General features: G+C 44.0%; 2 protein-coding genes across 5 annotated transcripts; both read right to left on the bottom strand.

Annotated features, from left to right (window-relative positions):
• Positions 1-8,468: 8,468 nt before the first annotated feature.
• CBX5 (chromobox 5) lies at positions 8,469-35,642 on the bottom strand. Of its 3 annotated transcripts, none has more exons than XM_007467789.1 (5): positions 35,508-35,642; positions 18,623-18,801; positions 13,529-13,715; positions 10,405-10,505; positions 8,469-8,747 (listed from the first exon to the last, which is right to left on the bottom strand). In XM_007467789.1, exons 2-5 carry the CDS (start codon positions 18,757-18,759, stop codon positions 8,597-8,599), a joined length of 576 nt encoding a protein of 191 aa, XP_007467851.1. In that variant the 5' UTR covers positions 18,760-18,801; positions 35,508-35,642; the 3' UTR covers positions 8,469-8,596. The 3 variants fall into 3 exon arrangements, with proteins under 3 accessions (XP_007467851.1, XP_007467852.1, XP_007467853.1); XM_007467790.1 differs by lacking the exon at positions 35,508-35,642 and adding an exon at positions 20,610-20,652; XM_007467791.1 differs by lacking the exon at positions 35,508-35,642 and adding an exon at positions 20,369-20,453 and having other exon boundaries at positions 8,523-8,747.
• Positions 35,643-44,762: 9,120 nt separating this feature from the next.
• NFE2 (nuclear factor, erythroid 2) lies at positions 44,763-52,456 on the bottom strand. 2 transcript variants are annotated; one of them, XM_007467787.1, is made up of 3 exons: positions 52,282-52,456; positions 47,215-47,383; positions 44,763-46,043 (listed from the first exon to the last, which is right to left on the bottom strand). In XM_007467787.1, the coding sequence occupies exons 2-3, from the start codon at positions 47,326-47,328 to the stop codon at positions 45,039-45,041; spliced, it is 1,119 nt and encodes a 372-aa protein (XP_007467849.1). In that variant the 5' UTR covers positions 47,329-47,383; positions 52,282-52,456; the 3' UTR covers positions 44,763-45,038. The 2 variants fall into 2 exon arrangements, with proteins under 2 accessions (XP_007467849.1, XP_007467850.1); XM_007467788.1 differs by lacking the exon at positions 52,282-52,456 and adding an exon at positions 47,591-47,819.
• Positions 52,457-68,730: the final 16,274 nt, after the last annotated feature.

Below are 68,730 nucleotides of genomic sequence, written 5' to 3'. Positions count from 1 at the left end.
AGTGTAAGACCCAGATTTTGGAAACCACCACTCAGGATCCGTATTTGAAAAGCAACCATTTATTAGAACCAATACAAGAGTATGAAAAGAGGGAAAAGAGAGTGGAAGAGGGGGAGAGAATGAGGTCTGCATCAGATGTCAGTTGTGGAAACACATAAATTGCCTACTTTTAAACATTTACATTTAAAAGGCGAACATATATATATATATATATATATATATATATATATATATATCACTTATCCTAAAAAAAAAAATCAAAAGCAGACATGTTTGGCTGAAATAAAACCCAGAAACACAACCAAAACTCCCCCACAAACCAAAAAGGTCCATAGAGAATTCAATTTCCCATTTTTCCATTCAGAAATCTGGCTACAAAGTGTGATTTGTTTTGCTACTCAGGATGGTACAGAGTGCTGAAAGAAACCCAGCCTCTGGAATCTCTCAGATGCCATCCTGTGGGAAGGGGTGAGAAGGCCTGTGGCCGTGGGAAAATCAACTCCTGGCTACTTGGCAGGATGGCAGACCGTGCTCTCTCCATCCTCCAGGACTCCACAGAACCGCCTGGTGCCGCCAGTGCAGGCAACAGAGGAGCAGCGTCCACTAAACAGAGAACCAGAATGTGACCGCAGCAAGGGGCCAGGACCTTGTGCTTTTTCAGGGGTTACACATCTAGGGCCAAGGAGAGGGAAAGGAGAAAGAGCCCTGTTGGGAAGAGGAGCCAGCCAAGCCCCTGAACTGAGACGGAGAGCAAGGCTCTTGGGCCCACACCTGGGCAAATACAAAGTGTCCAAAGCTTTCCCAAACCAGAGGGAAGAAAGGTCAAAGTCAGGTTCAGACAGTGGACACCGAGAAAGAGATGACAGATGCTGAATACAGTGAACTGGATGAAGCTTTCAGGAGCATCACTGCCGAATTCTGAGTGTTAAGCTTATCTCTAGAAAAAAAAAATTTCCAAGATGTGGCTCTTTTTTGGTGAGGGATGGAAGAAGTGGTTATGCTTATTGAACCAGCTGGTTCCTATGGGGAGGCAAAGGCTCGGGTACAGATACCACGAAGGGGTGAAGTGACCCAGCCGTCCTGGGATCGGTTCAGGGAGCAGCAAGCCAAGATATAAATCAAACCCACTGTGTGTGCTCTGCTCCCGAGACAACCCAAGTCTGTTCCAAGCCCATGGGGTATGGGACCTTAATTCCCAACCAGCAGAGAAAGCAGCAGCAGCATCCCTGATTCCCTAATCCAATGCTCTTGGGTCTCAGACAGCCTCTCTTTGTGGATGCAAGACATAAAATATACTAAGTGCTTCCCCCCCGTAACATCCTAAGTTAAGTCTGGACTATTAAGACTTCAACATTCATGGAAACACTGTCAACATCTGAACTAGCAGCTTTGATGAGGGGTGGGGGGCAGAGAATTTGCCAAGGTCACTAAGTAGTTCCAACCTTGGGACAGCTCAGTGAGGACAAAAGGCTATGGCAGGCCTAGACCTCGGCTCAGGGCATCCTCCGTCGAGGACCCTCAAGTATTCTATCAACTTTGATTTACAATGCCTCACAACACCCCTGTGAGGTAGGTCAGTATTATTATCCCCATTTGACAGATGGGGAACTGAGGCATTGAAAGGAGTGACTTGCCCAAGGTCAGCCATTATGAATCAGTTGAGGAGGTTGGCACCACAGTCAGCATCCACTCAATTCTTGTCCATCCCCGGAGCATTTTACATCTTAAGAGTGCACGTGGGAGCAAAAGGAAGCCGGTAGCACACCTCACCCTGCAAACCAGATGAACTCAATCAACCCACAGGTATTAACTGATGGCCCATTATTTATCTAGCACAACGCAAGGAACCTTGGAGAAGAAAGAAGTTGCTTCTGAAAGTCATGTGTTAATGGGTGTCTTGAAAATAAAATTAGTTTAAACATTAAGGGCATGTTTTTTTTTTTTTTTTTTTTTGCGGTACACGGGCCTCTCACTGCTGCGGCCCCTCCCGTCGCAGAGCACAGGCTCCGGACGCGCAGGCTCAGCGGCCATGGCCCACGGGTCCAGCCGCTCCGCGGCACGTGGGATCCTCCCGGACCGGGGCATGAACCAGCGTCCCCTGCCTCGGCAGGCGGACTCCCAACCACTGTGCCACCAGGGAAGCCCAGGGCATGAATTCTTTTGTAAAGAAACGCTCACTTTACCCTAAGAGGTGAAGGACTAAGTCACACCAATTTATCAAAGTTCTATACTGAGTAACCCAAATTCCTAAAATTCAGAGTGAAGCAAGACCACACTCAAGCAGAAAGCTAAGAACAACTTCCTCAGTGGTGGTCTGGGTAGTGCTCTGAGCTCCAAGGTTGGTGGGGAAACGCCAGCCACTGCGGTGGCAGCAGCAACATTCTCTACAGGCTAAGCTAGGAACCCTAGCACCACCAAACACCCCCTGCTGCTACTCATCCCTCCCCACAATACCCAGGCCAGCATCTTTCCAATCTTTCTGCCTCAGCTCAACCTCAGGAATTGCAGTATCTTCAAAAACACTTGATATAAGATGGTGACACTTACTTTTCCATTCAGGGAGAGGATATAAAGTGATCTCTATAACTAGTCAGAAGACACTTGTCATATTCTTACCTCCTGCCAGAGGCATGCCTTTAACAAAAGAAAAAACATGTTCCCCCCTCCTTTGGATTTACACTGGATTCTGGGAGAAATGACTATGACCCTTACCCTAAAATGAAGGGGAAAAAAACTAAAACCACAGCCAGTCCTGGTTTAGAATCAAATCCTAAAGCTCCTGGAAACTGCAAAACAGTGACTCGAGCCTTAAAAGGGCCGTGACATGATGAAACTCTATCTTCTAAGGTCTTCTGGAAGGATCTCCAGGCAGGAAGCCCCTCCTTTCCTCCATACCTACTTGCAGTAGCCAGAGCAACAGGACCCTACGTACCTCAGAAGCTCGAAGAATGATTTATAATGTTCACCAGGGATGCTCTAATTCCAGGAAGCACCAACCGTTCCAAGACCTAAATAATAAACCTTTTTTCATTGATGGCTGATCACATTGGGTGAGACCAGGTGATCAGAAAGTTCAAGACTGATTAAAGCAGCAGTGACAGTTCAGGTTCAGTCTGTGTTGGAATTTCTCAAAAAGCATGACAAACTGGCCACTGGGGCCTGGGTCAACTGTGAGGGTCACACCTGCCAATGCCAGGGGACATCGCCAAATTAGAAAAAAGAAAAAAGAAAAAAAGGAGAGGAGAGAGAATGGCAAGAAGTTCATTGCATTCAATTTGGCCTAATTTCTTGATCATAGTTTCCTATTAGATTTTCTGATTAATACTGATGGCTCTTACCTAGGCAGTGATAATTAGGTTTTGATCTATTGTGACATTAATGATCACAATCAGTTGACTTTGAAATTGTTTTAATTAATGGTTCTTCCCCTGTCGGCTGCCTCCAGTGCAGGTTCTGTCCCTTCCCCCACCACCTTGTTTCAACTCCTCTCACTGACCTCAGAGACAAATATAGCATTGGAGGGTCTCTTTCTTCCCATGAACCAAGATTTTAAACTATCTTAAAATATTTCTCTGACAGAGGAGCAACATGTGATGATGTTAGGTGAAACGAGGACCAGGATAAAAGGCAAGAAAACACGCTCTCAACGAATAGGAAACATTCCATCTTAGAAAACCACCACGGTCAAGCATGATGTTAAAGTGGCAACGACAAGCTGAAGTAACTCTAAAAAGACCAGATGAGGTAGTTTAAAATCCAAGAAACCCAGCGCAAGCTAAAAGAAACTAGAATTTTTAAGAAGCTAGCCAAGGAACCTTCACACCTGAGTCAGCTTTCAATTATCCAACTCTCAATTATGCAGGCAGAGAAAAGTAGCATTTTTCCTGTGGTCACATGGTTAGAACTAGGACATTTCTTAAGGTCAGACAGTTTCTTCACAAGGCTAGGCCTCACCCTGGACCTCCCTAGGCTGATTAAATCCGAAACTCTGGGTCATGTGTATTTCTGGGAGAGGTTTCCACATAATTGCCACAAGTCTCTGCTTAGAAATCCCCATCTTGAGGTGTTAAATAAAACTACACTGCCCAGAATAGATGCCCAGGTGTTACCAGATGTGCCCCAAGCCTTTTTTTTTTTTCTTCTCGGCAAATCTTCTGTCATTGAAAAGTATGTCCCTGTTTTAGGCTTCAAGCCAGCCTCACGTTAATTCCTTCAAAAGGGATGAGAAACTGAAAAAGGTGTGAGCAACACTGATAAAGTATCCATAAGGAATACATTTTACAGAACCCACAATAAAGCAACAACACGTAACTGGATCTGCAACACAGTTAATACCTTCCACAAGCAAGGATTAACTACCTTTAAATACTTTGGCAAAGAGCCTCGAATAGGGACTGAATCCAGGGGTTCTCAACCTCCACTCACCTTTCTCTTGTAGTAGCATTTCTAACCAAACCTGTTATCTTTATTTTCTGGAATAAAACAACCCCTTGTTGTGGTCCATCTATGGCCAGTTCAATTCACCCAAGATCATGTCTTTTCTACACACGAACCAGTTGTCACCCTCCTACTTTAGGGCCACAAACTATACCAACCAGTCAGTTGTCTCTGCCCTCAAATATAAAACGTGTGCCCATTTGTAGCATTTATTGCAATGAACTGGTAGTAGTTCATCCCACACCTGTATGAAAATTCTTTGAGGTCAGGGACTCCATCTTTTTGAACTTGGTATCCCCAGGGCCAAAAAGTGTCCATTGAATGAAATGCATGTTGATGTACACTAAGGTGGCTGGAATGTGGATGGCTCAATAGAAATCCACCATGATTAATTGGGGGGCGGGCAATTCCGAGCATGTGCTCTTGGGGGCAAGGCGGGTAACATCTCTATTTTTGAAAACATAACTTTTATGATTAGTGGTAAAGCCAAAATGAAACTGAAATACACTGGGTCCAGACCTTTCCTCTCTCTGATCTGACACAGGTATGCTTGCTTGGTGGTCTAATTACAAAGGTACAGATCTCAACACTCTAAAAACCTAAACCAAAAGGATGGAGTCATGGGTGCAAAATGAGCTTTTCCTTTGACCTAATTTGTGAGAAACCATTTCCACATTTCAAATCTAATGATATAACCCTTCCTGAAGTTCTCAGGTCACTGCAAACTTATTTTAGGCCCTCAAATTTGAACCCCTAAAGGCAAAAACAATCACTCCCCAGCCCAAACACGGATCCCTCACTGTACCTTAGGTAAGCTGGGCTACACACAGATCAGACAAAACCACAAGATGAAAATCACAGGCACCTTCCCTGAGGCCAAAGGATTTGGCCTAAAGATAAGGAAATTGGATTGCAGGGAGGCTACAGCACAAGCACGAAGAGTTAAGAAGAATCTAAAACTGCAGGAACTACAGGAAAGAGACCAACTTTTCTTCAACAAAAAAAAGTAGTACGGATATACGGCTGGGGGCCAGCCAAGGACCATAGACTTTCGAGCATTAAGGAACACCACAGGTCCAAATGCTCCCTTGAGCAGATGAAAACTGGACTGCAGGAGGAAAAATGATTCGGCTCCCTCCAGGTTAAAAATGGGTGCTTCCATCAGGGCTGATGTTCTCTAACAGCTGATCTTAATGTGAGGGGATTTGCCCAGCCCAGGGCTCAGAAAAGCAGCTATGCTGACCTTGGTGGACTCTGCTGGTCAAAGCTCTGCTACATTCTCTGGAAAGAGAAATCCTTGAATGCTGATTTCAAGAAAAAATTCAGCATTAGAAAGATGTTTTGAAAGAGGACTTAACATATGAAAAATATACTTTGAGCACCTGAGACCTAGATGGTTTAAGAGTGCTTAGCCCAGGGCCACTAACTCTTCTGAGAGGAGAAAGCCCCATAAAAGCAGGTTCCTCTTTGAGGCTGCAATCCTCCAAGGGCCTGGACAGCTACTCAGCACTAACAAATGCCAGAGGAACAGGCAGGCATCCGTCTCCTTTCTGCTGAGGGCTGAGATCAGTATTGGCCTCTGGCTCCCTCCGTTCCTACAGAAGTAGCAGTACGTAGGCAGGGAGAGAACAAGTTGTTTGGGCAGCACTCAGTACAAGACCATGATTCAGTAAACTGCAGACAGAAGATGATGAATGGAGCGAAGACTGAAGTATTAAAGGGGTGATGAGTAGTAGACGATACTGGGGGTTTTTTGTTAAAAGAAATCAGATTTTGATGAATGCCTTACGTATTACCTACAACCCTGGCAACCATGCGTCCCACGTTTCTCAAGACCAGTGTTAGTACCAAATAATTCGGTTGTGTTCTTTGTCCACAGGCTAGATTTGGGCTCTAAAAATATGGTCACTGTACTTTGCTTACATACCCACTGCTCCTGGGAGACACACTCTGGCTACATGGATAAGCTGTCATTTTCTCCACCTGCCAACTTAAGAGACCCGGATCACCTCCTCAGTGGCTCTGGCCTACTTCTGTCCTATTCTGGTATACTGTAATTGATATCCTTAGTTACTTGTATGAAAAATCTCTTTTCTGACTATCCTTTCTTTCAGATGCATATCAGATTAAGTACTAACAACTGTCAACTATCCAGCACTTGACCCAGGCCTTTACTTCCTTCAGAGAGTTAAGGAAGATGGAGATAAAACCCCTACCCACTTGAGGTATGGGTTATGCGTTCTCACCCAATCACATTACCATTCAGAAGGATTTTCCTGGATGGCTGAAACCAAAAGCTTCATTGTTCCAGTCTGTCATGTCACTGCAGCAACAGCTGTCTTCTCAACCGTGCAGTATAATTTTTGACATAATTTATACAACCACACAGAATTCAATCAGCAGCTGAGCAGGGAAGCAATGTTAACAAATGCTATGAATGGGTATATGATTTGCATATTATTCGGCTCATCTGTGGACTGGAGCAATCTCTCCATTCCCCTCGTTACTCTGAATAATCTAGAAATGGTTGAATGCTCCTGGCCAGACAGCTATATATGTTTTAAAAATCAAATGCAACCACAAAAACCTCAATGGCTGGTGAACTCTATAGAGTTAAGGCTATTTCAAGCATTTATTTTTATCTCCTCAGCTTTGGGCTGGGACAAGGATGCTCAAAACCCTGCTATTTCTTTACTTTTAGTCTTGATTCTCTAGCCCCCTTCAACTACAAGAAAAAAAGGGTAACGAAAAGTAGGAGTGTTTCTTGGGGAACAAAGACAGAGGATATAATCAGAAAAATAATCTCTCAGTATAATGGTAAAGCAGGAAGAAGCCAAAAGGGAAGTATTTTGCTGAGTAGGGAGAGGTCGTGTCAACATGCTACTGCCGGGGCCTGTCCCTCTCTGAGGCTGATAGTCTTCCATGGAAATGCATTAAAAAAAAAAAAAAAAAGATACAACTAAGAGTTTGGGGGGGGAGAAAGGGAAGGGCGTTAATACTTTGGGGACTCTTGGTGGCAAATCCAGGAGTCATCAAAGCAGGACATTTATGATTATAAACACTATGAATACTTAAAATTGATACTGTGGCCAATGGCTCCCCTCTAAGAATTCCCCACTGAAAATAATGGCATGGAGGGAAACTTGGGTCCACTGAGAAGTAAGAGTCAGGTTTGAAGCCTCTTTGGTAACAGGAATGCTTTGGGAGGCCACAAAAGTTGGCAGGGCTGGAGGGTGCCTAGCACCTTGGCACAAGCAAGCACCAGGCAGTCACTCACACCTACATAAATAGATAATCCAAATGGGAGGGATGGAAGGAAATAGTACATATATACCATATGTGATAATCAAGACAATTGTATCCTACCCCGTCATCCTCATGTACTAATAGCTACAAATCTCCACAGTCAATAATCTTGTCATTTTATGACAGACTACACCAACTTGCAGAAGCAGAATCAGGGATTGCTAAGAGACAAGGCCAAAAGTCCTGGGGCTAAAAGGAGTGCCTTGACAAATCTGAACGTAAAATTTCAAGCCCTCCAAAGGATGGAGCTATTCTGGGAGGATGGGTGAGGATGAACAACAGAGGGTGGCCCAGAAGACCACACGAGGAACCCTGTATTCTCCTGGGTACAGCTGAATGAGGCTGGGAAAGCCCCAACAGGTAGGTGGTTGCTATTGGCTTTTTAAAAAGATGGGCAACATCTTTTCCAACCCAACATCTCAAAACAAAGCCTAGCTGGTCATCAACATGTTCCAACAGCCAAAGAAAGAAACCAAAATTCATCATCATTATAGCAAAATCCCCCACTAAAAAGCGACCAACCCTGAAAAGATCAAGACCCTAAGGTGATTAAAAAGTTAAAACTCATCTTGAGGTCACAGGGGAGCAGAAGGAAGAGAGCAGGGCAAAGGAAAAACTGGTGAGAATTACACACAGTATGTAAATGCCTGGTCTTCACAGAGAGACACCTATCATGAATCAGACCGTCAGTTATGTTACAAGAGAACCAATACCGACATTTCTCCTGTGGAGCACAGTGATAAGCACATTTTTTATGGATGTGTTTAGGATAGAAGAGGGTGGGTAGAGGGAGAGGAGGCAGGGAGGTGAATGTATTATGTACAAAGAGAAACGGCAGAGACCACCCCCTCCTTTAGCTCTTTGCTGTTTCTTTCTCTTTGTTTTCCGCATCCTCAGGATATGCATGCCACGTCAGTCTCTCTTCATAAAATGCTATCACAATTTGTGGACATTTAACATTAGCTTCTTTTGCAAGAACCAGGTCTGCTTCATCTGTGTCTTTCCTGGAGAGAAAGAATATGAGACTTTAGAACGAGAGGAAGAGCGAGAGTCTGTCCAAACTTGGATTTATGTTATTAAATTATGATTTAGATGACTTGATTTCCTCTCCATCTTGATTTCAAAGGGAAAAGGATCCTAACAGTTCCACACTTTCAAGGAGAAATTTAAGTAAATGAATCAAATTGTCAGTAAATATCATTTAACCACTACATCAGAAAGAAACAGAAGTCTGCAGCTAGAATAGATCGAGAACAGCAGGCTTCAACAAAAGGCTGAAAACTAAACTACTATATAAATTCTGCTCCCATAATTTTTATTTGTGTGTATGAGCATGTGAGTGTACACACAATCAAGCCTACATTCAGCCCTATTGATTATGCATAAATTGCTCAATCCAGTTTCTGGATCATCTGGATCATGAAAAGGTCCTAACCCCCATCTTGTGGCCTTTTTAAACACTCATCCTTTTGGTCAGAACTGTGGATTGGAACAATAAGAAAACAGAAATTTAAGTCATCAAAGAATGTAAAATCTAGTCACTAAAATGAAATGTAGGAATTAGCTGCAAATTTCAAGTACCCAAGTTACACATGCTCTACTATCCGGTATAACAAAAAAATCTAGCAAGTTCCTTAACTAACCAGGATTCCAAAACAAGAAAAAAAAATATTTTAAATTAAAATTCCACTGAGATGTGAGCAAAGACAACTAACTCCTTCTCTAGAAAACGGAGATGTTGAATTCATAGAGGTGAGCATTATGGATGAGAAGAGATGGGGGAAAACACACAGCTCAGAGCAGCTACCCAAATGTGGACAGTGGTCGAAAAAGCTAGTTAATATGTGAATGTAAATCATAAGTCCCATATATGGCTGAGTGGGAAAAGCAGTCAACACAGCTCCTTACTTCAGACAGAGTATAGTGATTCTTCAAATATAGACTTCTGGGTAATTTACCAGCAAAATTTCGATCAGATAAAATATTAAACCTCTTGACTATACAACTTTTAATGTAATTAGCTTCCTTTGTGGCACTGTAGCACGAACCCTCTATTTACAGACCAAACTTAAATCACAAGCCCAGAACACTTGGAACAGAGAGGTAGTGAGGGCCACACCATAAATCACTTTGTCTTTAAGAAACCAAATTGAAGGGATGTAACCACACTTTCCTTTAAGAGCCATTCCCTCTACCGGATGAAATAACTTGTGCTTTGGCTAGTGTTATTCTTAATGCTTTTTTTTAAGATTATTTTTCTCTTTTAGACATTATTCAGTGGTCTTGGTCTTCAACGATGGCAGAAAGCCTCACTCAACTCCTATCCCATGGCCACAGGCTCATGGTGTGACGGTAAATGATTCAGAACTGTGTAAATAAACGGTTAGGTCACGTTTACATTGCTTCCTACCTCAATTCTACCATTCTCTGGTATGTGGGCTAATATAATTTGGCTTCATACCAAAGCTTTACAATGTCTTAAATCCATTCTGAACCATAATTCCCATTTAATACTGACAGTTGGTATCAGTTAACAATTTAGATCACTGCCGATCAAAATTCATAGTTGGGGAATACTCAGTCTTCCCTCCCTATCTTCCATACGAATTCAAGCCACTGGTAAAGAAACACAATCGCAGAGTGAGGCCCAATCTCTCTCACCATTTCATTAGGAACATTAAATCGCCACAGGAATCTGTCGCCCCAATGATCTTTTCTGGTTCCAATCCTCTCTCAAAGCCCCGAGCGATATCATTGCTCTGCTATAAACAGAAGATGAAGAAAGGTTACAGCTTGGAGATAAGAGTAAAAAACCTCCCCATTTCTCAGCTCAACAAAGCACAACCTAAGTTAATATCACCAGACACCATTTTTGTCACTCAATTCATAAAGTTCTTAGAACTTAAATACAATACTGGGTCAGCCAGTGACAATGATGCTAAGAGATATTTTTGCAGGAAGATGCAGTTGTCCTTCAAGTATTCCTTCAAAGGATTAGGAGTGGTCCCTAAAACTGCGTAATATCCCTTAAAATGTTCTGGAGTCATCATCTAGGAACTTCTCTAATCCCCTAATCTAATCTTGATATGATAAATGGACTACCCCTAAACTGTTGCTTCTGAGATGATAAACAAGCCCACGTGAACTAAATCCTTTTTCATTTTATAAACTTCAAATATACCACCTCTCAACCTTTATTTTCTAGACTTTTAGTTCACCTAACACTGACCAATATTTTTAATACTTCTTTTCACATAGTCATCTATATTTATGAAAGAACAGAGATAAGAATGATTCAAGGCATTACCATAAAATAGAAAATTTCTTTCAGAGCTCACATATTGTAATACCCACATACTTGGGGAAGAGGCCCTGATCTGTGCCTATCCCCTCCTGATGGAGATAGGTCATTAGCTTTAGAGAGCAGAACTGGACAGTGATTTAAAACAAACTGATAATTCCATAGGGTATTATCCAAACTTGGTCAAACTGCAATCTAGATAAGGAACATAGGGTCTGATTCAGGTGTGATGGCACTGGTAAGAGCAAAATGGTGAAATTTTATACAAACCAGGTAATTTAAAAAACCTCATTATGGAGGATAATGCCACTTATCTAGTGGCAACACAAAAAAAGATTTAGAAAGACTGCCCAAGTGAACTAAATCTCTGTCTGATTTTCATGATAAAATCTCTTTGATCTGACATTCACCTTGCTTTCTTCTGAGAGATACATTCAGCATCCAGGTGGTCCCCAAAGATACCAGAACCCACACTGAGAAGGAAATTCCATGCATGAATCAGGGGACATACAGACTCAAAAGCATAGCCTCTTTTGAGGGGTGCTGAAAGGGAGGAGGTTCCCAGATGTGCACACAGCTGCTCACAGCTGGAATGCTGGTGCACAAACTAAGTTGTAAATCATAGCTGGCGGCTGAAAACAGTTTGCCACATAGGGAGGGAAGGGAAGAAAATTGTTCAAGCTGCTGAAAAGGAGCCGAGGTGAGGAAAATGCTAAAATCATTACACAGGCAGTAATCTTAAATCAGGCATAATGCCGACTAACAAAGTTCTTCTGCAGTGGTCTGAAGAAAGAAACGAAATCCCCTCCTGCACCTTTAAGATACACAATCACCTATCTTCCCAGCTGCCTACCTGACAGCCGCCAGCACTGCTGAGAATGCTATGGGCCCCCAGATGAACATCACAATGTAAGGGACACGTGGGCTGGTTCTCAAGGTCAGCAGCAACAGAACCTGGCCTAGGAAAAAAACTCTCTGCACTGGCCAGCGTCTCAAAGCCAGGTCACTTCTTTTGAAAAGGACAGAAGCCTTAAGTTGAGCCAATACACACTATATGTCACAAATAGCTACAGAAGTCTTATGCTGCATTGTTTTTTGGTCTCTTTACTTAGCTAGAAAATGAATCAAATGACAAGAGCCAGAATACAAAGCGCTAAAAAAAAGAGAAAGAAACAAGTCTTAGCTCCTTAGAGAAGGGAAGGCATTCTCAAATTATTTACCAGTACACTGTATCACAATGATATACACACCTCACCAGAATAGGACAGTTTTGAAAATAAGACTGTAAAACATAAAATTAACTAGGGAAACAAATAAGGAGACAAACAAAAACCTAGAGTCCACTTCCAATGGCAGCCTCCAATCTTTCACTCTATTTCATTTCTTTTTGGAAAGCTGGTCTCCCATTTTCTTTCCTCGGGAGACCAGGAATCACTTGTGTTAAGTCTCTAGAAAATAGTGATGCCTAGGTCTGACCCACAGAAATCTGAATTTAACTGGTCTGAGGTGCATCTTGGGCACTGGAGGTTTTTGAAGCAACCCCCCAGTCCCCTGCTATGATCCTAATGTGCAGCCAGGGCTGAGAACTGATGCTCTAGAAAGACGGGTATCCAAGGAGAATGAAGATAAATAAGGATGCTTATGGCAGTGATGCTAGAAGATTCAGAAGCAGACTTACGCTTTTATTTTATTAAACTTTAAGGGTACAGTACATCCTTCACCACAAAAGGCTTCACAACCTTGAAATAAATGAAAGGAGTGGAAGCTGAGGGATGGGGTATGTGTATATGTGTGCCCAGATGGAAAAGATATAGAGGAAAAAAGGAGAGAGGCAATAACTGCTTATGGCTAGTCACTTGAGAGCTAAAATTCAGAAGAATTAAGGCAACTGAATCAAACCAAAATTTCATAAACACACTTTTCCAAACTGAACAGATTCAAAAGGAAGATGAAAATTAATTTATTTGGAGTATGTAAAAATATAATAGGATAAAAAGAGAATATACATGCCACTGAACTGTTCACTTTAAAATGGTTAATTGTTATTTTATGTGGATTTCACCTTAATTAAAAAAAGAAAGAATATAAAGGGTTGAAAATAAGTGCTACCTTTGGAACAAAAGAAAAGTGAAGCTTTTTAAAAGCTGCTTTATATCCTTAAAAAAATTCACCAAAGACTCTCCCTCTCTAAGATAATTAGCCACTTCTTCATGGATAAGGCACAGAGTAGCTGAACGTTTTATGGGATTTATTTTTGCCAACCTAACGCAATTCAGCGAACACATATTACGTTTCTCACTCATCCAGGAGGGGGCGCTGTGGTCGATCAACATGTCTCCCTGGAAGCTCTTTTGTTCAACAATTTACCTTACAGGCCATCCTTAGAACAGAAATAACCAAAATAATGCCCTTGTTTTGGAAGGAGGGGGATTGGGGGAGGCAGAATAATAGTTTGCGGGGGGGAAAAGGAGAAATAAAGCTTACCTCTCTCTTTTTTTTGGATTTGATATCATCAGCACTGTTTGAGAAATTGGATTTCCTCTTGTTACCTTCTGACTTCTCCCTGGGTTTGTTATTTTCACCCTCCTTCATCTTCTTATACTTTTTCATAAACTCAGAAATTAGCTCAGGGCAATCCAAGTTTTTCTCAGGCTCCCAAGTATTGTGCTCCCTGGGCAAAAAGAATGGAGAAAAAAGGAAAGAAATGAGGGGGGCGGGGAGGAGCGGGAATCCAATGCCTTTATTTTAAAGACGACAAGTAGGCAAAAAAGGAAATAACCTTGGCTTAAAGGAGATAACAAATTTGATCCTAGGAATCTAACCAAGAGAAAAAAAAATCCATAAAAAAAACTTGCACACAATTATTTATAGCAGCATTTTAACGGCCAAAGACAGAAAACAACTCAAATGTCTATAAAGTGGTGAATAGACAAACAAAATGTGGTATATCCAGACAATGGAATACTATTTAGCAACAAAAAGAAACACAATATTAATATATGCTACAACATGGAAGAACCTCAAGAACGTGCTAAGTGGGCTTCCCTGGTGGCGCAGTGGTTAGGAATACGCCTGCCAATGCAGGGGACACAGGCTCGAGCCCTGGTCTGGGAAGATCCCATATGCTGTGGAGCAACTAAGCCTGTGCGCCACAACTACTGAGCCCACACTCTACAGCCCGTGAGCCACAACTACTGAGCCTGCGTGCCACAACTACTGAAGCCTGCATGCCTAGAGCCTGTGCTCCGCAACAAGAGAAGCCACCGCAATGAGAGGCCTGCGCACCACAAGGAAGAGTAGCCCCCCCCTCCACGCAACTACAGAAAGCCTGCGCATAGCAACGAAGATCCAACGCAGCCAAAAATAAATAAATTTATATATATATGTATATATATAAAGAACATGCTAAGTGAAAGAAAACAGATGCAAAAGACTATACACTGTCTGATTCCATTTACATGAAACCTCTAGGGAAAAGAGAAATTTAAAAACAGAAAGCAGAACAGTGGTTCCCTGAGGCTAGGGCTTGGGATTACATACAAATATTTAGGTTCAAGGGAATTCCGGGAGGTTACAGAAATGTTCTAAAACTGGAGCATGCTGATGGTTGCATACTCTGTAAATTTACTAAAAATCACTGAATTTTATACTTTCAATAATAAATCCTATGGTATGTAACTTATACCTCAATAAAGCTGCTAAACACTCAAATATAAGTTCTGCTTTGTAAGTGGCAAAATAATGTGATTTCATACATATAATCATCTATGCAAATGCTGAGAAGACAACCCAATTCTAAATGCACTCCAGTTTATACTGTCTTAAATATGTTACTTATATTTTGAAGAAATGCCAACAAGTTATTGGAAGATTAAAATAATTAGAAAAGAGGTAGTAAGGGCTTAAGTCATTAGAATACAGAGGAACCATAAAAAGGAAAAGACTCAAAACTGGAATTTGGAGTGGATTAATTCAACGCTCTGGATTCAACCTATCGTTACTAGGTATACATTTTTCAAAATACATTTTTATATTAATAAGCAAAAACAATCCAAATTTTAAAAATTGTGTCTAATTAAACTTGGATCAAGGGAGTCCTACTATGAGGAAAACAAATAGTTGGTATTCACAAAGTTGTTCTCTGTATCCCCAGCATAGGTTTTAGAAAAGCAAACCACCAACTACCATCCGCAGTTTATGGAATCAAAGCAAGAAATGTCTCTACACGGGAAAAACTAGACCAGGCATCCTCTTCACTCCTAGCCAGTGGCAGAGGTTCTTTTGATTATATAATAAGAATTAGCTACATTAAGATATATCTGTAAATATATCATAGCAGTTTCTATAATCCCTTCATTGACTGAGGAAAATTTTTTTACATTTATGCACCATTCATTTTAGATCCTTCATTGTTTTTGTTTTTTGAATAAGGTACCTTTAAATTGGAACGGTTTGAACACATGCCATAATAACTAAGTAGCAGAATGATGGGAAAATCTGAGATATTTACTCTAGACTTCAACTTTCTGCAAAAACAGCTTAAGAATGAAACAAAATCTATTTCTAAATCATTTGAGCCAAAACCGGAAAAGCCTCTTCCTCATAGCTCTTCTTTCAGCAAAAAAAAAACAAAAAAACAAAACAAAACCCAAAACAATTTCCTCATACAATAACTTTCTCCTAAATCCACAGTATATGTAAGTTTACTATCCCAGGAGAAATTGAGGCACGAAAATCAAGAGACATGCCAACACTGTAGCATAATAAGCAAGCAGATGCAGAGGTAGGAGAGAATCTCTGTTGCTAGCAAGGAAAGCCAGTCTTCTAATGACATTATCCCTTTTCCTACCATATTGGTATTGTTGTTTCTACATCAATCAATTTTCACCCAAAAGATAGCACAGTATAATTTATAAAGAATCTGGGTTTTAGCGCCAAAGAAATCTGATGCTGGGTCCTTGTTTCAGCACGTACCAGTTCTGTTATCTTTGGCAAACAACTAATTTCCTCATACGTAAACTGAAAATACCTCTAAAGGCTGTTATGAGAATTAAAGAGAACACATGAGGTAGAATATGACCACTGCCTAGTAAACAGTAGGTACTTAGTTGTAGACAATGCTGAAGGGGCACAATCTGTTCCGGTCTTTAATGATAAACTCTGGATATTTCTGACAAAGTAATGACAAATGTTTAATCTGGGACTTCCTTTCCTTGGTGGTCCAGTGGTAAAGAATCCGCCTTCCAATGCAGGGATGCGTGTTTGACCTGTGGTGGTCGGGGAACTAAGATCCCACATGCTGCGGGGCAACTAAGCCCGTGCGCCACAACTACTGAGCTCACACGCCTCAAGAGAGCCCGCGTTCCACAAACTACAGAGCCCACATGCTCTGGAGCCCGCGTGCCACAGCTACAGAGAAGCCCACGCACCCCAATGAAAGACCCGCATGCCCCAACTAAGACCCGACGCAGCCAAAAAACATAAAGTAAATACTAAAAAAAAAAGGTTTAATCCATCTACCGTAAACCTTTTCTTTTCCTCTTTTATGTATGTAAGGTACCAGTAGCTCAATTATATAGTCTTGAAATTCTTCAAAATGCCCAACAATTTCCAGTGGTGATTCAATGGGCCAAATAAACACCCTCAAAGTCTTTAGGTGTATTTTAAATTCCTTTCTCATGGTGCTCTAGGTCTCTCAAATTTATAGTTCACATCTCTAGAAGATGTTGTGCTACCACTCCTCTTTAGAAATATGGAGGGAACATTCCGATTGCTGTGCTACCCACATTTAGTGTTGTGTGTGTGTGTGTGTGTGTGTGTGTGTGTGCTACAGATGCTAAGCATTGTGCAGTGCATAAACTGCCCTACCTAAAACACCAACAGTGCTCCAGATGAGAAACTTGATTCACATAGTAAAATAACCTTAAATATATTCTGAAGGCTCCTGATCATAACTTTGTCCAAAGGTACTGGCAAAACATTCCATCTTTTATCATATTTAAGTCTCACACTTCAAAGTTGTGATGTTCAGTATGGTAACTACTAGCCACATGTGGCTAATGAGCATTTGAAATGTGGCTACTATGAACTGAGACGTGCTACAGAATGTAAAATATACATCAGATTTTGAATTCTTAAGCATGAAAAAGAATGTAAAATTTTATCAATAACTTCTGTATTAATTAATTTTGAAATAGCATTTTGATGTAGTGTGCTTAATAAAATATATTATTAAAATTAATTCCACTTTTCCTTAATGTAGCCACCATAAAATTTGAAATTACGTATGTGGCTTGCATTACATTTTTATTGGACAGCACCACTCTGAGGAGCCTAAACCAGCTCCTAAAAGCTCACTGGGGTCACAGAAACCCATTCTGTTATCAGGCATCCTGAGAAGAGAATTAGTGAGAAATTGAGGCAAAATGCCTAATGATTACACAGCTTCACGCATTTCACTTTTTTCAAGCCCCCTCTCCTATGCTTGTGTGCCTAGTTCTACTTATTCCAAAGGAAAGAATAACCTACTTTAGCACGTCAACATAAAGTCAGTTACTGCCTAATTCTGAATAGTCAACACTTCAGTACCATTCTTAAAGCTCACTGACCTAAAAAGAAGGGGTTTTATAATAATAAAAGATAAACTGAGAGATAAAGGGATAGATTATATTAAAATGTTAACTGTAGAAACTAGGTGGTGTGTATCTGAGTGTTCACTCAATTTCTTTTGCCTCAGCTATATGTATATTTGAAATTTTTAAAAATAAATATTGGGGGAAAAATGAGGTCTCAGATTTAAGTCTCTCATTAAGATGAATGTTTCATCCCTAGGACAATCTTTTTTTTTTTTTTGCATTACGCCGGCCCCTCACTGTTGTGGCCTCTCCCGTTGTGGAGCACAGGCTCCGGACGCGCAGGCTCAGCGGCCATGGCTCACGGGCCCAGCCGCTCCGCGGCATGTGGGATCTTCCCGGACCGGGGCACGAACCCGTGTCCCCTGCATCAGCAGGCGGACTCTCAACCACTGCACCACCAGGGAAGCCCCATCCTAGGACAATCTTGAGGTCCAAGGATCATTATCGAAAGCTATGGGCTATGGGATCAACTACGACTTCTTCTGCTTAAATGTATGTGTTTTAGCTTAGTTACATCCAAAAGAATAGTAACAGCAGCAGTTTATACTTACATTGAGCTTATGTGTCAGGCTCTACACATCTCCCCAATGTCTATATGATAGATACTATTTCTAATCCCTATTTTATTAAGGAAGAAAAAAATTAAGGAACTTCACCAAGGTCACCCAGCTCATATCATAAGTGGTAGAGCAAGAATCTGGACCCAGGCAATCTGGTCCCCAATCTACGCTCCTAACCAGTTCATTATACTGCCTCTCAAAAGCATTCTCATTAGAATATCAGCTCCAACAAGGGGGAGATTTTGCTTAGTTTATTGCTGTGTCTTCTGACTCTTAGAAAGGAGTGCAGGTGGTGAAAGAAAAAGATGGTGATGGTTCACAGGGAAATGTCTGTGTCTGCATCCACCTGCGCAGAGTCCCAAAGCCTGAGAGAAGGCACTTACTCGGAAAAGCCTTTCCACTTCAGTAGATACTCCACTTGCCCCTTAACCACACGCCTGTCTAGCACCTTCTCCACGACGTACTCCTCCTCATCCTCTGAAGAAGAACTGTCAGCTGTCCGCTTGGTTTTCTTTCCCATGTCTCACGCTGTTCCACCTTAAGGACTAAGGCCACCGGGTTCCTGCAAATGGGAAGGACAAAAATGGTCAGAATCCATGTGAGCAGTTAAAACTCTGTCTCTTCTGGATGGGAAGCAGGGGGTATAACACAAAGTTGCCATGTACCTTTTTCTTGCATCTTAAAGCATCCTACAGATGAGTCCTAAGAGTTTAATCAAAAATGGGCAGATCCCCACTTTCCCAATTACAACTTTCTCTTCAGCTAACAAGATCAAAATTATTAGATGGCACAATTATCTAACTCCTCTAATTTCAGATTCCACAAGACAAGTAATGTGAGGGATTTTACTCCTAGCTAATTCTATAACTGTTTACAAGTCATAAACTCAAAGACAAGTATGGAAAACCTTCAGTTAAAAGAACTGTGATAGAATTAACACATTTCCCTCCAAAGTTAATAAGGTTTTTTATAAAAATGGAAAAAAAAAAAAGTAATAAGAAAAGCCACCAAAATCTAACTTTCCTCTGCTCTGAGCATCCTGAACAGTCTCTTAGCAGCACAAAAAAAGTCCTGCTCAAGCATCTTTCGCCACATTTTCAGTGACTCAGTACATTTCCCTTAAACAAACTGAGCTTGTCCCTTCTGAGCATCCATCAGCTCACAAAAGCAAGGCTGACATCTCAAACACATTAAGCCTCCCCTTTCATTTGGGGATGGGAGGGAGGCAGGAAGGAGAAAACGATTTTTTAGTCCTAAAAATCAAAATTAATCACTGAGTTGTTCAATAATTCTTAAGGCTCAACTAATCCAATTATTAAGGAGGTACCTCTCCTCTTAACTGGAGTTGACTTTGGGCCAAAGGAAGAGGAGGAGGAAAAAGAAGTCTGGTCCCAGACTCACATCAACATGAAGCCTCAAAACACAGAGGAACCATTCATAGGCCCAAGGAAAGCTGAAGCAAGGCAACACAAATGGAAATTGAGTTAAGCTCAGAAATATGCACAATCAGGGGTACTCAACAGAGAATCTAGTTTTTTAAATTCCCACAATCACTTTTAAGAATTCTTCCTTAGCCATGGTAAATGGTGCCTAGAGTCTGGATTACAGAGTAGCAGGAATTGTTTTCTTAGCTGAACTCTATTTTTATTTTGCTATAACCTTTAAAGCTTTTTTTCAGCACTAAAAATATTTCCATCCTGATCAGAAGGCCACCCCAGGAATAGGGAAGGTCGCTACTGATCTCGGAATTTTGTTCGAGTAGCATAAAAAGTTGCATTTATCAATTTACTTCAAATTAGCAAATTTTAGGGAATTATTCCCAGAATATATAGTTGGAAACCATACCTCCAGAACTTACTAGCAATAGGTCTGCCCACCCAAAAAACTGTACCCATTACTGCCTCGTAATAAATCTGTCTTTATTAACATATTTTATTTGGAAGAGGGGGTGGGAGGATGGGGTAATGTAGGTGAGGGGTTTCAAAATAATTTTTCCATGAATTCAGGGGAAAGTCCTAAGCTTCAAGAAAAAAAATCTGATTTATTTAAAATAAAAGCAGCCTCCAACCTCACCAGAGACAGGAAATGTCATATTCCAAGGAGAGTAACCCACCCCCGCCCCCACTCACCTTGGAATTTCCGGGAGCTGAGCAGCTTAGGTCAGAGCGCCAGGGTTAAAACCAGCCCCGGGTTAGATGCATGCAGTGAAGCATTGTGGCTATGGCCTCCCCTGCCTCACAAGGAAAAACAAGGATTTACATATGTGCTCTTCAGTTTGAGGGAGAAAAGAGGAAAATCTACCTTTACACCTTCCTGCAGAAGAGGAGGCCCAGAGGCAGCAGATGAATGGGGGTTCCCTCCTTTACCTACCGGATCGCCCCAGTTCTTTCTTTCCCTCTGGGCTAACAGAAGGGGCCTCCCCTCCCAGGTCTGGGGCTTGGCGGGCTGGCAGCTCCCCCGCCCCCACCCAGCTGCCTAGGCGCCACTGCGCAGCTGTCCCAGTCCGTTGCCATGGCAACTGGCAGCCTTACTAGACTAAGGGAGGGGCGGGGGGAGAGGCAAACGGAAAAGTTAAAAGGCTTAACTTTTCTTTTCAGTGAAGACTGGGTGGAGAAGTTGGAAGGTACCTCCCTTGGCCTCAAGGCTAAGGCATGCAGAGCTCTAGGGAATTGGCGCTTGGATTTTAAACCCAAAACTTGTGCTTATACCTCTAAGAGCACTGGGAATTAATCAATAGCATTTTAAGATCTAACAGGATTATAGCTCAACTGGGGGGGGGGGCGGGGGGCGGGGAAAGGCTAGCTCCTTCTACAAGATCAGTACAAACTACCCACACCCTAATCCAGCCCATCAGAAGCACTTTAGACAAGGCCTTTTCTACCATCTGTCACTGAACAGTTAATTAAGATTGCTGGGGTGGGGGTGGGGTGCAGGGACTAACCCGAGAGGGTGAAGGGAAGGATTTCAAAGATGCTATACAACTTTCCCTTTGGGGGGAATCACTGGATACAGAAACAGAATGTAGCGACTTGAAGCACTATCAAAGAACCTTTCAGCTGAAATTATAGATAGAAAAAAATTTAATAAGTAGTTTTAAAAAAGAGAAGGGAGGGAGCAGTCCAGTCACAACCGTTACTATTAAAACCACTTCTCATTAGTTGTTCTTGTAATGTTATAAAACAAATTTTCAAATAATTACCCACCTGGAACATTAATTATACAGTATAGTAATTTAAAACTTTGTATATTAAGAATCCCTAATAATTGAAAAAAGGAAGACTAAAATAAAGAGAATTAAGACTTGCAGTCCCATGAATTCCTTTCTCCTGGCCCTAAGAACATTTTAGAGAGCTCCAAAACTCTGCTCTCTGCTTTACAGATATGGGTCTTTTAGAGATAGAGGCTGCTGCCATAGGAGATTAAGAAAAAGGGACAATCAAAAGCAAAGAACCCGACTGAGGAAAAAAAAGAATGGTGATTCTTTTACAGTTTAAGGGCTAGAGCCTGGACCAGATAAAGCATCAAGACTGGTTATTATTTTGGTTATCAAACAGAAGAAACTGTAGGGTATGAGGGCAAAGTGGACAGTTTTCAACTATGAGGATTTCTTCAACCTTGAACAGACCCATCAGGAAATCTGAGTAAAAACTGCCTTTCTCGATTCTTCCTAACTTTTAAAAACTTTTTGTAGTTAAGGGATATGAAAACAATGCCAAAGGAATTAGATCAGGGTTGTGATTCTGTGATTAACTTGCCATGTGTGATCTTGAGTAAATAAATTTTAGCTCTAACCCCAGAATCACTAAAGTGGGCCAAATAAATCCCCACTGCCTACCACCTAGGGAAAGAGTGAGTTTATGTTGAAACCAAAGGGCTGTTAAGTCCCCCAACGAGAAGCTTTCAGGGCCTAATACAACAGCAGCAGGAAATATGTGACCTTCCAAATTCCTAAGCCATTAAACCATATCACATGCAGTAACTCCTGCAGTTCAACATGTTAGAGAGCAAGAAAGGAGGAACTGTGTCTTTGTTAACCAGGTGCTGGTAAACTAATAAACCTTCAGAGAAAAGGCAGGTAACCCTTTCTCTCAAGGGCAAAATTCTTACTCCTTAAAATTCAGGAAAGCATTGGAGATGGCAGAATGAAAAGACTTAACAGCAATTCTGTAAAGGGATAAAGGACAGGAAAGAAGGACAGCAATGCTAACATTTTAGTGAAACCTTTCAGGCGAAACAAGGGAATTCAAGGAGGGAAGGGACAAAAACATTCAGGTGTCCATCCTTCTCCTTAAAACATCAGGAAATAAAGAGCCAGATCAATTCCCTCCTTCCCACTCTTAAGAACTGCCTAAAAGGCACATGGCTAAGATCCCTTTCTCTTTGGGAAATGGGTTTTGTAACAGCTGACAAATCAAATTGGGCCTTATGCCAGGAGTCAGAGTCCAACCATAATATTCTGTAAAGAATGGCATGCAATTGTCTTGTAAATCTCCTGGACAGTCACAGACCAGAAGCTAGCAAGGATGACGACATAGTTCTAATGGAATGTCTCTTATCTTAACCTTGAAGTTACAGATCTGCTCAGGAGCAGCAGTAAATGAGAAATGCACTCAGACACTGGAGGGGACATAATTCTCTTTTAGACAGTGCGACCCAGTGTATTAGGGTCAAATGAAACACAGAGTCAGACGGACAATTTAAGGGCTAGAGCCTGGACCAGATAAAGCATCAAGACTGGTGGTTCACACTGAGCTTGGACGGAGGGAGCATTCCAGTGTGAGAAATGAGACATGGCTGGCAGGATGATGACTTGATTAAGGTAGAATCCCAATACCATGACAGAGAAAGAGAGGCTGAGCCTCTGAGCACAACCTTATTATCCTTATGGAAATCTCCATGGGAAAGGGTGGGCTTCTCAAGTTTCTAGAGTCTTTCAGACATAACAGCTCTCAGCCTTTTCTTGAACATACACAGGAACTCTCTGGTAAAGGCATCAACAACCACAGAATCCAGCAATTTAATGGCCCATCAGATCACGAGAAAGAGCAGGCCCACCAACTCTTCATATCAACGATACAAGGCAAATTCACCTTACAGACCTCTGAGTGCTGGGGGGAAAACACCTAAACCAGGGATCTGGTGAAAATTCAGCCTTGGACAAACATCAAAGAGCTTTGCGGTCAGGCACAGTCAGAACCCACATTCCAAATCGATGACAGGAAACTTCTTTAACACATGAATCTTCCAGAAAAAAAGGGGGGGGGGAGAGGTGAAGAGGTGAAGCAGAAAGAGAGGGACAAAAAAAGCCCCACACATTATACGGGTAAAAGAAAAAAAAAAAAAGGTAAAAACTGCCAGCGCCCAGAAATTACAGAGAAGGCATTACTGAAAGCTGGAGCAATCCAGAAGAACAAGAGCTTTAATGATTAGCTGTTTGTATCAACCAATCAACTCTGGAAACAGAGAACCACCCACATGAGATCTCTGGTATCTGTCTACTCTGTCTAGTTCAGGTTCTGTCCTAGTCCCTCCAGTCACTACTTTTCAATGTGAACTGTCCTGGTGGCTTTTCTTAGATCTCGGTGTAGCACACTGTATTTTCATCACGCTTACGAGCAAAAGCATATATATGTATTATATATATTCTAAGTTTTTCTCTAAGTTTTCTTTATATTGTTTAAAAAGTAATGAAACCGACGGCTAAGCTGCCTCACTGAACTACCTACTAAACTGACATTAGTCAAACCAAATGTCAAAATGCATAATCAATGAGCTCTTTATTTTAGAGTTTCAATATAAATTTTATAAGCCCACTAAAAAGGCAAAATCTTCTGTAAAGCAAGTCATTCTAAAGAGTAGGAAAGGGCGAGGGCATATGCAAAGGTCCCTATCACATGTATTAATATGCCACTGATGGGTGACTTCAGTTGGTCTAGGCTTGAGAAACTCCCATTTCTCCCCTAAGGCCCTTGGGGAAAGCTGGTGGCTTATGCGAAGATTAAACTGTCAGCTACAGCATTGTCTTCAAGGCATCCTCTTTATAGCTTTATTGCAGTAAATAAAACAGATGAAAAGCAACCAAATTTACAGAACCATTTTAATCTGGTTTGTGTTCTTTGCTCTTTATAGATCTAGAAGTACCAATGGTTTTAGGTTTGTAACACATACAGCATAAAATTAAAATACCCTCTATAAAGATGTTTTCTTCTACTAGATTTATGATTTCCAAAGTATAAGCCATGTGACATTTTAACAAAAACACAGCATAGGGATGGCACATTACAGCTGTCCCGGCTGTCTCAGGTTTTGTTAAATGGGCTGCTAACTATCACTCCACCTCCACCAAAAGCCTATGAGCACCCAACTCAAGAGGAGTTAAAAGCTTTCTAAATGTCTATTTAAGAGACTGGATTAGGAAAGAGTTGAGGAGGAAGATTAACTGTGGTCGTTAACACCCCTGTCATTAACAAGCCACATACAGAGAACACAAACTTTATTAATAGAGAGGAGTGTGGAAAGAGGAAATGGTTCTCCCTTGGCTATAGCACAAGCTCCAGTTCATGATCCTTCAAAAATCAGGCCAAGGCACTGCTTCAACCAGTCACAGAATTATTCTGGGGGCAAAGTATCCTATTTGTTGATTATCTAAGCCTCCTGCTCCAGCGAGCAAGGGAGTAAAGAGCCTTTTGTTCTTTTAGATTAAAACATCTACATTATAAATGGAGATAAAGGGTGCCTATTTGACTGTACTGTCCTTCAAGCTCTGAATGCCATTAAAAAATATAAATGAATGTGTACTATAGCAATTCTCAGAACTGCTCAAAGCGTTAAGTCTGGTTCATTGGTATATTTACCACTAACACACAAATTCTTGATAACTCATTACCAGATCACAATTCCACAAAATAACTTTACATGAGATATTTCTTTTTCCTTTATTCAAATCTACCGAATTTCTTCTCCCAAGTGTCCATCTTCTCTAAATTTAGTTAGGGCACACCTAAACCCATCGCTGGGCAAGAGGTCAGATAGTCAATTGTTCCAAGATTCATGAGAAAGTAGAGTTTGTATCACTATGGGCAAATGTCTTCCAGATGGTGCTTCCAACAACTCTATCCTTGGGATGTACTGAATTCATCTCAAAGCACCACAGTCTCTAGTGAGTGTTAATCTCACACCCACTCCTCTCTATCAATTAAATGTGATGAAGCATGAACTAGTAGATCTTGTCACCTTTCATGAAGAACCTAGCAATTTCATCATAAATCTTAAGAAAAATGAGTAAGAGCAACGTTTGACTAGATTACCATGAATCTCAGATTTTTACATACCACTTTGGCAATTCATGTTCACAAAATATGGAAGGGTTAAAAGAGAACTGAAGTATCCACCACCAAATAAAATTATGGTCATAAAGCAGTTTCTAAACAGCCATAAAATTAAGACTCACACTCATCTAGCTTGTACAGATTTTGGCCATCAGCAGCTTAAGGGTTACAAGGGCCCCTTCAGGTCATTTCAACAATACCTCTATTTGAAGGAAGAGCTTCTACTATGGCAAACAATTTACATTCTAACGTAGTCTGTTTTGCAAGGACATTCAAGAGTCCTAAAAATTAATTTGCATAACCAAACGAAAATCTCTAACTGTTGAGATGGTATTAGACTTTAAATCGATATGCTAAAACCTGATTAATATATCCTGACAAAAAAAGGAGTTTTTATATAATTGGAATAAGAAAGATATCTCAGACTGTAAAACTTCAGGAGTAAAAGACAGCATTCCTTCAACATATGGCATAGTTTTGTGCTCTGCCATTACCTTGGTGTATTAGCAACATGAATTATATTGAAGTCATAGCCTACAATTTAGATAAATAAAATCAAGCCAGTATTGAACTTTTTCCCATCCCATACAACGGTATCCTTGGCAGCTCCTTGGCCATCTATTATGATCCTGACCAATTTCTCTCTGTGGCAATTTAAAAGCTGTAAAAAAAAATACATAATGGGTGGTGACAGGAGAAACAAACCTACACCAGAAATTATTGAACCTTGTACATCTCTGCAAGCGTCTCTATTGACATTTAAGTGTGAGTTACTATGCCACAATATCATAAAAGTGTGCTCTACATTTCAGATATCTTGACAGTTAAATGCAAAGAAAGGCCATCAGATAAACAGCTAAAGGGATGGCCAATCTCAGACCACCCAGCTCTTCTTCCACTGAGCACTCTGACACATTGCTTATGCCAAATAAGATGTTTCTCTCTTTTTGTCTAGCTTCCAACCATCATCCCAATTCAGATCCTATGCCAAAAGGATGATACAGTAATACTGATCCTTGCTCTAAAATTGGTTACGGGACATTTATTGAGGGCCAAGTAGGTGTCAAGCATTGCATACGCAGTGAGTCTAGCCCAGTCTTCAACTTAAGGACTAAGGATTTTAAGATTCTTCTTAGTTAAGTCAGCACTGATTAGCACCATCCCCAAAGGTTATTACAAAAAAGCTACTAAAGGGGTAACTAGTTAACAGTGGCAATATCAGGACTAGGAATAAGGAGATGTGGGTCCTATCCCAACTAGATCACTGAAAGGTTGAACTGGACAGTTCACTTAACTTTAAGGGTGTTAGCTATTTGCCCTACTTATCTCATAGGTCTGCTGTGGGGGTAAAAAAACGAAACACTTTTAAAAATATAAAGCAGGGGCTTCCCTGGTGGTGCAGTGGTTAAGAATCCGCCTGCCAATGCAGGGGACACAGGTTCAAGCCCTGCTCCGGGAAGATCCCACATGCCGCGGAGCAACTAAGCCCATGCACCACAACTACTGAGCCTGCGCTCTAGAGCCTGTGAGCCACAACTACTGAATCCCGTGCACCCTAGAACCCATGCTCTGCAGCAAGAGAAGCCACCGCAATGAGAAGCCCGTGCACCGCAACGAACAGTCCCCACTCGCCGCAACTACAGAGAAAGCCCGCGTGCAGCAACGAAGACCCAACACAGCCATAAATAAATAAATAATTTATTTTAAAAAAAAATATATATATATAAAGCACGGAAGTTAATAGTAGATGAAGTTAAAAATAATGAACACGTTGGTGTTTCCTCCTATTTTCTGGAACAGTTTGTGTAGAATTTGATATTATTTCTTCCGTAGAAGTTGGGAAAATTCAACTGTGAAGCCATCTAGACCTGGAGTTTTCTTTGTGGGGAGGGTGTTAACTACAAATTCCATTATCCTTGATACACATAGGGCTAGCGAGGTTCTGAATTTTTTCTGAAGTGAGCTTTGGTAGTTTGTCTTTCAAGGAAGCCATTCATTTTACCTTAGACATTGAATGTACTGGCATAGTTGTTCATGATACTCCCTTCTTACCCTTCCACTGTCTGTAGGATCAGTAGTGATAGCACTTCTCTTATTCCTGATATTAGTAATTTGTGACGTTTTCCCCCTGACCAGACTTGCTCGTTAGTTTTATCATCTTTTTCAAAAAACCAACTTTCAGTTTCATTGATTTTTCTCTACTGCTTTTGTCTTACTGCTTTTACCTTCACCATTTCCTTTCTTCTGCTTACTTTGGGTTTAATTTGCTTTTTCTTTTTTTAATTGAATAAATTTGACACGTAACACTGTAAGTTTAAGGTGTACAGTGTGTTACTTTGATACATTTGTGTACTGTAACATGGTGGACAATGTAGTGATATTTATGTTACATAACTGCAGTACAATTATTATTGTCCATATTCACTATACCATGCATTAGGTCTTTAAGGTTATTTACTACTTGTTACAAGTTTGTACCCTTAAACATCATCACTCTTATCCCTTCTTTTTCTAGGTTCTTAAGATAGAAACAGACTCTAGATCTTTCTGCCTTTTTAATTAAAGCATTTAGTATTATAAATTGTCATCTAAGCACTGCCTTGGCTATATCCCACAAATTTTGACGTTATCATTTTTATTCAGTTCAAAATATTTTCTAATTTTCTGTGTGTGATCTCTTCTTTGATCCATGGGTTACTTAGAAGTGTGTTTAGTTCAAATATCTGGGGATCTTCCAGATGTCTTTCAGTTACTGATTTCTAAGTTAATTCCATTATGGTCAGAAAACATACTTGTATGATCAAATCCTTTTAACTTTGAGATTTGTTTTATGACAGAAGATGGTCTGTCTTGGTAAATGTTCCCGTGCACTTGAAAAAAAATGTGTATTCTGCTACTGTTGGATGGAATATCCTATGAATGTCAGTTACATCAGACTGGTTGATATTGTTGTTCAAGTCTATTCTGTACTGACTTTCTGTCTACTTGTTCTATTAATTACTGAAAAAGGGTGTTGAAATCTTCAATATAATTGCAGATATCTACTATTTCAGTTCTATTTTTTTTTAATTAAAAGAGGGTGTTGAAGTCTCCAGCGTAATTGCAGATGTCTATTATTTAGTTCTATTGTTTTTTTCTTTCTTGTACTTTGACACATTATTAGTTGTGTAGAATTATTGTGTCCTCTTGATGAGTTGATCCTTTCATCATCTAACCTAGTGTTAGCTATTTGCCCTACCTACCTCATGTCTGTTAGGGAAAAAGAACAAGAAAACACTTTGGAGAATATACAGGAAACAGAAGGTAAAATGTTGGATGTTAAAAATAACTTTAATGAATTTGCTGAACTATCTGTAAGTTTCACCTATGCTTGTCTCTAACTACACATATGAGGTTTGCCTATGGTTTCATCAGATTCCTAGATATAATTTATTGTTGTGAAATACTGAACAAATTAGCAGTATATTACCCTCCACAACTCCCTGTGAGGTAGTAAGTGAGTCTTACTGATTTAGGGATGAGAAACAAGGCACAAGGAGTTCAAGGATTTGCCTCAGAAACCAAACTTTAGATTTCCCAGCCTACTGGCTGACCTCTTTAGCAGAGGGCATTTTATTCCAACATAATTATGCCTGCTGGCTCAGATATGAACTTGCTTTATTCTAAGAATTGTAGATTACAATCAGAGAAATACTTGAATTCAATTTGATTCCTCCTCTCCATGGAAGAAATAAATAATGAGTGTGTTATCAAACTTGATCTTAAAGTAGTCCTTTCAATGACACCATCTCAATCCTATGCTTTCTGGTGTCCTTCCTAGCAATGAAACACAATGGAACAGGCACTTAGTAAGTCTGAAGAATAAGACTGCATGTTGGGACTTCCCTGGTGGTCCAGTGATTAAGAATCCGCACTTCCACTGCAGGGGGCACGGGTTCGATCCCTGGTCAGGAAACTAAGATCCGGCACGCCAATTGGTTAAAAAAAAAAAAAAAAAAAAAAAGACTGCATGTGAAAAATTTTAAAACTAGGTCCATGACCTATTTTCAGTTAGAAAAATCTGCCAGTGCTATTTTCTTTTCTTAAAATTCTGCTTACTCCCCTCTCTTTAAAAATAATTTTAACTTGAGGTATAATTGATTGTAAGTGTTTAAATTTGTTGAACTATTCTTACTGGATAGGAAATCCAGACTACACAGTCCACAGCCTCATTAGAAAGAGTGAAAAGTCGTCCAGCTAGTCCATTACATCCTTTTTAGAAAATCACACACAATTAACAAGTAGTTTGTTATCCTGTGTTAACATCCTGAGAAGTTGACAAGCAGCCAACGAAATCTTCTGTCCCTCAAGTCCTAGGCAAAACCACCAGTGGACTACACTGACCCAAAATATAAGAATGAGTTCTTGATTTGCATTTAAAATTAACTTCAAAAATAAACTCCAAGACAATTTAGGAGTCACTTCATAAAAGTTCTAGGTCCAGAAGGCTATTAGTTCTCACCTATCCAATTTCTTCCATATAAGAAACTAAGGGCTGGGACTTTCCTGGTGGCACAGTGGTTAAGAATCCACCTGCCAATGCAGGGGATACGGGTTGGATCCCTGGTCCGGGAAGATCCCACATGCCACAGAGCGTCTAAGCCCATGAGCCACAACTACTGAGCCTGCGCTCTAGAGCCTGCGAGCCACAAGTACTGAAGCCCACGCACCGCAACAGAGTAGCCCCCGCTCGCCACAACTAGAGAAAGCCCATGTGCAGCAACAAAGACCCAACACAGCCAAAAAAAAAAAAAAAGAAAAAGAAAGAAACTAAGGACTGAAGAGGGCAAATGGCCCACTTGGGTCTCCTGAGCCTTCCCCCGCCCCCCAACTGCCCCTCATTTTTTAAAATAACCTTTCCTTTTTGAATTAGGTAAAATTTATTTGGATAGGGGTTAGAGAACCAGGGTATAACAGTCTGAATGATGGCCCTCCAAAACTTATCCATGACCTAATCCCTCAAACCTGTGAATACTACTTTACATGGCAAAAGATGTGAAAGGAGAAATTTATCCTGGGTTATCAGTGGGCCTTAAGTGCAATCACATTTATCTTTTTAAGAGAGGCAGGAGTTCTGAGAAAGACACGCAGAGAAGGCAACATGAAGACAGAGCAGGGAGAGATGAGGCCATAAGCCAAGGAAAACTGACAACCACCAGAGGCTGGAAAGGCAAGAAAGTGACTCTCCCCTAGGGCATCCAGAATGGGCTCAACACCTTGATTGCAGATTTCTGGCCTCCGAAATTGTGAGAGAATAAATTCCTGTTGTTTGAAGCCACCAGGTTTGTGGTAATTGCAGCCACAGGAAACCAAGACACAGGTGAAATAAAATTTTAAAAATCATAAACCGGACCTATATAAAACCAATTACTGATGCAAAAAGAATTGTGCTTTAAATGACCCAAAGAATGCCTAAACCCTTTAATCTTTCATTTCAAAGGGTAAGTTGAGGCGATCACAGGATGCAATTTATCTAAAATTATGGCAGATCTGAGAAGATAAATTCAGAAAGATCTAATATTTACACAGCTTCCAACAAGAACAGTGTAGGTCTTCCCCCAAACATGCTATCTGGTAGAGCTCCCGAACAGACTAAACATGGGCAACAGTTGTCACTGTGGGTGTTCTGCCAACACAAGTGTAAAGTTGTCATCAGAAATGAACACGTGGCTTCGAGTGGCTTACAGAAATCCAACAAATCTGCGTCCTGGACTCTGCACAAGCCAACTCTTCTCAGGATGACCTGGACTCCTTCCCATTAGTTCGATGATCAGCTAAAGCCATCCTCTACAAGGAGGGAAGGAAAATCAAAGTTTATGTCAGGGAAAAAAAGACAACTGCCCAGAGTCCAAGTTCATAGATAACAATGTGTAAATATCAGCCATACTAAGTCAGTTGTGATATCTCACACTGTAATTTATTGCTTTTTAAATCAACATCCAGAGCATTTAGGCCCAGTTTCACATAAGGTAAATGGAAATAAAAATAGACCAAGTAAAAGGACAAGAAAAAATGCTTTACCAGGGGATGTTAAATGGGCTATTTCAATAAGATATATAAATCATGCTATATGGTTAAATAAAATACCTTGATAAAAGCAAAAAATAGTAGTCTTCCTTGGAAACCTTTGTACCCTGGATACCTTTCTCTCTTTTCCAGAGGTACTGTCAAGGGCAGTGAAAATCACCAGAACTTCCCTAGATAATATAAAAATCCAGTCACTTCAGAGGTATGTTCTCTCTCTTTCCCCAGTTATTATCTTGCTCACCTCCTGCCCAGACAGAAGCTTTCTACTTACTGTATTTCAGACAGACCAGTGAGGATGTGTTATTTTCCCTTTTAGTGAATAATCACTTCATGTTTGGATGCAATAACATGCTTCTAAATTCTAAGTGCAAGTGCCTGAAATTTAATTTTTGTAACAAAGGCTCAGCATTTTATATTGTTAACAGAGAGGAACAAATTAACAACCAAACCAGGTTCTCCAAAGGCAAGAAATAAGTCTAAACTTAGGATTTTCAATGTGATAGTCTCAGAATTTCATTGACAAATTACCCACTAGAAAGAAATGTTTATCAGACCTATTAACTGTGACACTGTAAGAGAAGTTACAGTAAAACAAACAACTTTTATTTGCACACCACAGTAAACCAAAAAGTCTAGCTTCAAGTCCTGAAATTTTTCAAATTAAAATATACCATTAGAGGGCTTCCCTGGTGGCGCAGTGGTTGAGAGTCCGCCTGCCGATGCAGGGGACACGGGTTCGTGCCCCGGTCCGGGAAGATCCCACATGCCGCGGAGCGGCTGGGTCCGTGAGCCATGGCCGCTGAGGCTGCGCGTCCGGAGCCTGTGCTCCGCAACGGGAGAGGCCACAGCAGTGAGAGGCCCGCGTACCGCAAAAAAAAAAAAAAAAAAAAAAAAAAAAAATACCATTAGAAACATCAAATAAGGGGTCACTGATTACAGCCAAGTAGGTGGGGCTGGAAATGATATGAATCTACTTGGAGTAATCCAGGGTGGCATGATTTGGTTACCTATTTTTCAGTCAGTATTTCTTTTCCCCCAGTGTACAGGTCTCTACACAGCTGAAAAATCAGATCAGCAGAAATCGACCTGTGTTTTTAAGAAAATGAAATAGCGTACTATAGATGAGAAAATGTCAGAAAGGGGCTTCCCTGGTGACGCAGTGGTTGAGAATCCGCCTGCCTATGCAGGGGACACGGGTTCTATCCCTGGTCCGGGAAGATCCCACATGCCCAGAGCAACTAAGCCCGTGCGCCACAACTACTGAGCCTGTGCTCTAAAGCCCGTGAGCCACAACTACTAAAGCCCGCGTGCCTAGAGCTGGTGCTCCGCAATGAGAAGCCACCGCAATGAGAAGCCCACGCACCACAACGAAGAGCAGCCTCTGCTGGCTGCAACTAGAGAAAGCCCGCGTGCAGCAACAAAGACCCAACACAGGCAAAAATAAATAAATAAAATAAATAAATTTTATTAAAAAAAAGAAAATGTCAGAGTGCTTTACACATTTATTTGCATAATGAAACGTTAAAGGAAACAGGATTAAGTCAGATGGGAATGTAATAAGCATCTGAAGCAGTCTACCTTCTTCAAAAACATATTTGCCATTATTTTAGGAAGCCAAACAAACACAAGATGCAATCAACGTTCAAATTGCAAGAAATGGTAAAAACCTTAATGAAATTTTCCTTTTATCCAATCAAACAATGATCATGCTATATCTGAAGAGATAATCATGAGGATTTAGTGATCCATTTACCAAAGGACACTTCCTAAACACTTCACCCATCTTCTCCCTCTAAATTCCAATTGACAAAATAAAAGATTTTGTCAAGATAATCAACTCTACCATCTGTCATTTCAGTCAATGATTTTCAAGTGTAGATTTTGCACCCCTCCCTCCCAGGACATTTGGTGACATTTTGATTGTCACAAGTGGGCGTGGGGGGAGGTGAGATGCATTTATCAGGCTCAAAATATCAATAGTGCTGAGCTTGAGAAACCCTGTAGATCAAGATTGTATTCCTTTCAGACCTAAATAAATTAGGGACAGATACCCTTAATCTATTTCACTTTAGTTCTTATAAACTAAGTAGCTGCATTATTAGCATACCTACGAATAGTTTAGAAGCAAATACAAAATAGGTTTTCCTTTTGCAAGTGCCAGAGAACATGAAAACCTCTCCTCTGGTTCACGATAAGCTCATCTAAAATCATCTTCCTTTTGTACAATGTCAGAAAGGTCTCTACTCATAAAAGAACTTCATATGTATTTGAACTTATTACAGTATTTAAGCATTTTTCCCTTGACACTAAATAAATCAGTAAATATTAGAGCAGTATAGACTCTGATATAGCCAATATGCAATGAAAATTTCTGTTTTACTAAAATACACTCGACTGATAAGAATGGGCATTACTAACAGGATATGAACTGCATATAAAATACTTTGAAGGAAATATAATCAAAAGGCAAAAAAATAACCCAGGTGTCTCCAACACCCTAAGTATCATCCTCCTTAAGCAACTTCCTTTTTATCCAAATCCAGATATCCTCAATGGAACAGCAGAAAGGGCTTAGGAGATCTGTAATGGTGTAAAGAAAGAGATATATATGGAGAGAAAAGTTCCACAGAGAAGAGCCTAAGATAAAGGCACTGGGGACATGGACAATACTTGCAAAGCATTTAGCATAATGCCTAACAGGTATCAATACTAAGTACTCAAAAAAATCTATTTTTAAATTTACATTTTTAAACAGAGAATCAACCTTAGTTCTTAACGGAAAAATAGAACTTTTTTGAGGTGTAAGGAGTAAGGAGGTGTTGAGAAGCACTTGCTTATAACTGAAAACACAAAAACAATTGGCTTTTAAATTTAACTTGAATCACAAATTATTATCCCTGAAAAGATTTAAACATTGGAAATCGGACCTGTCTCCATCCCACTGTATCCCTAGAGGTAACACGCTTTGGTATGTGGCTTTCCAACTTTTTCTGTGGATTTACAAATCTCTTTGTCCGTGAAAATATGCATTATTACAATTATGTTGATTTTTCTTGGGTACCTTTCCACAATACAAAGAGATTTATCCTATTCGCTCTAACATTTCAAGCCCGTCTTCCTAAATAAGCGCGCTCTCAAAGTCAAAAGACCTCCCTTGTTGCCCACCGCCCCGCAAAACTTAAACATTGCTGGATAGTGGTGGGATGTACCTACATGGGGAAATAAAGCCAAACTCGAGAACTATAGGAGCAAACTTACAGGTTCCCTACCAGAGAAGTGTGTGGCCTAGAGACCCAAAGGCTTCGTTCAAGTCATTGTGAATAAAATACCCACCCCCTCGCGCCATCGCAGGCAGTGACTCCCCATCCTTGCATCCCCAAATCTAAGACCTCCCTCTTTTGGAGCGCTCATTGGACGGCCAGCCCGAGCGCTTTCCGTAAGCTGTCCGCCTACTGGCTCCAGATTTGGTCCATCCATTTAACCGCCCGACTGCCGCATCCCCCATTGGAGTCAAACCGCTGCCTCTTGGAGGAGCCCAACCTACCGCGCGCTTCGTGCTCATTGGCTCAGTGAGCCGCTGCTCAGGAAGAGAAAGCCCGCCTCCCACATACCGATGGCCCAAGGACCGGTCAGTCGGCAGCTAAAGGAGGACCCAATTGGCCTATTCACTCGCCAGTCAAACTCTTCGGCTGCAAAGCTCCACAGAAACTACAGGAATAAAACATCCCGCCCCTGTTCTTCCATTGGTTGGGTGGACCCACCGCTCCCCCTTCACTAGCCCCCACCCCGCGGTCCATTCATTTCACACAATAACGGGGCCAACTGGAGTCGGTTCAAGACCTCGTATGCGTAGGCAAGACTGTCCGCCACTTACCCGGGATCGAGACCGATCACTCACGCTAACGTCTCCCCTGTTCCTCGGTGGTGAGGCCGGACCACAGGCCGCCGCTGCCGCCGCGTTCTGCGTAACGCCAACCGCCCGCCAAAACGGATCCTTCCCTGCGCCTGCGCGACCAATCCTGGGACTGGACCCTTTCCCCGCCCATTACGCCTGCGCAAAAAGGGGCCCAACTCCCGCCACTACGCAGGCGCCTTAGGTTCGCCGCTGTCTCCTGCCCGCCATTTCACGTGTTCCAAGCGCCAGGCGGAACTTCTTAACGCGCCTGCGTAAACTCGCCATTTTACTACACATGCGCTCAGCAGGCAGTCGCTGCCCAAAAAAAAAATTGTTACATGCTAACTACGTTTCTGATACATAGTATCAATCATGGTTTGACAGATGAGCTGAACATAAAATTCGTAACGTAGAGAATTAAAAAGTTACCTAAATACCCTAAGTGCATTCAAACATGAATGATTGGTTGACCAGCCGATCAGACTAGTTAATAATATTACTCGGGAACCCATAGACCCCCCCCCGAGGGGTGGAGACTGCGTAGAACGCCCTAACGGATGACGTTACACAGCACCGCAATACCAGAGGCCAATAGTAGGGGGGGGCAATTTCAAATACCCAATCAGAGCTACTCAGGGGCGGAGTCTACCAATGCTGAAAGCGAGGAGGCGGGATAAAAGAGCGAGGCCGAAGGTAGGCTGGCAGATACGTTCGGTCGATTACTCCTTTCTGCTCGTGGACGCCGCCGAGTAAGCATCGTTGACGTTTCCCCCCCACCCTCCACTGCCGTCATGTCTAAGTCAGAGGTGAGTAGGACGCTCTCTCCACCTAAATATTCTTTTTCGCGCCTTCCTGAGGTCAGTAGGGTTCGGCCTGGTTTGGCTGCTTGCCCCAGCCGCTTCAGCAGTTCTTCGGACTCTGCCAGGGCCTACTCCTCCCTAAGTTGAGGTCGCCATTTTGTTCTCTTCGCCATGAGGCTGCCGTCCTGCAACCCTTAGCTATCACGCAGGCTCGGTCTACCTTGCAAAACTCTTAAGCACATTCAATATGTTTTTTTTACCTTGTCTCAGTGGGCGACTTTTTTAAAGAGCATTTATAGTCGATATTGGCGATGTACTCCTCTCTCCTAGTCCTTTTGTTGCGCGTGCGTCGAAGGGAGTAAGGGACGCATGCGCTCGGCGCCTCCCGGCCCACCCAACACCCAACAAACCGCCTCTCCCAGTGCGGAGAAGCACGTGGCTTGCTGCGACCAGAAGGAACAATAAGTGTTTCGTATGTTGCTATCTAGTTTTAATTTTGGTTCTGGTAGCTGGAAGGTGTTTTGCGTTATAGCCCCACTCACCGCTTTTTTTTCTCCTACTCATAGTCACCCAAAGAGCCCGAACAGTTGCGGAAGCTCTTCATCGGAGGTTTGAGCTTTGAAACAACCGATGAGAGTCTGAGGAGCCATTTTGAGCAGTGGGGAACGCTCACAGATTGTGTGGTAAGACTTGAAAGAGACAAAGGACCGTAGAACTCGTTGATTTCTTTGGCTTAGCTTGCTGTAGTTATCGTTTAAATGTTAATGGGATTATAGTTCCAAGTAAGGTGTGGCTTTAACTGATTAAAAAGTTCCTAATTGATTAGCTTTAGATGGTTAGTGGGAAATTGAAGGGCTTCAGACAAAGGGTTGGTATAAAGTCTTCTATTGCCTTACTTAAGGTAGAAAAGGCAATAGTTTCTGGGGGCTTACCACGTATTAAACATTAAAGGTAATGAGGGATCCAAACACCAAACGCTCCAGAGGCTTCGGGTTTGTCACATATGCCACTGTGGAGGAGGTGGATGCGGCCATGAATGCAAGGCCACACAAGGTGGATGGAAGAGTTGTGGAACCAAAGAGGGCCGTCTCAAGAGAAGTAAGTGATCTTTTTTTTCCCCCCTCTTCCTTGAGTCATTTGGAAGTGTGCCACTAGGGGGACTTAACATTTAGGGGTGTAACAAACTTAAAATTCTAAACTTGGGGATAGGTTTTGTTAATAAAAGTTAACTTAATTTTTTTCGTGTTAGGATTCTCAAAGACCTGGTGCCCACTTAACTGTGAAAAAGATTTTTGTTGGTGGCATTAAAGAAGACACTGAAGAACATCATCTAAGAGATTATTTTGAACAGTATGGGAAAATTGAAGTGATTGAAATCATGACTGACCGAGGCAGTGGCAAAAAGAGAGGCTTTGCTTTTGTAACCTTTGATGACCATGACTCTGTCGACAAGATTGTCAGTAAGTATCAGGTGGCTGGCATCTGCTAAGGGTTCTGAAATCCATGCTGTATTCTAAATGCTGTGTTGGTGTTTTCTTTATCTCCAAATTTTTTCAGTTCAGAAATACCACACTGTGAATGGCCACAACTGTGAAGTAAGGAAAGCCCTATCTAAGCAAGAGATGGCTAGTGCCTCATCCAGCCAAAGAGGTCAGTTTGTTACTTAATTAAACCTTACACATAATTTTGAGCAATTCCAATTTGTACAGCCTAACACTTAAAACTTGTCTCTTCAGGTCGAAGTGGTTCTGGAAACTTTGGTGGTGGTCGTGGAGGCGGTTTTGGTGGGAATGACAACTTTGGTCGTGGAGGAAACTTCAGTGGTCGAGGTTTGTGTGGTTATAGTTTACTAATGAGTTAATGGTAAAATTATAATTACCCCCAGATGTCTTATCTGAAGTTACATTTTAATCCAGATGTAGTTCTGGCTTCTCACTAACTGGTAGTTAGTCTTGCATACGGAAATAATTTACTGATTTAACGCTTCCTAAAATTTAGACTTAGAAGGGGGTGACTTGTATGCGATCCACATACTTCAAACCTGGTGTGTGTTTGTTTGTTTGTTTTAATTCTGCTTTTCTCCAGGTGGCTTTGGTGGCAGCCGCGGTGGTGGTGGATACGGTGGCAGTGGGGATGGCTATAATGGATTTGGTAATGATGGTAAGTTTTGTTTGTTTTATTTAAGGAACCACAGGTAAAAAGTTTTGGCAACCTTTAGAATAGGCTAATAGAGATTAAAACTCTAGTGCATGATAAGCTCAATTCTGACCTAATAGCATGTTGTGAGCAGGCTTTTAGCTGTCATGCTAGCACAGAATTTGACTGTTGAATACTTTTGTCTTATTGAGAAGAATTGTATTCTTGTAGGTGGTTATGGAGGAGGCGGCCCTGGTTACTCTGGAGGAAGCAGAGGCTATGGAAGTGGTGGACAGGGTTATGGAAACCAGGGCAGTGGCTATGGCGGGAGTGACAGCTATAACAACGGAGGAGGCGGAGGCGGCTTTGGCGGTGGTAGTGGTAGGTATCCAGTGATCCAAGTACTGGCGCAATAGCTAGATTAGCCTTTTAGTATGGGGACTTGATGCTTGTGTGTTACGCTGCATGGTACTTTTTTAATTAATGGGCTTGCAATGCTACCTCCTCCTAGCTTTAAGCTGGGGCCGCCTCACTCCCAAATAGATAGATGGATAAGTGGATAGTGGTGTCTTCAGTTGGAATTAGATTCGATTCTAGCAGGATTTAGTGTCTTTTAACTCTTGGGGGTCTTAGGGACTTAGTTGACGTATCCAGCATGTGTTTGCTGTGCCCCTGAATGGGTAAAGGTCTAAAAGGCAAGAGGGTATATTATTCGGTATACCGTGGTGAGTTGGGTAAATTTTTTTTAATTATTGGATTATTCAACTAAATGCCTTGCCCAGGAAGGATAAAATACAAAGATAAACATTGGAGCCACCAGTTTTGGGAGCAAGGCAGATCAAGCAACTTTTTTACTTTGAACACCAGAATCTATCATTTTCCCCAAGTAACAGATAAAGGTCCTCTTTTCCATTCTTAGGAAGCAATTTTGGAGGTGGTGGAAGCTACAATGATTTTGGCAGTTACAACAATCAGTCTTCAAATTTTGGACCCATGAAAGGAGGAAACTTTGGAGGCAGAAGTTCTGGCCCCTATGGTGGTGGAGGCCAATACTTTGCCAAACCCCGAAACCAAGGTATGGTGTATATGTGGTATGGGAGGGCTAAACTAGTACCGTTGAGGAAAATATTAGACCTTTAGGCAGTGCAGGTGCAGGAAAACTGACAATTTAAAATCTAGAGGAAATTTTAAGTGACTGGTAACTTGTAGTTCAGTTAGGAAAATCATGTGATCCCAAACTTGTGAATTTGAACTTACATAATACAAATACGAAAGCCCCAAATATAAAAACCATTACCGTTATTATTCATACTTCTAAAGCTTAAGGGAACAAATTTGTTCTTAGGTGGCTATGGTGGTTCCAGCAGCAGCAGTAGCTATGGCAGTGGCAGAAGGTTTTGATTACTGCCAGGTAAGTGAACAGCTTTTTTTGTTTTCACTTAATTTTCTTGTAATTGATAATGAACACAGTAACCCTAATGTAGCTGAGCAGTGAAACATAGTTAACATTATAATTACAGTAAAATTGTGGATATTAAGTTAATGTTCAGATCAGCAAAATTTGTGGGAAACAACTTGCTATTGGATTGTAGCCTTGAGTCTTAATATGTTTAGATTAACAACTTTATTCCATATTGTTCAACAGGAAACAAAGCTTAGCAGGAGAGGAGAGCCAGAGAAGTGACAGGGAAGCTACAGGTTACAAAAGATTTGTGAACTCAGCCAAGCACAGTTGTGGCAGGGCCTAGCTGCTACAAAGAACACGTTTTAGACAATACTCATGTGTATGGGCAAAAAAACTCAAGGACTGTAATTGTGACTAACTGTATAACAGGTTATTTTAGTTTCTGCTCTGTGGAAAGTATAAAGCATTCCAACAAAGGGTTTTAATGTAGATTTTTTTTTTTTTTTTGCACCCATGCTGTTGATTGCTAAATGTAATAGTCTGATCGTGACGCTGAATAAATGTGTCTTTTTTTTAAATGTGCTGTGTAAAGTTAGTCTACTCTGAAGCCATTTTGGTAAACTACCCCAACAGTGTGAAGTTAGTATTCCTTCAGGGTGATGCCAGGTTCCATTCAAAATTTATTTACAACCTGCTTTGGTGGAGAAGCTACTGTCTTCCGAAACCTTGGTGTAGTTGAACTGACAGTTACTGCGTTGTGACCTTGGAGTTCACCGTGAAAAAGGGTCACCCAAGCCAAGTCATGGAGTTTTTTGATTATTAATATGATTGTTGGCATATTCTATGCAATATATCTAAATTGGATTATGGTACCAGATATAGATGGGAATGAAGCTTGTGTATCATCCATTATCATGTGTAATAAATAAACAATTTAATACCCTCTTGAATGGAATGACAACTGTATGGATTTGGGACTGGCAGAGCTTTGGACCTTCCCTACCCACTACCCCTGATAATGTTGAATGCTTCTATCACAACTCAAGTTCAAAACTCTGCCAGAGAATAGAAACCAGATGCTGGCTAATGCCACCCCATAAATCCACAAATTAGAAGTTTTGGGGAGATCTTTTTAAACTGACCAGTACCAGTAAGGAATTTACTCTTAACACGAAAACAGGTTTACATTAAAGGAAAACTGCAGTTTTCGTTCCGGTTGGGTGGGTATATGTAGGTTTATGGATTGGCACACTAGTAATTATCTATAGAGATAAAAATTGGTTATGGTGAGGAGCCATGTTATTTAATTCATGCTAACTGCAGTTTTCCTTTAAATACGGCACAAGATGACACGAACATTCTAAAATGTTGATTGTATAGAAAATGACTTCTAAACCTTTATAACAGTTTACTTAATATCCAATCATTGTTATTTGTACATAGCTTCCTTTGAGCCCTCCCTTTGGTACCCTCAATTTCAGTGCCATTGTACTTAGTAGAATAGAGATTTGTTTATCACTAGGACTGTGTATTCCATCCCATGGGTGTGTTACTTGGAAGTTTGGGGAGGGGGTTGGGTGGGGTTGGGTGGGAGGTGGAGGTGGGTGGGAAAGCGTGGGTAATAGTTCCATGGGCTTGATACTGGCTGAGTTTGCAATGGCAGGTGGAACCTTAACTATTGAGGGAGTTTGCAGATACCTCAGGATTCGTGACAATGCCTTTAAAGATCCAGGAGAGATGTTCAGCTACTAGGAACTGCTAGCAAGTATAGCGCGAATGGCTCCGAGGTCAGACACTCTACAGCTGAGAGTAGACACTTGTGGTATGTGGAGTACAGATAAGCCAGGGGCAGGCCACGGCACGCTCCATGAAAGCTAGGAGGGAGTGAAGTTTCAGTGACCATCGCAAGGAAGGAGGCAGACAAGAGTAAGGCACACCTGACTCTTAGGACTAGCAGTCAGAACCAGGAGAAAAGGTTTTATTGCTATGCTGGTAGGTAAGAACAGATTTTACTTACATCCATATAGCTCTCTAAAATCCAGCTTTCTCTTATTTTCTTTAATATATTGAGCCAAAACTAGTCCAGTTAAGCTGAACTTGGTTTTTCTGAAAATGAATTGCTTAAGTTGACACTCTACTCTTGGTGGCTCCCAACTGAAGGAAGTGAGCACTTTAATTACTTCTACAGTGATACATTTTTACCCTTTAATTTCTATATTTCCTATCTTTTGACCTATTAACTTAAAACAATGGCTCAAAGTAATGTATTAGAATCTTCCCCAGAATGCTGGTGGGAGGGTGGGCGGACCATTAGTGGGGGGTGGGAGGGTTTAGCCTGAGATGGAACTTGTCTCCGAGAAAAGCTAGTTCTTAAAGGCTGTTTACTTTTCTAGGGAGGAGTGTGCTACTACAGGCTTAGCAACTCTTAAACAAAATTCCAGTTCAAGCTCATGGCTAAAAGGTAGGTTTTTATAAAGTAACAGTGCTTAGTATTCCTAAAATAAAATGCCAGGCTGTGCCTCAACTAAAAAAAGTAAGATCTATTGTGCTATTATCTAACAGACTGTAGCCAGCAAAAAGCTATTAAAGCAATTGGATTCTCAGTAAAGAGAATGGATGTAATTGTACAGTCTTTCACCTGCTTATGTATATGCTTTTTTCTTTTTTGCAGGACCATCCTTATGAGGACCTTTATTTGAGCCACTGTGCACTTCATTTTCACTGCCATGCAGTAGTCATTAGCTGCTGCGCAGCTTGAATTAATCATTCAATTTTGTGAATGGACTTTTTAAAAATAAAATGCATTTAACTTGGTTTTGGTTCTTGTTTTCTATGTCTTCATGATGTTTATGGCAAATAACTTGAGATAGTGCCTGTTCTTTACTAGATCAAGTTTGAGAACGGGAAATGCAGGAGTTAATGGTAAACCAGAAGAATTTTACCCTCATTGCTTACCAGTGTTTTTCTGTGTAGTCACTGTAAGCTGTTTAAAGAAAACTGCATTATAAATGTTTTAAGCATAGCCGCGTGTTAATTCCGATGGAGGAAGCACTGGGTTTGTTGCAAGTGATTCTAATACTATGTATTACTATTTTTTAAAGCTTGTCCTATCAGCATCCATGGTTTAGTGAAATCAGAAACTGGTTTAATTTAACTGCAGGAGTGAATCTTGACCCAGAAGTGAGCTAGCTGTTCGCTACTGTTCCTCTTGAACAGGTCTTTTTTGTAGGTCTCCTGGCAAGGGAAAGTCGAGTTGTAGTAAAGGCCGGCAGATGCTGTTGAGGTTGAGTCTCTTCTGGAACTGTGCTTATCTGTTCAGTTCCTGAGGGGCATAATGGATCCCATCTTGGGTGAATAAACATTTAATTGGTCAGCTATTTCAGGCTTCAGAAATATTGAGCCAAGGCTAAGAAAGTAAAGGAAGTCCATACAACAATGGTTTGGAGGGATAGAACAACTGAGACTACCAGTTTGCTAAAAAGTAAATTCCCTATTTTTTAAATGAGGAAATAACCTGTAGGAAGATAATTACCTTCTTCCAATTCTTGTGACCACCCTTCCATCTTTGGCCTTAGGTACTGTTAAATATGTGTATCTGAGGGTCTTGCCTGCTATGGTATACTCCATGAGAAGTGTCTCCTGTTCACTATCTCCAATGCCTAGAACGATACCTAAGCTTATTGGGTGCCTAGTAAATATTGGTTGAGTGAATGAATGAATGTTTAAATTTGCCTCTGAGTTAACTATCTTTGTGAGTTTGGTTAGAATGAAAAACTTCCTTCTGATATCCTTTAAGCACACTAATCAAATTGAACAGCTAATCTCATTACTTGACAACTAATCTCATTACGACTTGATCCCACATGTTCAGGTTTTTGGAAAGTTGACAGGTTGGACTGTCTTCAGATCTATTAGGAAGCTTTCATTCCCTAGAGACTATTTTTCTGAATCTGTAGGCATGAAGATTCCACTTTGATCACTTCTGTCTGCTTTTTTGTCTCAACTGTAATGAATATCAGAACTTGGAAGTAAGGTTTCTCTATTGAAATGGAGCTAGTAAAATTGAAAGAAGTGTAAAGAAGCAAAATATGCCAGAGGTAATTCATATGCTTTAGTGATTGGGAAGAGTGGAAACCACAATTCCAAGCAAGGAGATGAAGGTGTGTGGAGGAGCTTTGACTGGACTTTGATCCATGTGGCTAAGAATTCTGAAACTTAGTCGTGTTCGAAGAAAAAATATATTAATAAAAGGCCCTAGATCTTCAAGGATCTACAAAGGGGGGCAGAGGCACCAAAACAAGAATTGGGTAACATCTGTCTAATGTAACCAGGGAGATGGAAGATTTCACTGAAATGCATACTGTGCTCCACTGTAGAGAAGACTTGGTACCCAGACCTGGTCGTGAAATCCCCTGAAACTTGGGTGTCCAATCATTCTCTCATTCCAATCAAGAGCAGTTCACTCAGTCTTCTGAGAGAGCTCTGGCATATCAGGGCCCAGGCTGAGGGAGTCCCTTAGAAGTAGGCATGAGGAGGGGAAAACGGCCTGTGGGCGTTCTAGGATTTACAGTGCCCCAAAGTTTGAAAAAGGAGTGGCCTAACAGGGACCTCACAGAGGGTCTAGCCGGCTCTGGCAACAATCCCAGCTCTATAAATAGGGGGCCATCTGAGAAGGTGTGGTTCCTCAAATCATCCATGGCCCCTGGCTCTGAGAAAGGGAGTGAAGGTGGTAGGTAGCACACTGCTCAGGCCCAAGCGTCATGTGTCCACACGTCCTCATACAGAGCCGTAGGGGAAAGAAGCAAGCTCAGCAGAACTACCTGCCACCAACAGGCAGTGAGCTCTGAGGGGCACCCCCTTCACCCTCCCTCGAGAAGGAAGACACAGCGGAAAGCTATTTCTGTAGAGTGCTTTATATACCAAAGCTCAGACGAGATTGGAGACCTGGGAAACTGAATCACGGAAGAGAGATTCCAGCCCTCCCCTCACGTCCTTGCCTCCAGGCAAGCCTCACTGAACACGCCTTGGACCTTCCAAATGCCAGGTTTCCCACTGTGGTCCCTCCTGGTCTACAGAACTCAGCTCCTTCTGGGCCTCACGGTTGGGGAGCACCTTTATCAGAAGAGAATGAAGGAAACCTCCATCACCAGCCCCAACCCTCCGGCCAGCTCAATCTGTGGCCTCCATCTTGGTCCCCCGGGGCACCAGGAAGATGGCCCCATCAGCAGCCTGGTGCAATGCATACTCTTCAGGGGAGTAGCTGTTGCCTGCCTCATCCCGCAGGTGCTGGAAAATGTCACGATACAGCTCCGTCAGCTGTTGGCGCATGACCTCCAGGGTCCGGTCGGCCTCACCTCGGGCCCGGAGGAGGCGCTCCCGCTCACTGCCCAGCCGCTCCAGTTCCCGCTCCAGCTGCACGATGGTCTCCAGCTTTCTCTTGCGACAGTTCTGGGCAGCCACCTTGTTCTTGCCCCGCCTTCGGATGTCCCGGACTAGTGCCAGCTGGCTCTCCGTCAGCGGGTACCGTGCCAACAGCTCGTTGAAGTCATCTACTGGCAAGTTGACGATCTTGTCCGTAGGGAAGGGGATCTTCATGGCCAGGGCTCGACGCTCATCCCGACTCCCCGCCTCCCCCCGTGCAGTGGGCTTGGCCCGCACGGGGCCCGAGGAGGAGGGCTCTAAGGCTAAGGGGGTCTCGGCAGGTGGCAAGGCATAGTTGGGGTGGGCCAAGGAGTTGGGCATTAGTGAGTAGGGGTACTCCACTGGGTACATCTCTACATACTCGCTGCGACGCCGACCAGCTTCCGTCCCCTCCAGCTCAAGAGATTCAGCGTCACTATAGTTGAGGGATAATCCTGAGTCGGATTCTGGGTCTTCTTGGGGCTTGGGTGGCCCCGCTGACAACCCAATGTCCAGGATAGCCAAGGGGTCTGGGAGGGGCTCACTGAGCAGGCCCGAGAGGGTCAGCGGCTTGGAGGCTGGTAAGGTCATGTTACTATAGGCGTATGGGGGGTCTGGGACATGAGATGTGGGTGCTGGGAGCTCATAAGGTGGTGAAGAAAGGGGAAAGCCAGCCTCCGGGTGGATTGAACAGGGGCAGTAACTTGGAGGCGGCGGGGGCCCAGGGTATGGGGCTGGGGGCTCGAAGGATGGCTCACTTGGAACATTTAGGCCCTGCAAGAAAAGACACCAAAAGGTTTGGAGACAGGCTGAGGAAGAGAAGAAACCAGCTCTCTCTCAGAACCAAGCTGGGTCCAGCTGAAAGACCCAGTGAGATAATCACAAGAGAAGAGAACGGTGCTGAGTATCATTGAAAGCTTCTGGCAAAGTTGTGATACAGTTTGTTCACGAGGAAAGCGGCTTAAACAAGAAGGGACGTCACGCAACAATTATGGAATCCCCTCTTCAGGAGAAGTTCTTACTGTACTGAAATGGCTCATGTCCCTTTATTTCCTTCAGGAAGACAAGGAGTGTCTCCAGGATGACCCTCGGAACCCTTTTCCTGCTGCCACTATCTAGGGTCAAAGGGTCAAGTTCAGACCCTGGCTATGCCCTGGGTGCCCAGCAGAGGGAGCTGCTGTGTGGGAAGAGGGCTTAGGGCAGATCCTGAGGGCCCAGACATGGTGGCAGGGAAGAGAAGGGGGTGGGCACAGAGCCAGGTCTGGGGCTGAGAGTTACCTTGGGGAGCGGGCACAAGCTCTGCCCTCTCCCCTTCAGTCCCTCTGTCCATGCCCAGGTGCAAAGAGGAGGATAGAACGTGCTGGAAGAGGGCCCCCAACCCACATCGGGGAGCCACCCTGCTCCAGCCCAGCTGGGGACAAAGGCATCATTGTTAGGCCAACAGACACCCCTTTGTCCAACTAGCAGGAGGAGAGGACCCCGGCATAGTCTGACCCCCCTTCCCAAGGTCAGAACTACAGCTCTGCTACCTGAGGGAAAGGGGCCCCCCGACCCCGGCTGCTGAGGGCAGGGGGAGGAAATGAGGGAAGAAGATGGGCAGGATTGGAGGAGGTCAGAACAGAAGAACGTGAGGAAGGGAAGGCGGGACAGGAGGTGGGGCAGAGAGACGTAAGCAGAGTGACTGCCAAGAGAGCTTACACCCCCAATCAGATCCTTCCTTCCCCACCACTCCTATCTCCTGCTCATCCACACTCCCTCCCCCTCAATGCTCTGATCTTCCATCCAGATCGCCCTCTGACTCCAGCCCTTCCTTTCAGAGTGCCTGGAACATTTCCATCTTGAGACCCTGGGCTCTGCTTGCTCCAGCCCCCGGCCTCAGTCCCAGCCAGACTCCCTGTTTCTCTGCTTTTCCCTCCCCCCACCCCTGCCCCCTAACCCCACTCACCTGCAGCTCAGTGATGGACATGATCTCTTGCCAAGTCAATTCCATCTCACCCAGCTCCAGAGTGGGCAACTGTGTCACCCTGTTCCTGCTCTGCTGGGGAGGACACGGGGGCATCCTACTGGGCCAGGGCCTGGTCCGAGGTCCCGAAAGCCCAAATGGTCCCAGCAATCTGTCAAAGGAGAAACAGGAGTGAGGGCCTCTCTTGCCACAGGTCAGCAATTTTGTCCTCCTCCATGGAGAGGCTCCCTCCAGCTTCACCTCAGGGAAGGAGATGCCTCATTCCCCGCCCTACCCCACCCCCATTCATGCTGTACTCATCGTCGGACAAACTCCTTAAGCTAGAGAGCCTTTTTCTGCCGTGTTGTCTCTATCTCACCTGCTATGGCTGTAGGCAGTTCCTTTGGGAGCACAGTAGGTTTTTATCTTCTTTTCAGACAAGATGCCTTCACTTTCCCCTACTTCTTACTCCTCAAAACTGTATCACTGGCCAGGACAAAAGTCACATCATCCAGTGTTTCTTATTTTTCCTGTTTCCTGCAGCAACATTGGGGATCACTCCTGCTCTCCTCCTCTGCCCTTACTTTTAGGATCTCAGTCTTTTCTTTCCAAGATGAGAGCGAGTGCTTGGGGATCCCCAAGGAGTGTGTTGTGGGAAGAGCCAAGCAGACAGCCCCTCCCCTTCTCTAAGATATGGCCCAGGCCTGGTGACTGATAGCAGCCCTGCCCTCTCCTCCTATCCCGGCCCTGGGCTCCCCTGCCTGGGCCAGATAAGAGGTTTATCAGCAGCAGGCAGCAGAGGAGGAATGGTCCCTGGAGACACTGGACCTCTGCCCTGTGTCCCATAGGGTCATCTTGGCTATACCCCACTCCACACAACCAGGGGTCTTTTCTCTCCTGAGGTCACATAATAACCACAGCAAAGACTTATTTGGCATTTGTCGAGAACCGAGCTGGTGGTTTATAAGCACTCGTTTATGAGATTGATTTCCACAAAGATCCTGTAAGTTCCATTCAGAAGTTGAGGCTCAAGCTGATAAATAGCAGAGTCAGGTCTGGTACCTAGAGTTGCCGACTCTGCTAGCCTATCCCACCTTCCAGGCGCCTTCCCAATCCTGCTCCCATGTCTCCTCCATACGCCGAGACTCTATTGGCGGTCGACATCAATCAACTCTTTCTGTGGAATCTCAGACTCTTTTTTTTTTTTTTAATTTATTTTTGGCTGCACTGGGTCTTCGTTGCTGCGCACGGGCTTCCTTTAGTTGTAGTGAGCGGGGCCTACTCTTCGTTGGCAGTGCACGGGCTTCTCACTGCAGTGGCTTCTCTTGTTGCGGAGCATGGGCTCTAGGCGCACGGGCTTCAGTAGTTGTGGCTCAAGGGCTTAGGTGCTCCGCAGCATGTGGGATCTTCCCTGATCAGGGCTCGAGCCCACGTCCCCCGCATTGGCAGGTGGATTCTTAGCCACTGCGCCACCAGGGAAGTCCTGAATCTCAGTCCCTTTTGTCTTCTAAGGAATATTTCTTTAGAGGCTTGAATACACACTTCCCTCCAGCCCCTTTTCTTTGGATCTGGGCTCTAGCTGCAGCTCTGCCACAGAGCAGCAGCATGATGTTGGGCAAGCCATCACATTTCTCTGAGCCTCTGTTTCCTCATTTGTAAAACCAGGGAGTGACCACCCCACCTTCATCTTCTCCTCTCTGTCAACCTCTCTCTTCATCCCACCTCCCTATTCCCTGACACCCATCTCACCCTCATCTGTTCTCCCTGCCTTCGACAAGGGACTTCAAGTAGATGTGACAGGGACCTCCTGATCTCTTAGGGCCAGACACCACACCCTACCTTTGCCATGTAAGTGAAGGCAGGCAGGCTGGGTGGGTGAGGGAGACTTATAGAAGGACAGAGCATAGGACTGGATGACCTTAGATCACCACAAGGTTGGCCTATCACAGCTATTTAATATGGGATCCACTCTTTGACTCAACACAAAATTGGTGAGAACTTTAAATTGTCCTTTCGAAGGAGGATCTCCCCTAGCCCTGCCCCCTAACCCTAACCCTAACCCTAACCCTAACCCTTACCTGAAGCCTTACACTAACACGTGCCCTAATCCTAACCCGTACACTAACACTAACCCGTGCCCTAACACATACGCTAACCCTAACCCGTTGTCGTACACAGACCTGTACCCTAAACCGTCCCCGTTCCCTAACCCTAACCTTAACCCTAACCTTTGTTATATTGCCATCCCCAGAGCTGGGAGTTGGTATAGGCACAGGCCCTTGACAAGTGGGCAGAGGGTGGGGTGTTTATGTCTGTCCAGGATGCCATTTCAACACCGGAACCCCACCTTCCCCCACCCAGGTTCTGGCGGAAATTGCCCAAAGGCAAAGTGAATGGAGAAGGGGTTTGGGGGCAGGGACGATGACTCTTGCCTCACAGTCCTTACACACACACACACACACACACACACACACACACACACACACATCCCATTTTGTCCCTCATAGTTTCCCGGATCTGACTCAGGTGCAGTACAAAGATCCTGCCCTAGGAGGCAGGAGACCAGGTTCTCTGGCCTTCCAGATGCATGATCTGGGGCAAATCGCTCCTTATTCAGACTCTCCTATTAAATGCGGACGGACTTGCAGAACCTCCTTGCATCTGGCTCAGGCAGTCACAAATTTTACTGTGGCCTGCATTCACCTGGGGTGCTTGTGAAAATACAGAATTCTGAAAGCCACCCTGGACCTATCGAATTGAATTCATAGGTGCAGGTACCCAGCAATCAGCATTTTAACAAGTGGCCTGGTGTTTTTGATGCCAGAGGCCCACCCTACTTTGAAAACTACTAAACTGGTCCAACCATATGGACTTAAAAGAATGCAAAGCCAGAAGAGCACCTGGCGAGTAATCTGCAGACTTCTCCTAGCTTCACACCCTTGACCCAGGCAAGGCTGGGTTCTAGGCTGCCCTAGTCTCTGAGACTAGATATCAGCCCCTCCTCATAAAGACCAGGAATTTAATCTTCCCCTCACCCTGGGACAGGGAAATGAGAATCCAGAAGGGCTGCTGGGGGAGGCGGGCGGTTAGGAAAGAGGCAGTTAAGGAGAGCCTCAGGATCGAATCCAACCAGCTCTCTGGTGCAGTGGCAAGTTTGCACCAGGCCAAAAAGGCGTAGTCTGTTTTTCCCTAGACACTCAGAGATGGGTGGTTGTCTATACAACAGGCAAGGTCAAGAAGTCTACCTTCGGCTTCCCTGGTGGCGCAGTGGTTGAGAGTCCGCCTGCCGATGCAGAGGACACTGGTTCGTGCCCCGGTCCGGGAAGATCCCACATGCCACGGAGCAACTAGGCCCGTGAGCCATGGCCGCTGAGCCTGCGCGTCCGGAGCCTGTGCTCCGCAATGGGAGAGGCCACAACAGTCAGAGGCCAGCGTACCGCAAAAAAAAAGAAGTCTACCTTCAACAGGTCTTAGGAGTCTCCCTTCCTGAAGACGGGCCAGGGGGCTGACAGCCAGAGGTATAGCTCAGGAAGGAGGGTATAGTCAGAATTGGATCAAAGAGAACATCACAGAGGGTACAGAAGCTGGAGAGATACTGGGAAAGTGGAACATGCCTCCCTGTGTCCCTTTTCTTTTACAGCAGACGGTTTCCACTTTCCAGTTTAGCCCACACTTTGAGGTCACACAGGCATCTTGCTCCCCAACATTGCACATCAGGTAGGACGGACACCATCTCAAGAGACTATAACCCACCCTCTTTACTCTCATCCTGATGGGATTACCCGGAAAGATCTTATCACAATCCCTGAGTACACACAGAATGACATGGAGCTTTATGCTTCAGGATACAGAATGAGGGCCATTTGGGGAGGGATGCTGGGGAAAGGAAGATATTTGGCCTCATCAGCAGCCCAGGGCTCTAACACCTTGACAAGGGGGAGAGACAGAGAAAGGGCTCGCCTCTGGGACGCTGTTGTTGTTGTTTGTCTGGGACCGTGTATTGAGGCTTACTAGACAACCCCTCCTCTCCAGGTGTCAATAGAGGCAGGGAAAGGATGGGGAGGGATCAATAAAACTTGGGGTGTGGTATGGCAGGTGAGCAGCCTATTTAGAAAGAGTAGGAAGAATCCCCAAGGAGGGAGGGAGAGGCGAGCAGAAGTGGGAGAAAGAAATAGCCTGGAGGGAAAAGGGGCTGGGGGGAGAGGTGGGGAGGGAGAGTGAGCGGGGTGGGGGGTGGCAGTTTTGATCACAGTAAGATTCAGTCTCCTGGGGTCATACATGACTCAAACAGGTGCACGGAACAAGGGAGAGAGGGACAAGTTTCTGCCATCCTGTCACTTGTTCCCTAGACCCCCAACTCCAGTCCTTCGGGGGCCAGTGACTAGAGAATCTCAGCCCCAGCAGATGTGATACCTGACCTCTTCTCTTCCACTGTTTCCCAGCCCTCTACCTCCCAAGCTGCCAAGATTTCCAGTCAGAAGAAACTATGCTGGGGTGGGATGCCTTCCTCTCCCTTCCAGTTCCAGCTACTGCCCTAGGCCCAGAGAAGAGAACGGGCAAAGGGAGGCAAGAACTCAGCACCCTCTACCCCTAGCAGCCCATCCTGCTGCAACGACACTTCCCAGCAATCCAGGCATCCACTGTCTCGGATTCCTCAGCTTTCCCCAAACCTCCCAGATGGCTGGACAGGGCAGTGGGATAGAATGGAGTAGGGGAAAGGATGGTACCATACACCTGAGAGTCTATTGGCTGCCCCAGGGCAGCCAGCCTGCTGAAGGGTTACTCAGTGTCACTCCCCAGCCCCTCAGGCGTGCCTCAGGGGACCACTGTCTGGTCCCTATCCATAGCCTTTCACCCCAAGAATCCCAGAGGGCTCAAAAAGCCGTCTAGGTCTTCTCCCAGAGAAATTCCCAAAGATGTCAAATTCCTAAACCAGGGGCAGCCTGGAAAGGTCTGAGATCTCCGAGGAATGCACGGCAAGTTGCTTATTTTCTCCCGCTGCCTCCTTCACCTCCCCAGCTTGCCCCTGGGTCCCCCTGGAATCCTCCTCCCACCCTGCCCCTCAGGCACCTGTGGCAGGGTCCAAGCAGGGTGAGGAGAGAGATGTGGCTCCGGGTGCTGTCTCTGGGGAGGCTGGGCCTGGGCTGACACCTTCTGGGTGAGGATCCCTGCTACCTCTGAGAACTGGGGAGGGCCATGCCCTGCCCCCAGGCCATCGCTGAGCGCCCAGTGTGTAGGCTCGTGCCCGAGGGAGGGGACCTCAGGGGCCGGCACACCAGCCTCCTCTCTGAAGCCCTCAGCCTGAGTTCTCCGTCCTTCCTCCAACCCTCCCCTTTCCCCGTGGCCCTCCTCTGCTCCTGCCCCTTCTGGCCAAGAGAGGAAACTTGAGCCCGGTGTGGTTTCTGCCCGCACCCCACCCCCACCTTGCTCCCAGCCAGCGGGGGCACACATGGCTCCAAGCCTCTCCCAGCCCTCCTTTTGAGCCCAGGAGTCCAGCCAGCTCTGCGTTTCTCCCATGCATCTGATGGATTCCAACCTGATGATCCGTGGCAGAGTGACCTCTAGACTTTATACAAGTTGTAACCTCCTTCCCTTTGCCCCCTTGACTCTCTGAGGGGCAGGGAAACTGAGTCCTGGCAAGGTGGAGGGCAGCTGAAGAAAAGGACCAGATGTCTAGCATCCCAGCTGTTAGGCAGGTGGGCATTCAAGGCACTGCTTTTATCTCAGGAAAGCCTGGGTTCTGGGCAAGGGGTAGGGGAGCTTTTGGGGGGAGGAGGGGCCGGCTGCTTTGATGTGTCCTTTCACCTGTAGCCTTCTCCCCTCCCCCTGCAGCCTCAGATGTCCTAGGACAAAGGCCTCTTTCTTGGACAGGTTTGTTGTCAGTGTGTGAGGGGAGTTGGGGGTGGGGGAGGCTCCCGGCAGGGACATTATTCACCTCCCTTAAAGGGGACCCTAGATGCCCTCTGTCCTTTCTTCCAGGCAAGGCATCCCAGCCACATGGCAGCCACATACACTGGACAGACCAGGACACGTGTGTAGGATATCAGATCCATCCCCCAGCACCCACAGCAGCTCTGGGGCAGGCCAGTAAGTACACCCCAGAAGTCACTCATTCATCCATTTGCCTCAAACTCACAACCCAAGTCCCAGGCCAAACAGATCTCTCTGCAGAGACTAGGAGAGAAGCCTTCCTTCCTCCTAGTTTTAGTGGTTTTCAGCTCCAAGGAAAGTCCTTCCTATGTCTAGCTTCACTCCTTATAGCTGCAGCTTACACTTTTTTTTCTATTTTTTTCTTCTTACGATGTTCAAGTTAAATTGGAAACAGTTAAAGACTGGGGAGGCAGGCAGGTGCCACCCTAAGGCAGAGCTGGCATTCAGCCAGCATTCTCTTATAGGGCTGCGTTCACTATTAAAATAATGAAAATATTCTGTCCCCGTTGGTGAAGAATAGCTTCTGGGAGTCTTCCAAGTGTCCCCACCATTCCACTGCTATGTCAGCCACCCCGATTCTCTCTCAGGACCACCCCCACAACCCAATAACCCAACCAAGCAACTCAAGAGGCAATGTGATACCCGCCTCTTTGCAGCCTCCTTGCAGCCTGTGTGTGTGGGTTTGATCAACACCCATGCCAAACCCATGGTTCAGCGTTTTGAATTCCATCCCCATCCCAGGAGATCATAATTCTACAGGCATGACCTGTGTAGGGCAGGAGGTGACCCCTGGCTTCATTGCATGTTACAAGTGGGTTCAGAATCTCCTGATGACCTGGGTATGAATCTGGGTCACATACATGAGCATTCAGATAGCTTTCTCACTTACATACTTATTTGGGCCCCTCAGAGGGGATGAGGGGTGGAGATAGTCACGCTTGTGACTGATTCAGTAATGATATCGGGTTACAGCTAGTCAACAAACATTTACTGAATGAAAGCTACAAGTTCAGGACGCTATTTGTGGCATTGCAGATACAACTATGGATAACACAAGTTGTTCAATGAATGAATGGATATTTACTGAGTGTCTACTCATTCATTCATTCATTCAACAAATATTTATTGTGTATCTACCATGTTTCCTACTCCAGGAACACAAAGATGAATAAGACATAGTCTGTGTCCTCATTAACAGTCTAGGCAGGGAATTCCAGTAATAAAGGTCTATGTAAAGTGCTATGGAGCTGAACTGCTGCTGGTGAAATTCATAGCCGGCTTCACAGAGGAGATGACAGTTGAGTTGGGCTGTGGAGAATGACTCAGGGTTCACCAGGAAAAGAAGGGGAGAAGGGTATTCCAAACAAAGGTGTGAAGACATAGAAGCATCAAACACAGAGGAGTATTTTGGGGTTCCTAGGATGGGGTGTGAGGTAGAAAGCAGTAAAAGGTAAGCCTGGGAAATTTGACTGCGGCTAGATAGTAAAGTCTTGAAAGTTAAACTAGGGGGGTTGTATTTCATCCCGTGCACGGGTCATAGATGTGTTCGAAGCAGTCTGCTTGTTTGCGGGGACAGGCATGGTCGTGCAGGCTGAGCTAAGTGAACAGACAGCCCTCATTTAGGCGGAGGGCCAGGGTGTCTCTCCCACCTCACTCCACTCCCCTCCCATAGGAAGAGGCTGTTACTGCGGTTCCCAGGCTCTGTCCTGCCTCCAGAACGCTCTTTATAGCCCTCAGGGGTGCGGATGATTCCTTTAGCTCCCTCCTCTCAGATCCCTGAGGTCCAGAGTCAACCTCCTTCTATCTTAAACCTCTTTCGCTTGATGTAAGATGAGCAGGGGATTAGGAGCCTGAATGGGTTGGCTAGTGTCTGCGGCTGGGCAAGCCAGGATACCTAAGATTTTCCTATCCCTAAGATGGGATACCTAAGATTCTCCTGCTTCAGCAAAGGTGGCAGAGACAGAATATGGAGAAAAACATGACCACATATCTTTACTGTTATACCATTCTCCGTCTATGCTGCTCAGGCACCCCCGAAAGGCTGACTTGTCGTCACCCCCCGTCAATCCACCCCACCCTCACCCCAGCGCGTGTGCACACACCACCACCACCATCAGGGCAAGCCACAAGCAGTGTTGCCAAACACCCCGCTGGGTTATGCAACCAGCTTCCCGAGTAGGGCGGGGTGGCTAGAGGTGGAACGTGGGGAGGGCCACAGGTCCCGGAGGGAGCTGGCTGCCTGGCCTGCTTGCCTGGTGGGCTGACCACAGTGGCCCCAGGGAGCGGGGGCAGGGCTGCCCTTTTATCAGTGCCCTGCAGGGTTGCACCCGCCACCCCCTGGCTTCCTCTCTCAACAGACGGAAAGGGAGGCAGCCACAGGGTGCAAGGGAGGGCTGGGCGTTATCCTAGGCTGCAGAGCCCGGCGGTTACCCCGGATGGCTGGGGGAGGTGTTGGAGGGGGTCTGGGACCAGGGAATAGTGAGGCCCCTCTTACTAAAGTAAGAAAAGGGAGATATAAACTGAGGCCCAGATGGTGGAGACAGATCTCCTAAGCCATCCACTGGTTTTTCCTTGTGTTCTGGTTTGGGTGAGGATAGGATAAAAAAGTCTTTGAAGAGGTTCCTTTCCACAGATAAGAATTCTTAGAGGATTGACTCAGGAGTTGAGGACATTGAGCCCCACTCTCAGGACAAAAGGGTCCAGAGAGTTGGGTAGGACTGAGGTTCCCAGACCTGGGCGACTATGAATTATGCCCTGCTAGCAGAGCCCCACACTGAATCCAAAACAGATGAAGGCTGATAAATGAGTCCAGAATAGTCCAGAAGAAATAACCCCTGGAGCTTAATTCTAAATCTAGAGAGAGGAGTAGGTTGCATGGTGTAGAGGAGAATGAGGGAGGGTCAGATCTTGAACCTTAAAACCTGGACTTTAGTCCCTGCATTCACGGGTTATGTGGCTTTGGGCAGCTCAACCTTTCTGAGCCTTGCTTCTTTACCGGGGAAAATGGAGATAATGGAGTTTTGGAGAAGATAAAGGGAGTTCTGGGGAAGCTAAAAAGGGGTCAATAAGAAAGTGAGTCTGTTATTATTAGGAGATAGAAGCATAGAAACCTGGAGGCCAGAGTGCCTCAGGGGCTTGGGAATTGAGAACACTCTATCTGGAAGCCAGACTCTGGTGGAGAGATACCTGGGCCAGAACTGAAGCCGGTAGGCAGCCTGGTTCTGGGAGAGAACCAGGACCAGGATGCAGCAGTGTTTGGGGGGAGAGGGGTGGTACACTTCCAAGAGCTAGCTCTGGGGCCATGGCTCTCCCACCCCAGCACTAGTGGGTGGGGCCAGTTGTAGCCACACCATGGGCATAGTGCCAGCCTTACGGGCTTCAGTCACCTTCCAGGAAACCCAAAACCCCCACCCCCACCCCACCCTATTGCAATCCTCTGCAGTGGGCGGAGCTGCCTAGGAAGTCCCACCCTCTGCTCCTTAGAGGATGGAAGGCTTGATGCCTGACTATTTATTTCCTCCTTTAAACAGGCATCCCGCTCATTCCAGCCTCCTGTCTTTGCTCTTCCTGCCCGCTTGCACCAGAATGCTCTCCTTGGCCCTTTTTCCCAACCAGGGGCAGTACAGAGTGGAAAAGAGATCTGGGTTTGAGTCTCAGCTCACACTTAGCAGTGTGGACCTGGGCAAATTATACAGCTTCCTTGAGCCTCGGTTTCCCCTTGGTAACTGGGGAGAACAGAGCTTCTCGTTAGAGACAATGTACACATAGTGCTTATACACAAAGGACATTAATGTTGGATCCCTTCCTCTGATCTACTCTCCAAGACCCAGCTCGGTTCAAGTTCTGTCTCCACAACATTTTCTCTGGCTACCTCAACACTTACACATATTTCTCTTGTCTAACTCCTTTTGCAATTATTATATGTACCAGAGAATTAATAACCTCATTTAAATATTTTCTTTTCTGGGACTTCCCTGGTGGCACAGTGGTTAAGAATCCGCCTGCCAATGCAGGGGACGTGGGTTTGAGCCCTGGTCCGGGAAGATCCCACATGCCCCAGAGCAGCTAAGCCCGTGCACCACAACTACTGAGCCTGTGCTCTAGAGCCCATGAGCCACAACTACTGAGCCTACGTGCCACAACTACTGAAGCCCGCGTGCCTAGAGCCCACGCTCTGCAACAAGAGAAGACACCTCGATGAGAAGCCTGCACACCACAACGAAGAGTGGCCCCCGCTCGCCGCAACTAGAGAAAACCTGCACGCAGCAATGAAGACCCAATGCAGCCAAATAAATAAAATAAAAAATATAAATAAATTTATAAAAAAATTTGTTTCTTTTCCAATTGAACCATATGATTTTGTGTTTTGTTACATCATCTTGTAATAGTGATGACATAAACAGTATTATACAAAACTTATCACAAGCATCGTAGTTTAATGGTGAAGAGCACAAGTTTTAGAATCAGAAATGCCTGCATTCAAATCTTGGCTCTGACAGTCACTTTGAGATCTCAAGCAAATTCTTTAATCTCTCTGAGCCTAATTTTACCCATCTGCAATTTAGGGATAATAACAATACTTACCTTACATGTTATTGTGAGAAGTTAACAACTGGGTATGTATGCTTAATTTAGTGATTCAGTGTCTGGGATATAGTAAGCACTGTTAAATGGCACATATATGGTACATCTATTATTATCAAATAAATATATTAAATTAACTTATTGTTAACTAATAGGTAAATTTCTTGTGAGGGGTTGCATTTTATGTTTTGTCTTTTTTATATATACCTCAAGGTGTCTAGTTCTTAGTACAATATACTGTCACTCACTCAACAAATATTTATAGAGTATTTAACAGATTGCTAAATTTGGAGGATACCAAGATGACTGAAGAGTGAGCTTTGGGACTCCCTGCTGGTCCATTGGTTAAGAATCCACCTTCCAATGCAAGGGACATGGGTTCGATCCCTGGTTGGGGAACTAAGATCCCACATGCCGGGGCGGGAGCAGCTAAGCCCACGTGCCACAACTACAGAGCTTGCACGCCTCAACGACAGAGCCCATGTGGTTCAAAATACAGAGCCCGTGCACTCGAGCCCGCGCCACACCTAGGGAGAAACCCGAGTGGACCGCTTGCTGTAAGGAAAAGACCCCACATGCCTCAACAAAGATCCCGTATGCCTCAACTAAGACCCTACGCAGCCAAATAATAATAATAATGATAATAATAATAGGGAAAATAAATAAGTAAAATAAATGCCACACAAACTAAAATGAATAAAGAGCTAAATTGGTTCAAATAAATAATATTAAAAAAAAAAGGGTGAGCCTTGCTTTTGGGCAGACGCATGTATAAACGTGATGTGATATGAGAATGGATAAGTTACATTCGGGGAAACAGAGAAAAAGGAGCAGCTAACTTTCTCAATGAAGGCCTCAGGGAGGAGGTAACCTTTCAACTAGTCTTGAAAAAAGAAGAATCTGAATTTTCTAGGGAGAAAAATGGGGGACAGAATTCTGGGAAGAAGAAACAATATGTGTAAATACATAGCTGTGGGGGAAAAGTCTATAATGGTTTGATCAGTTACAGAGCCTGGAAGTCCAGGGGTATAAAAGGAGGTTTGGGTGGAGGGGAAGTTTCCCACACTTTCCTGGGACAGTAGGGTAGGTCATGGTGACCAGGCTCAGGGCCCACTCCCTGCCAGGAGTCTAGTTGCCTATCAAAGTTCTCAGATAGTCCTTTCCTTCCCAGGACCCTGGGGCAGGTTGGTCTGGCCTCCCCTGGGAAGACTCAGAGGGCTTTCCTGAGGTGCTTCCAGTCTCTTGGAGTGACCATCTTTGCCAAACCAACAAGAAGGGAGCATCCTGGGATTGTCTTCACTGTGTGAGCCCGGGTCCCTTTGATTCCCCAAGTCTCACGTATGGTGATGGAGAGCCAGGATGAGGGTTGTCTAATTTGCTCAGTGTCTCTGGGCCACTTCCCAAATTCTCTGGTGTTGAAAGTTCTTCCCCTGAAGGCTGTCTCCACACCAGGGCCTCCCACTCTCCCTGGTTCTTGTCTGTGCTCTTTCTGGTTGCAGCTGAAACCACGTTCCTAGCCTGGTTGCTGCTATCTCTGGCCTTGTTTTCCCCAAAGAGATCATTTGCCAGAGGATGAGACACCCACGGGGAGGAAGGTCAAGGGCTCCTGGGCCACATCATCCCCCAAATATCAGCTTCCCTTTTCCAGAATGGAGAGAGAGAAAAAAGAGAGATCCATCTGAGGATTGGTGGAGAGCCAGCCTCTCAGTCGTCCAGACAGGAAATGAAAAGCAGACTTCATTGCTTTTCTCTCTCTGGTGGGAGGAGAGATGGAAAGAAGGAAGAAGGGAAAACCAAGGGTTGGAAAAGAAGAGTGAGCTGGAGCAATTCAATCCAGATAAAATCCTCTGAAACTGAAAGTAAGTATTCCCTTGTGGTCCAGTGTTTAGGACTCGGCACTTTCACTGCCAGGGTCTGGGTTTGAACTAAGATTCTGCAAGCTGTGAGACATGGCCAAAAAAAACCATTCTCTGTTTACCATCTGCCTTTCCTTCTCATACCCTAACACCCCTCCTCCCATCCTAATACCTTCCTGCCTCAAGGACCTCTAAACCATTTGTACTATTTCTAATTTTATTTTTAAAATAACCCATCCACTCCCCTTCATATCCAGAACTATAAACTTGTAGACACTGTAAGCTTCCTTGCCCCTCTCCATCTCCACTGAACTTTCCTGGAAAGCAAAACAAAACCAAACAAAACATTTCTGGTTAAGTCCAACAATTCAGCTTCTCCACATCTATACCTGGGCAGCTAAATATTGATGGAGGAAATCTCAGAATCTTGCTGAGTAGCATACTTCAAATTTCTGCCTCCCAAACTCAACATTGCCAAATAATTCTATAGTTCCCTAGTAAATTCTTTTCCTACTCTGCTCAATAACTATTTCACACTTTCTCTCTTCCAAAATCTCCAACACCCCCTCCACTTGCCTCTCAGCAGGTGACCTTGCCCACATTTCATTGATAAAATAGATGCAATTAGATGAGACTGCCCTATCTTTCCAATACCAAATCTACCAGCTTACTTGCATCTACATGCTTGACCTTCTACCTTATTAAGATGAAAGAAGTAACCCTGTTCCTAGCCATACCCTCTCAGCTCTGTGAAGAGCTGAGAAAATTAGATTCCTCTGAGTGCATAGCTAACGTTCAATTCTGCACCACAGCAAAGTGCTGCCGACTGCATGGATTCGGTCATGAGGAAGAATGATAAAATAATTCAGAGGTATGGCTGAATCACAAGGTGGCAGTCTTAAGAGTTCATCCAGGTAGAACTCCCCACCCATTCCCTTGGATGAAAACAGCAGCTATATAATCCCAGGAAGCTTCTTCTTTACGTCTTAAGTTCCATCATAGCTGTATGTTGGGGAGACACTTCCTACACCTCTGAGACAAAGCCAGACTGTTATCAGGTCAGAAAGATGCTACCTTCTTCTGTTGTCTCCTTAAGACCTGCTTCACTGTCAGGGAGTGCCCCACTGAGCACCCAAGACTTGAGGGAGGTGTCCTCACCAGTCATCCTGTAGAGGGCATGTGCCCACATCTCCAGGCCATAAACTGTAGCTGCCAACACTGCTGTCTGTGATTTCCGCTGTTTGTGCTGTTTCCCATTCTGCAGTGGCTGGAGTAGAAGCCATCTATGATTGCTTTAGCAAGAGGCAGAGCAAGCCCTGGGCTAGGAGTTAGAGTGCTCAGCTAATAGAAATGCATTCATCTCCTTTGGCTTTTTGGTTTTTTTGTTTTTGGCTGCAGGAGGCTTGAGAGATCTTAGTTCCCCAACCAGGGATTGACCCCGGGCCATGGCAGTGAAAGCGCCGAGTCCTAACCACTGGACCACCAGGGAATTCCCTTATTTATTTATTTAAAAATTTTTAAAATTTATTTATTTTTATTGAGTACAGTTCCCTGTGCTATACAGCAGGTCCTTGTTGGTTATCTATTTTATATAGAGTAGTGTGTATATGCTAATCCCAAACTCCTAATTTATCCCTTCCCCCACTCCTTTCCGCTTTGGTAACCATAAGTTTGTTTTCTGTGTCTCTGGGTCCATTTCTGTTTTGTACATAAGTTCATTTGTATCATTTTTCTTTTAGATTCCACATATAAGCGATATCATATATTTGTCTTTCTTGGTCTGATTTACTTCACTTAGTGTGATAATCTCTAGGTCCATCCATGTCGCTGCAATGGCATTATTTCATCCTTTTTTATGGCTAATATTGCATTGTATTGGGTCTTTGTTGCTGCACGCAGGCTTTCTCTAGTTGCAGTGAGCGGGGGCTACTCTGTTGCGGTGCGCGGGCTTCTCATTGCAGTGGCTTCTCTTGTTGTGGAGCACGGGCTCTAGGCACGTGGGCTTCAGTAGTTGTGGCGCACGGGCTTAATTGCTCCGCGGCATGTGGTATCTTCCCGGACCAGAGAACAAAGCCGTGTCCCCTGCATTGGCAGGCGTAGTCTTATCCACTGCACCACCAGGGAAGCCCTATACCACATCTTTTTTATCCATTTATCTGTCGATGGACATTTAGGTTGCTTCCATGTCTTGGCTTTTACAAATAGTGCCTCAATGAACATTGGGGTGCATGTATCTTTATTATTATTATTATTATATATTTATTAATTTTTGGCTGCGTTGGGTCTTAGTTGCAGCACTCGGGCTCTTTGTTGTGGTGCGTGGACTCCTCTCTAGTTGTGGCGCGTGGGCTCCAGAGTGTGTGGGTTCTGTAGTTGCGGTGCGCTGGCTTAGTTACCCTGTGGCATGTGGGATCTTAGGTCATTGACCAGGGATTGAACCAGCGTCCCCTGCATTGCAAGACGGATTCTCAACCACTGGACCACCAGGGAAGTCCCTATCTTTTTTTAAAATTTATTTATTTTTTGCGGTACACAGGCCTCTCACTGTTGTGGCCTCTCCCGTTGCGGAGCACAGGCTCCGGACGCGCGTGCTCAGCGGCCATGGCTCACGGGCCCAGCCGCTCCACGGCACGTGGGATCTTCCTGGACCGGGGCACGAACCTGCGGGTCCCCTGCATCGGCAAGCGGACTCTCAACTACTGTGCCACCAGGGAAGCCCCCCTATCTTTTCGAATTATAGCTTTCTTTGGATATTTGCCCAGGAATAGGATTGCAGGATTATATGGTAACTCAGTTTTTAGTTTTTTAAGGAACCTCCATACTGTTCTCCATAGTGGATGTACCAATTTACATTCCCACCAACAGTGTAGGAGGGTTCCCTTTTCTCCACGCCCTCTCCAGCATTTGTTATTTGTAGACTTTTTGATGATGGCCACTGTGACTGGTGTGAGGTGATACCTCATTATAGTTTTGATTTGCATTTCTCTAATAATTAGTGATTATTATTAGTTGAACATCTTTTCATGTGCCAAACAGAGAATCTTCTTTCCTAAACATCACTGGAGAAATATTGACAACTTTTTGTTGTTGTTGTTGAGGAGGGGAATTCTTTTTTTTTTTTTTTAATTTATTTAATTAATTTATTTTTGGCTGCATTGGGTCTTCGTTGCTGTGCACGGGCTTTCTCTAGTTGCAGCGAGTGGGAGCTACTCTTTGTTGGGGTGCGCGGGCTTCTCATTGCGGTGGCTTCTTTTGTTGTGGAGCACAGGCTCTAGGCGCACAGGCTTCAGTAGTTGTGACTCGCAGACTCAGTAGTTGTGGCTCGCGGGCTCTAGAGCGCAGGCTCAGTAGTTGTGGCGCATGGGCTTAGTTGCTCCGCTGCATGTGGGATCTTCCCAGACCAGGGATCGAACCCGTGTCCCCAGCACTGGCAGGCGGATTCTTAACCACTGCGCCACCAGGAAAGCCAAGGAGGGGAATTCTATGCAGACTATCTCCTTCTATGAAGACAAAGTACAATTCAGATGATTAGGTTTCAGCTTCAGTCAATCTTGTGAACTGTGTATGGCCCTAGGCAATTTGAGTCACTTTTCTGAGTCTCTGGTTCCATTCTAGAATGGAAAAACAGAACAAAAACTCCTCTCACTATCTCTCTCTGAGGACATGAAATACGGTTCCTTCCACACTTAGGTTTATGTTAGAGTGGCAAGAGATAGAAACATAGTTGGTTTTTTTTTTTTTTTCTTTAAGAGGATCCAAACCTCAGCGTGAATTCCCAGAAGCTGATTTTGGTCAATTAATTCATCTTGGGAGAGCCCACTTATGATGACTAAACTTAAAAGAGCATGATATATAAGCCATACAGTTCATTTACAGAGTTCGACATGAAACTTACAGTAGCCTAGGCAATTCTATTGACTGATCGAAATAGTTGGCAATTTTGGAAGTCAAATATTGTAATTAGAAGGTTGTTTAGTGAACAAGTGATTCAAATTAGCTGGATAATTTTAATGTCTAATAGAACTGCATCCCTCACCTTTGTAAATATATAAGATATTCACTTGGCCAAACGGAATGCTCTTCCCTAAACATTGCAGGAGACATAGTGACAAAAAAAAATTTTTTTTTTTTGGTTGGAGAGGGAGAATTCTATGCAGATTATCTTTCCCTTCTATGAAGACAAGTTACAAATCAATTGATTGGGTTTCAGCTCCAGCCAAGTTAATATAACTGATTCTGTTTATGTTCACTTAAGCCATTTTATTATAATTGATCGGGTTAGAGTCTGATTGTGTTAGGGCTTCAGCCATTTTACTTTAAGTGATTAGGCTGCTAGAGCTTTAGATATGTTGATAGAATTATGCTTTCCTGGGCTTCCCTGGTGGTGCAGTGGTTAAGAATCCGCCTGCCAATGCAGGGAACACGGGTTCAAGCCCTGGTCCGGGAAGATCCCACATGCCGCAGAGCAGCTGGGCCCATGTGCCACAATTACTGAGGCCCAGGTACCTAGAGCCCATGCTCCGCAACAAGAGAAGCCACCACAATGAGAAGCTTGCGCGCCACAACGAAGAGTAGCCCCTGCTCGCTGCAGCTAGAGAAAGCCTGATGCAGCAACGAAGACCCAAAGCAGCCAAAAATAAATAAATAAAATAAATTAAAAAAAAAAAAAAAAAAAAAAAAAAAGGCTCCCCTCAGGTTCTTGCTTTTTAAGGGCTTCCCTGGTGGCGCAGTGGTTGAGAGTCCGCCTGCCGATGCAGGGGACGCGGGTTCGTGCCCTGGTCCGGGAGGATCCCACATGCCGCGGAGCGGCTGGGCACGTGAGCCATGGCCGCTGAGCCTGCGCGTCCGGAGCCTGTGCTCCGCAACGGGAGAGGCCGCAGCAGTGAGAGGCCCGCGTACCGCAAAAAAAAAAAGTGAGGGCACTTCTCCACAATGTGGAGCACTCCAAACTGTGCAACATAGTGGAATTGCCCCCAGCCTCCTTTTCAGTTTTCATTTTCTCCATGACACTTATCACTACCTAACCTCCTATAGAGTTTACTTATTTCTTTGGTTATTGTCTGCTTCTGCTTCCCAACTAGAATGCAAGTTTCACGATACTTGTTTGTTTTGTATCCCAGAATGAAAGCCTGGCCCACTGATAGCATTCAATAAATATTTGTTGAATGAGTGAATGAATAGAAAGAAACATTTACTCATGATTAGAGTCTTACTTTTTAATGAATAAAATGGAATCATACCACATAAATTCCTCTGCAACTTTTCTTTTTCTTTTTTTTTTTTTTTTGACTCACTGCTAGGCATGTGGGATCCCCCAACCAGGGATCGAATCCACGCCCCCTGTAGTGGAAGGGCAGGGTCTTAACCACTGGACCACCAGGGAAGTTCCCCTCTGCAACTTATTTTTGTCATTTAACATGCCATTGCCATTTCTCCAGATAAATGCAACAGCTCTAACATACATTTTTTATAAACTGCATATTATTCTACAGTCCAGGTGTACAATAATTTATTCAGCTATTCCCCTATTGATAGACAATAATTTTTTTTTTAACCATTATAAACAATGTTGCAATATGTGTTCTTATGTATGTATCATTATGAGCTGGCTGTGTTTTTAATTCTCTAGGAGAGGATGTGTCCACGTTTAATTTTACAGGATATTGCCATAATACTTCCCAAGAGTTCCCACTCCCACAATCATCTGGTGCCACTACAGCAGCTACCTAAGTTTGCATTCAAGGTGTTTCACAATCTGGCTACCTTTCCAGTTTCCTCCCCAGCTTCTTTCCCATTTCTTTATTTGAATCCTCTGTCCCATGAAATCAATCCCTCAAAGATTTACACAACCGTGAAGACATTATATTAAGTGAAATAAGCCGGACACACAAGGACAAATATTATATGATTTCACTTACTTAAGGTACTAGAACAGTCAAATTCGTAGAGACAGAAGTAGAATAGTGGTCACCAAAGGCTGGGGAGGGGGAGGGAGAATGAAGAGTCATTGCTTATGGGTTCAGAGCTTCAGTTTGTGATAATAAAAAGTTCTGGAGATGGAGAGTGGTGATGGTTGTGTAACAATATGAATATACTTAATGCCACTGAACTTTACACTTAAAAATGGTTAAAATGGCAACTTTTATGTTATTAATAAAAATAAATGAAAATATTTTAATTAATTTTACAATTTAAAAAGTGAAAAAAAATTGCGTACACATCCCAGCCAGCCTCTATCCCTTTGTTCATACCAAACCCTACCTATCATTCCATCAATGCATGAATGAATCAAGTCCTAACTCAACACCTCCTTTTCTCCTGAACTTTGACATCTCCACCCCCAACTCCCCAGGGATCACTTCCTTCTCAATATCTGTGCCCCTTATCTGGCATTTAATCCTAAATTCCCCTTTGATATTGCTCATTCTTCTTTATATTTTGCATTTTCACAAATATTCATTCCATTCAGTAAACACTGTTTGAGTATTTACGATTTGAGGGCTAGGTGCTAAGGAAATAAAATGAATGGGACAAAGCACTGCCCCAGATGGCAAGTCTGATGACTTAGATTGATGTATTACAACATGACTATGACCAGAGCCATGGTTGGCAGCAAGGAGGAAGTGTCCAACTCCACCTGGGGATATCATGGAAGGCTTCATGGGAGAGGATATTGATTGATTGTATCCTATAAAAAAATAGCTTAGTTTTCTCCTTTTGAAATAGCACCCACACATTTTTTTTTTTTTTTTGCGGTACGTGGGCCTCTCACTGTTGTGGCCTCTCCCGTTGCGGGGCACAGGCTCTGGACGCGCAGGCTCAGCGGTCATGGCTCCCGGGCCCAGCCGCTCCGCGGCATGTGGGATCTTCCCAGACTGGGGCACGAACCCGTGTCCCCTGCATCAACAGGTGGACGCTCAAACACTGCGCCACCAGGGAAGCCCTACCCACACATTTAAAAAATTTTATGTATTTATTTTTGGCTGCATTGGATCTTCATTGCTGCGCGCGGGCTTTCTCTAGTTGCGCCGAGCGGGGGCTGCTCTTCATTGTGGTGCGAGGGCTTCCAGGGAATTCCCCAGCACCCACACATTTTAGGACACCTGTAAAACATGGAAATAAGCTTTCCTGGTGGCGCAGTGGTTAAGAATCTGCCTGCCAATGCAAGGGACTATGGGTTCGAGTCCTGGTCCGGGAAGATCCCACATGCCGCAGAGCAGCTAAGCCCGTGCACCACAACTACTAAGGCTGCACTCTAGAGCCTATGAGCCACAACTACTGAGCCCACGCGCCACAACTACTGAAGCCCATGAGCCTAGACCCAGTGCTCCGCAACGAGAGAAGCCACCGAAATGAGAAGCCCTCACACCACAACGAAGAGTAGCCCCTGCTTGCCACAACTAGAGAAAGCCGCGCATGGCAATGAAGAAATTAATTAATTAATTAATTTTAAAAAAAGAAAATACGGAAACATTGAAAAGAGTCCTAGCACTTCAAAACAGCCACTGGTTACATTTTGGTGTATTTACTTCCAGTCTTCTCCTCCACATATTTTTAATAAACTGCTTGTAACCATATATACATGATTTTATCCTATGTGGGTATATAGAGAGAGTAGGGAGAGGGCAACATGCATTTTCCATTTGATTGGTTCTTAAAGGTTTTCCAGGTGAAGAGGAGAGGGAAGCAGGAACAGCAATGACCGTAGAGCTTTAATGCTAGGTAGGGCCCGAAAAAACTCTCGTCTGGGGCTTGCCTGGTGGCGCAGTGGTTGAGAGTCCGCCTGCCGATGCAGGGGACACAGGTTTGTTCCCCGGTCTGGGAAGATCCCACATGCCGCGGAGCAGCTGGGCCTGTGAGCCATGGCCGCTGAGCACGCGCGTCCGGAGCCTGTCCTCCGCAACGGGAGAGGCCACAACAGTGAGAGGCCCGTGTACTGCAAAAAACAAAAACAAAAACAAAAAACAAAAAAAAAACTCTGGTCTGAGCCTCCCCATTTTCCAAAAGTGGCAGCTGTAGTCCAGAGAGGGTACAAGGACTTTATTAAGGCAAAATCACAACAAGAACTAATGTCTCCTATCCAGCCAGTTGTCTTCCCTCCACAGCACATTTACTCAAGAGGCTGGAGAGCTAAGAATCAGCCATCTTCTGGAACAATGTCTGACTGTTAAAATTTGTCAGTTACTCCACAAAGAAAGAGGAGCCAACCCCCTCCCCCAAACCAACCACATCACATATTTTTCCTCCTCGTGGTCCCTATAGAATATCTGGCACTGGTATAGGGTACTTCAGGTAGGACTGGGATACAGGGAGGCTGTATCACAGGTCAGAGGAGTGGATTGTGGGTTAGAGCATGGTTTTAGAACCAGACCTCCTATGCCCAAATGTATAGCTGTCAATTAATAGTTGTATGGCCTAAGTAAATTATTTAACTGCTCTGAGCTCCACTTTTCTCATTTGTAAAATGGGAGTAATAACCATCTACTTCATAAGTTTTTAAAAAAATATATTAAATAATGTATTCAAAGATTTAGCATGTGCCTGGTACATAGTAAGTGGTCAATAAATGTTAGTATTATCATTAAACTGCCAAGCCAAGGACTATCTTGTGATTCCAGGCACAATGCTAAATGTTTGAATGACTCCTCATGGGAATAGATAAAGGATATACCCTTGCTTGTTCCAGATTTGGGGCTTGTCACCTGGGACTTTACCAGAAAATCATATATCTTCCTTCATAGCATATGTTAGCTCTGTAGTTTGTTTTGTATTGTTCTATACTTTTCTCTTAGGCACTCTGACTCTGCTCTGAAATTATTAGAAAGACTCCTGGGTTTGGATGCTCTTCTTGGAGAGCTCCTAAAGACATAATTTTTAGAGATGGAAGAAAAAAAAAAACCCACAAAAACCTTTGGGGGACAATATAACGCAATAGAAGGTGTCGCTGACCTAAGGGGGGGTCAGGGGCCAAGGAACTGAGGGGTGGGGGAAAGCTAAACTTCATCAAAATTCTTCCCTATTGTGAAATCTCTGCATTCAGTAAACTTCTCTTTTCTCATTTTGCAACGGTTTGTCCCTACTGGAAAACCGCAGGCCTTGTTCCCTATACCCTTCCTTATCCTGGACTCTTTATCCCTTTGTCCTTCCT

Source organism: Lipotes vexillifer, unplaced genomic scaffold (genome assembly GCF_000442215.2).
Source record: "Lipotes vexillifer unplaced genomic scaffold, Lipotes_vexillifer_v1.1 scaffold387, whole genome shotgun sequence".
Taxonomy (NCBI): Eukaryota; Metazoa; Chordata; class Mammalia; order Artiodactyla; family Lipotidae; genus Lipotes; species Lipotes vexillifer.
This window is presented reverse-complemented; position numbering and strand designations above follow the sequence as displayed.

What these genes read in the sequence shown, in the direction of transcription:
- CBX5 (XM_007467789.1), bottom strand. Translation starts at nt 18,759, where the DNA reads ATGGGAAAGAAAACCAAGCGGACAGCTGACAGTTCTTCTTCAGAGGAT. An exon ending in AAGTGGAAAGGCTTTTCCGA is followed by an intron (nt 13,716 to 18,622) that starts GTAAGTGCCTTC and finishes CTTTTTGCCCAG; the next exon opens with GGAGCACAATACTTGGGAGC. An exon ending in TTAATGTTCCTAATGAAATG is followed by an intron (nt 8,748 to 10,404) that starts GTGAGAGAGATT and finishes CTTTCTCTCCAG; the next exon opens with GAAAGACACAGATGAAGCAG.
- NFE2 (XM_007467787.1), bottom strand. Translation starts at nt 47,328, where the DNA reads ATGCCCCCGTGTCCTCCCCAGCAGAGCAGGAACAGGGTGACACAGTTG. An exon ending in TGTCCATCACTGAGCTGCAG is followed by an intron (nt 46,044 to 47,214) that starts GTGAGTGGGGTT and finishes CTTTTCTTGCAG; the next exon opens with GGCCTAAATGTTCCAAGTGA.